Source organism: Ylistrum balloti, unplaced genomic scaffold, assembly GCF_031769215.1.
Source record: "Ylistrum balloti isolate Yb309-2 unplaced genomic scaffold, AGI_CSIRO_Ybal_v1 Utg370988, whole genome shotgun sequence".
NCBI classification, from domain to species: domain Eukaryota; kingdom Metazoa; phylum Mollusca; class Bivalvia; order Pectinida; family Pectinidae; genus Ylistrum; species Ylistrum balloti.
The window spans coordinates 234805-306893 of NW_026782553.1; the positions used below are offsets into that span (position 1 = coordinate 234805).

The following is a 72089-nucleotide window of genomic DNA, read 5'->3' on the forward strand; positions in this document are numbered from 1 at the left end:
GCATATTATGGCTAAAATGTATATGATACAAATTACATCTAAAGAATTATCATTAAGTGCAATATATATATATATGAGTTATGTAATTATGATACATCTTATATGTTACTTTGGTATTTTGTAACTATTTAATCATTATTATGCTTATGTTATAATAATCACTATTGCAAAAATGATGTACTTCAATGTTCCGATGTGATTTTGGAACGACTTAATTACTATAATAATCCTAATGTTATAATATCTTGGTAATAATTTTGATTTGTATGCCAATTCAGCGTTCTCTTTCACTAAATTAATGTTGTTTTTTTTTGTGAAATCTTCTTAAAGGAGGAAATAAAGAGAATAATAATAATAATAATATAAAGATTACCGTCCGATTCAAAGCTCAGCTTTATTTCCCTACAAATATAATTCTATCATCTCCGAACTGGGAATATTCTGATAATTACAATTATGTAGCCATTTCCACACTTCGGAATTTCACTATACCGTTTACCTGATCTGATTTATTACTTGTAATCATGGGGGATATGTTGATACTTTCTTAGTATGTTTTTGGACAATAATCATCGTTGAAAAATAACAGAGATCGGTCGTTGTACAATTATATAGGTATATCCCGTGAAATCATGAAACAGTTTTGTCCGTGTCGTGAATTCTACTGTGGTAAGGCATATTAATGATACCAAAATGATGTACAAGATGACTAGTTTTATGAGTTTATTTAAAAATGAATCGAAGTATTACATTATTCTGATAAGAAAGCTTGCTGGTGATTGCAATCATATTCTTATAACATTAAGAAATTACGGTAATCACAGCTGAATTATGTTTAGATTATTATACTAAGCCGAACTTTTAAAAAGAGTTCTCTCTCTTACAGTGTGTGAAAATTGTGGGAGAAGACTGATGCTATAGGCGTTCAGCCTGTTGTTTAATCGGTTAGTTATTTATACCAATACAATTTTGGAAATGAAAATGAAATGTAACTGTGTCGGAAAGTATCTTATTGACAGATATAGTAGTTGACTGAGCTAGAAAGATTTTCAGCCAACTTCTATACTTCCTGTTTTATCAAGCAGGTTTGAGAAAGTAGCCTCAATGTATCTAACCAGATATTTTTTAGAAATAGTTGCTGGTTTATTGGTAGGGAATTTGATAATGTTGATCTTTCTGGCCGTCCTAGTGTTTCTATATTTACAAATTAGCGAAGTAAATGTTAACATAACCCTTCTTTTACTTCTTTCAAAAATCACTGAAACTATCCCTTTATATTTACGCTTTTTTCACACAACATTAATCTCATCGCGAAATGACCTTTGATAAAAGGTTGTTGTACATATATCCCGCGGTATAAAGTGGTACTTACAGTTCTATCTGTAACATCACTAGCCGACCGAGCATTTTCCAATTATCATTGAGTATTTGTGACATTTAAATTTGTTTATAACATATTAAATGGTATGTACTACAGATCATTTGTAACACGGTTTTATAGGAAGTATTTATAAACACAAATCGGTTACAAATATCAGTTAGTCACACTTGCTCTTGATGGATATATCATCAATCACACAGTTGAACCCTAATACCAGGAGCAAGATTGGGGAAAATATTATATCCTCTTATATTACGGTAGCGAGATTTCAATTCGCTACAATTTGGCTTTGTCGTTTTCATGAACATTTTACATGATATCAGTATCATATCTAAACTAGATTGCAAAAAGGCAATTGGAATTGATGATTTACCCGTCATCAATGTTAAAAGCTAGCAATGGAACTTCTATTTACTCTAAATGTTAGTAACCACTGTATTCCTACTGTGTCTAGGATTATTCGAAGATTTTTCACGACCAATTACTCAAGTAAATTTTCTTAACACTTTCCTAACAGCTTTCAGGCTAGCTTTGTGAGCCAGTCTTCTGTGCTGAGAGTTATTTGAAGACGATGGTAGGGACTGAGACAACAACCATTACATTGGTGCCAGCTTATGAACTTGTCCAAGATCTTCCACTACATTCTTCCGTGTCTGATGCCGAGGAAGCAACAGTGAGACTGAGAAACTGCTGCCTCAAAAACAGGCGGCAGTCGAATTGACGTGGTCATAATGTCACAGACCGGCACATGCACTGGAGTGGGATCATTCAGGGGTTAGTTGTCAAACTTCAATCTTTAATGTATAAAAAAAAAGTATAATTAAAGCAGACTTTGAACTGTGTCAAAATCAATTATCTCTACAATTATGCAGATGATAGGACACATTAGATAAGACGCATATTAGTGACAATGTCAAATTCCCGAAACAACAGAAAAAAATTGTTTCTCGGTCATTTTTTAAAAAATAAATATTCCCGTTGTCTCGTTAAATTCTTTATAAACCGGATAATCATCTGCAGCAAGAGAGGAATGAATATCTTGCATTATACAAGATTATTCCATTAAGAATCGCTGCATTATTAATCTAAAATATATCCTGTCTCATGTTGTAAAATGTACAAAAGCTGACATCTTTACAATATGCAAGACATCATGCCAAACTGATGTCACTACAATATGTAAGACATCATGTCAAACTGATGTCACTACAATATGTAAGACATAAGGTCAAACTGATGTCACTACCATATGTAAGACATAAGGTCAAACTGATGTCACTACAATATGTATGCCAAACTGATGTCACTACAATATGTAAGACATCATGTCAAAATGATGTCACAACAATATGTTAGACATCATGTCAAACTGATGTCACTACAATATGTAAGACATAAGGTCCAAACTGATGTCACTACAATATGTAAGACAGGTCAAACTGATGTCACTACAATATGTAAGACATCATGTCAAACTGATGTCACAACAATATGTAAGACATAAGGTCAAACTGATGTCACTACAATATGTAAGGCATCATGTCATACGGATGTCACTACAATATGTAAGACAGCATGTCAAACTGATGTCACTACAATATGTAAGACATAAGGTCAAACTGATGTCACTACAATATGTAAGACATCAGGTCAAACTGATGTCACTACAATATGTAAGACATCATGTCAAACTGATGTCACTACAATATGTAAGACATCATGTCAAACTGATGTCACAACAATATGTTGGACATCATGTCAAACTGATGTCACTACAATATGTAAGACAGCATGTCAAACTGATGTCACTACAATATGTAAGACATAAGGTCAAACTGATGTCACTACAATATGTAAGACATCATGTCAAACTGATGTCTCTACAATAGTTAAGGCATTAGGTCAAACTGATGTCACTACAATTTGTAAGACATCATGTCAAACTGATGACACTACAATATGTAAGGCATTCGGTCAAACGGGACTTCACATCTGGGGCCCTATAATTGGAACAATAAACGCTTGAATGATGTTTTTTCATGGAAAAAAGCATGCTGGACTTTGAATCCAGCGATCCAAGTTCAAATCTCGGCAGAACCTTTTCATTTTCCTGAAACAATTTCCCAAATTTCCTATGATAAAACAAACAAACATGTGTAGAACAACGCATGAAGGGAAACCAGAGTCTATCAAAATTGTGTTCTCACGGGCCTCCTGAATATCTTGCTATATCAAGCTTTAAACTACTTTATATTATACAGTTTTAAAGTAACGGAAGTGCGAATACCATAGTCATTTCTTTTTCCTAGACTTACACCTTTGACTGAACTCCGATCACATCGATATGAGAAGCCCACACCTGTGACGTCACTAGTTCAAAGCTGTCAAAACGGTCCTATAGAAATATACAACTGGAAATTTCCATCGTGTGATATATATGAGGATTTTTTTTTAACTATTTTGATATATGCCGCTGAGAACCTATTGAGCAGAAAAACGATGACCATATACTGTAGGAGGGTGTCCAAGTAGATATGCAGATGCTAGGTTATTAAAATGAATCCATGTTTTTATTAATTCGTTAATCTAGTGACTATAGGTACATTGAGCAACCTATCAATAATTGAGTCAAATTAACGAAATACACCCCACCTCTTTCTTTACAAATGAAGATGTATGGTGGAAATTGACAACAAATACACATGTACAGTCATCTGGTATACTAATAACGAACAGCAACTGGTCACGTGTTTTTACTCCATTTCTAAAAGCTGGAAACAATATGAATAATTATGTTTTGGACATGAAATGTCTTGAATGGTTGTATTAATTAGAGGTATGGGGGTTCATTTTGTCTTTTTAGAAAGACTAGTGTTTCATCGCTGGGCGAGTGTGGGTAATTGTACAAAATTTATTCTTCGATTCGAAAGTATTTAACTGCTAATCTGGCAAAAAAGTTACTAGCAAACCAAACATCCCTGGGGAAAAATGAGGAAAGCAAATGAAAAAATAAATAAATAAACAGCATGTCAATTTATCGTTCTTTTAATAACAGCAAACGGAATAGATTTTTACATCGCCCACGCCAATTCTCAGCAATAAACACCAAGCAAAATATTTTGATTTGGGTAACATTTACAAATGCATCGGAATCGGGAGTTATGTTTCGCACCTTCACACCTTGTTGTTTTCACGCCCCTTTTATACTTTTTATCACCTTTGAAAAATAAAAGACCTGAAAACAGACCTTTTGTTGTTGACTGGTTACTGCCATTATTGAAAGGCGACCTGTCTATAAAGTGCACTTTCTTGTTTCTTGTATATTACATTTCATAGTTATTGAACCTCTGTATTAAAGCTTCTCTGAGTGGCCTCTATAGACAGGCTTTACTGTTATTCGTGATGTTTCTTTTTCCTGTGAAGTCTTTCGGCAGGCTAGGCAGGTAAGATATTTATCGCTTAGTATCAGTTATGCAGACTCGTGTTATCTGCACACATGATCAAACGTCTTGGTGAACGAGACTATTTGTTGCTACTTCCGTCATCTTGCTATCCGTCATTGACGCAAAGCAATACTCGGCCTTCCATTTCCGTATCACTTTATGACTGAGAGTTTGGATGATTTTTTCCTACTATTTTCTTGGCATCTGTTATCTGTCGGGCTTGTTTTGCAAGCAGCTCATGTGGGGTCCCACGAGCTACGCTCGCCATTACCTAGTACAACGAGAAACTACTCGTATAAGGTACACCACGGAAAATCTTATATTTGTCGTCCTGAGAAAATTATTTTGTTTATTTTAAGCGTTAACATCATATAGATGTAATTTGTATTTTTAATAGCAATGATTGTTAAGATTTGTTAAAGGAGTCAAATGTAATCAAACATGAGTAGTGAGTAAAATCCGGCAGAATGATAGACTGAATTACTTCCTATAGCTTTACTCCGGTAGATGGCACTTGTTACATGTAATGATCCTTCGTTAAAATATCTATAAAACTCATTTAGTCATCGTTTGACTGACGAATCGTAAGAGTTATGTCTCTTGCATCAGTAAGGGATCATAATAAGATCTCGTTAATGTTATCGACTACGGCTAAAGTGTCGGATCGGCGATCGTGAGAGTTCTGAACTTCACTTCTTTCCATTTCGGGACGAAACGTGATAGGAACGACCATTCTGACCGGAAATTCTTGTTTTACATAATACATTGTAGATGAGGTTTCAACATAATAAAAAAAAACATTTCTGGAGACCCTTCTCATCGATAACCGACACAAAACTATCTCTGTTCGTAAGTAATTATTTTGTTTTCTATCCACTTCGTGATGTGTTTAGATCGTGGTAGTCCTACAATGTATCGTGATATTCATGTTATTGGACATTTCACATTGTTTTGTTCGTATGTATTCGCTTTACAGACATTTAACTCCAGTGATGGTAATCGTAATGTGTACTACGTTTGTCAGTTCCCATTAATTCGTATCGTTCCTCATATTCGAGTGTTCTACTTTTCTTATAATGATTTTTAAAAATATTATCAGAAGTCTCCCATGTGGAAATTATGATCAGAACTCTTTCGAATCTGGTTCCAATGTTTTTCATCATCAGCTCAGGAGGATGTCAGCATCACTTCACAGGATCAAAATCTTTCGACCGTCATTTCAGGACCACTATCTCAAACGCCATCTCAGGGGTAACACCCTTACAACTATTCAAAGATGTTTATTCTAAGAAAGCTCATGTTATCTGGGCAGCCATCCCCGTTCTCGACCTCTTATTTTCTGTAAAAATCACATATTCGGTTAACATTTCGTTCATGTATATCACTTCGTTTTAAATGATATCATCTGTTTTCAAGTTTCGGTATTCTTTTATGTCGGGCCACTGTTCACTGTATCATACACGCAACTGGTCCTAGTTTTAAATAACCAAGCTTTCGATTATATTTGATTTAAAATGTTGCTTCAATATTCTCTACTCCAGTTGTCCGATACTGCTCAATCAACAAAACCGATGTTTCATTTTCATGTTCAAACAATTTTTTGAAAACATTATATACAATCAGTAAGATATCTGTCAACTGCAGTTTTAATGCTCGTCTGTGTTCGGAAACCGGAAGGCTATGATAAGGAATGGTAGGAATTGATGGTAAAGTTGTTCACAAGTATAGAAAATCGTATCTTTATGTGCTGGATGATAGAATAAATTTGTGTAATGTAGCTTCAAATACAAGAATGGACCATTTGCTATGAAGTAGACCCGTTTATGTTACAAGTACAATATAAATATGTAACTGTATGATATCGTAATTTATTTAAAAAAAAAAACAAACAAACAAACAACGAGAAATATAAAGTATACGTCCGTCAATCACACCCTATATAACAAGGACACTGCCAAGTGTATCGGAATTATCAATATATTGAAACTTGAATGCTGAAAAGGTAATGGTCCATTTGTCTGTGACTGGAAAGGCCGAATAGGAAATGTGAAGTTTGGGATTATTAGTTTTATACATATGGTATATGATATGTAAAGGTTAATGTTTTATTCGAGCAGAGACACTCGTATTTCATATACTTAACCTGTATAGTTTTAAACTTTTATTATTTGACTCGCCATTCGCTGACATTTTATGACAGTAAAACCGAAATTCAATATTACCTTCTTTAAAATGAATAACAAAAGACGATCCTATCTTATTTTTGACTGTAGTCATCACATGTCTGACCCATTCTACATGGATTGGTACTGGTCATAGAACTTTATATACCGGAGTACAAATTTTAACGTCGCCTATTGCCAATGTTTTTATCGTGTTCACAAGTCATGTAGATGACTCGATCGATTTTGTTGGTCTCTATGTGTCCCCGTTATTGTTGATACGGGATCAGGTCTCATCATCATAAACCTGGGATGTATAGCCCTAATTAGAGGCTGTGGTAGAATGAGGTAACGACATCTGAAGCAAACCACAGAGAAATTAAGTTATAGAGGACATCAAAATCGGGTTTATAATCAGGATCGATACGATAAGTTTTGGAATGTGCGACAAAATTTTTTTGTTCGGCTTTGAGGATGTGAAAGGCCGGAGTTCCATATCAGATACAGCTATCAAACTAAATTTCAATTCATAGTTTTCTATTTCTCTTTAAACATTCAAAGTATCATCTGTACCCTTCATCTTCATTTGATATAACCAATCAATCACCAGAAAGAATCTGTTGAAGACAAAATACTAAAATTTAGAACTAAATCTTTCACTTATTGTCACATTTCTGTAACCTAATGTTCTATCACTATGTGTTATTCTTAATCTGGCGGTCTATTATTTCACGGTGTAATGTGTATTTTTTTGTATACCAGGTGTTATAACGCTGTTCTGTTCGCTATTGTGTCACATCTAAAACGCGCTGTTTTGTCACATTTCTACAACGCGCTTTTGTGTCACATTTCAATCACGCGCTGTTATACCCAATGTCTTTTACGTGGTGTACATCCTACAGAGTGATTCAGCTTTTTATTTTTATTTTTTTTTTAATTTGAGTAAAACCAAGCAGATTATCTTTAAGTCAGGAAATTTAAGTTAGGTTGTTTTTATTATGAAATTGTGAGCAGACAATATTGGTGACAGATATCTTCATTAGTCTAACCATAATGGCATGTAAATAGATTGTTTTTATACCCCATTAATTATGTGTAATTGGCGTGGAAATGACCAAATGATATTGGCTACTTATATTTAAGTACTTTGGAGAACGAGAGGTACAGTTGTTAATTTCAGCTGAATCATGTCCATTCCACAAGTGTAATGTAGAGGGGATAATTCACTTTTTTAAATACATCTTATCTACAAATTGGCTGTCAATAGTTATCTAAGTTACGAAACTCATTTAAATTAACCAAAGATTTAGTATTGATGGAAGCAAACGACGAAGATAAGCAGAAAGTAATCTATAAGGAATCGTTCTGAAGGTAGATATTTTAAAGTTCTCTCTTCTAGATTTTGAAGGCCTCTACAGAAGAAAGAACAGACACGAATCTTCTAATTGAAGCCTTTCCAAGACACTTGACAGTTCATCGAAACATCTGTTCCAGACACAAGAAGCATACTCAAAAGTCGATCTCCTGAAATGGTATGTATATCATGTATTTAATGTGTCCTTATTAACTATATTTTTCAATTGCTTTTGACGAGTTGCTTTAGACATTGTTTTGATAAATTAATGAAGGTAATGATGCCATTTGTAGTTACTGCTTGAAACACCACAGGGTGGCAATGTGAATCGTTGAAGGGACACGGTTTAATGTTACATGTGAGGTATAGTTTAACATCAAGTATGCTGGAAGAGAAGAGAACAACTTTTTTCTTTGACGGATTGAAGCACATAAGCCAGTGATCGGACTAATCTTGAAATTGTTAAATATACTTTTTGTTTTGTTTTACAACGTTTGAATCTGCGGATAATACATGAAGAGAAGAATCATAGATGTCACCGGGGTGTGGTTGGGAATATATATAGATACAAATCACTCTGATTTCAAATTTGCTCGACGATTTATTACTGAAGGGAAAAAAAGAACCTGAAAAGACAAGACAAACATTTAGACTCCAAGCCTCTTTCGAAACAAACACTCACCAATCACGAACGCGCCGGATACAATCAACTTTCACAGCATTGTCAACTTACCAGGCTTCACTGGCCCCGCACCATACGAAGTGATACGTATAGTATATGTGTACTATCTATGATCTTGCTGGACCGCTCGCGCTGACGTCCAGCAGTAGAGTGCCAGGACAGAGAGAGACAGATAGAAAGAAAACCAAAGGAAGTGACGTAAACAGGTGTGGAGAACGCAATTAGCATGCAGTACAAATGCAGGTGTTAGAAGTGCTGAGTTGCGTTCACGTTGAAGTCCATGTCACGTCGGACTAGTTCGGCCACATACCACACATTCCACTGGACAATACATGAGACGTAAACAACATGTCACGTATACATATACTTAGTAACGTCACGTGCACATTCACAAAACAGTAACAAGGACATTTACAATATGATACCTGAGTATGCATCTATTCTACATTGTTATTCAAATACCATATGTGGACACATGGGTTACATACTCCCCCCCTTGGGGAAAATGTGTCCCACATTTTTCAATATACTTAAGATATAATGCATAAGCATCAAACCTACTTTTGATTAATCACCCATTCCTACGGCAGCAACCTGGCACATGGTCTGCCTACAATAGAACCAAACTATGTATACAAAATTCTGAAAATAAAACAAATCAGTATATGTACATTGCAGCACTGCAACAAAAACAGATCTCACAGATTAGTATTTTAAATACATAAATAACCACAGTACCAAATCTCAATCTCCACCAAGAGTGAGTAAAAAAACATAAAATACCGCTCTGCTGGGAATAAAATCAGCCTTTGATACCTGCTGGAAGTAAAATTCCAATTAATAATTTTTAGTACCACCTATACAACCCTGGTGCTTTGCACCATGTACCAGGGCACTTTGCCCTCTCTTATATCCTTAACAGTATACAAATACTAATTCACGTGCAAACAATACACATTTAAAATGAATAACCTAGTTAAAACCAAACCCGGATATAGTTCAAACATAAATTTCATCTTTAGTGGGTCCCTCCCTGACAAGTTGAGACATAACCCAATCCCCGTATCTGTCCGGGGGTTTCCGAGCTCTTTCCGGACGGACTTCCTGCTCCAGGCTCCCTGGAGCCTCCCGCAATACGGACTCCGAACCTCGGTACTCCCTATGCGATATCGGAGAGATTGTTCTGGGCATCTCCACAACTCCGGATACTGACCTGGAGCCTCCTGACCTATTTGAGCTCCCGGACCCTCCCAAAGTGCCATGATCACGTATGGGAGATAACTCCTGCCTACGACGCTGGGGAATAACATATCGCCCACTGCAACTATCCTGTGAACTACTGGAACCTGAGTCTGAGTCAGAGTCAGAACAAGGCTTGCTCACCCTCTTTGACCGAGTGGCTGGAGATGTGGGGGCTTTGCAGCTCACCTGCTCCTCTAGTTCATCGGTAGGTAGTGCAGTGAATGGCAACAACATATTCCGGTGCAGGGTACGAAGAGGGCCAGTTCCCTTCTCCCTACGCACCTTGTAGACAGGGATCTCGTCGTCTATAATGGTCACCACCCTATATGGATCATGCTCCCACCTGTCAGCTAGCTTGTGTTTCCCTTGGAAACCCACTTGCCTGACGAGGACCTTGTCACCTACCTCTATGGTACACTCCCGAACTCGTGTATCATACCTAGCCTTGTTTTTGTCGGCTTTTCTGCCAGCTTCCTTTGCCGCAGCATGGTATGAATACTCAAGTTTTCTTCCCAGTTTGTGGACATAGGTGTCATGGTTACCATCCCCAGTACTACCTGCACCGATGCCGAGGAAAGCATCTACAGCCAGCCTAGGATGCCACCCAAACATCAGGAAATGAGGGGAGTAACCGGTGGAGTCACTCTTGGTAGCATTGTAAGCATGAACCATGGATGGGACATATGACTTCCAATCTGTTTTTTTCTCCTCTACCAGTATGGCGAGCATGTCTAACAGAGTCTGATTGAATCTCTCGGCAGACCCATTCCCCATTGGGTGATACGGAGTAGTTCTGGTTTTCTTGATACCAGCAAGCTTACATAGTTCCTTCACCAGTTTACTCTCAAAGTTGCGGCCCTGGTCGCTATGAAGCTTTTCGGGAAACCCATAATGAACAATGAATTCCTCGTATAAAGCTTTAGCTGTGGTATGAGCGGACTGATTACGACACGGTACTGCTTGCGCATAACGTGTAAAGTGGTCCACTATTACCAGTATGTTTTCATACCCCCCTTTGGACTTCTCCAAACTGAGGAAATCTATACACACTAACTCCAATGGCCGGCTTGTGAGAATAGGAACTAAGCCTGCAGCTCGTCTCACCGGGGTCTTCCTCCTAACACACCGCCCACACTGTTCTACTCTATCTACCACATCTTTCTCTAGACCAGGCCAGTAAAAGCGCTGTCTAGCCAACCAAAGCGTTCGGTCCTTACCCTGGTGACCCACGTCATCGTGGACCCCCTTCAAGGCCTGGGCTCTGTATGCTGGTGGTACCAACAACTGCTTGACATGAGTACCATCCACAGTAGCTGTCCTAAAAAGAACACCTTGGTCCAAAGAGATGCGCCGGCGTTCCCTGAGATACTTGCGTACCTCAGGCGGCTCATTCTTTGCCACTTCTCCCCCTGGGAAAAGGTCGCTACTGAATAAAGTACAAAGTCTAGCTAGAGCAGGATCTTTCCTCTGCTCCAAAGCCCAATCAACCTTACCAACCTCTGTGCCTGAACCCACAACCTCCCCGGCCGAAGGAGGAGTGGCCTCAACTGACACTGAGGCAATCAACGGTACCGAGACCAAGGCTGACTGACAAATTGCCTTTACAGCATCTGAGAATAGTTGTGGTTGACGCGACAAACTATCAGCATCAGTATTCAACTTCTCCGATCTATAGGAGATTGTGAAATCATACGCTGCCAGAGCAGCTACCCAACGGTGGCTCGTGGCATCTAACTTTGCCGTTGTGAGGACGTAAGTTAAAGGATTGTTATCGGTGATCACTTCAAATGACGTACCATACAGATAGCCATGAAATTTATCCGTGACCGCCCATTTGAGAGCCAAGAATTCAAGCTTGTGAGCAGGATAATTCTTTTCGCTAGGTCTAAGCCCACGGCTAGCGTATGCTATAACAACTTTTTGACCCTGTTGGACTTGATAAAGAACAGCACCTAAGCCAGACCCACATGCATCTGTATGCACCACAAATGGTTGGGAGTAATCAGCATAGCCCAGCACTGGGGGACTAACCATTTTGCTCTTAATGGTGTCAAATGCTTCCTGCTGTGCTTCATCCCAGGTCCACTTAGCTGGAACTGTTACTTTTGTGCGAAGGTTTTCCTTGGCTTTCTTCGTAGTGCCATGACCTTTCAACAAAGAGTTGAGAGGTTGAACTATCTTAGCATAGTCCTTTACAAACCTTCGGTAGTATCCAACAAACCCTAGGAACTGTCGAAGCTCCTTGATGTTTTTGGGTTCAGGCCAATTCTCTACAACTGAGATTTTATCAGGATCTGTACTGATCCCCTTTTCTGACACTATATGCCCTAGGTAGGATACGGAGGTCTTGAATAACTCACACTTGTATGGTTTTAGTTTCAAGTTATGCTCCTCTAACTTAGCAAAGACTGATTGTAACCTGCGTAAGTGTTCATCAAAGGTTTTGGAGAAAATGAGTATGTCGTCAATGAAGACCAGACATTCTCTGAGATTCAAGTCACCCATGCATTTCTCCATTAATCTTTGAAATGTAGCAGGAGCATTAGTGAGTCCAAATCCCATTCTATTACACTCATAGAAACCGAGATTTCCCACAGAGAAGGCAGTCTTATGCTTATCCTCCTCCTCCATCTCCACTTGCCAGTATCCTGACCTCAGGTCTAGTTTTGAAAAATACTTAGACCCACTCAACGTGTCTATAACATCATCAAACCTAGGGAGCATATAGGCGTCTTTCTTGGTACGAGAGTTCAACATTCTGTAATCGATACAGAACCTAAGCGAACCGTCTTTCTTTCGCACTAATACTATGTTCGAGGAAAAGGGGCTATTTGATTCCCGTATAACGCCAATGTCTAACATGTCCTTAACATGTTGGCGTACCTCCTCAAACATAGCAGGTGGAACTCTACGATATGGTTGCTTAAAAGGTTTTTCATCAAACAACTCAATTCTATGTTTGGTAATACTGGTACTTCCTAAGTCACTTGGGTTCTTTGAGAACACATGACTCCAGTTACTGAGAGTCTGACTGACTTCAGTTAGCTGGTCAGTACTCAAATTGTCTCTATCAATAACTACACCCAACTCCTCTGGTTGTGATTGAGGGACAACACTCTTTACATCCGATGCTAGGTTATCTACTATTTGTACACTCTGGACTTTACATAAATCAGATCTAGGTCTGATCGATATAGCCTTGGCGGTTATATTGCAGATCTTAACATGAAGTCTAGCGACACTTGAACTTTGGTTCATATTAACCACTCTAGGATAAACAGTATAATTAAGATTGTCCAGAGATAAGTTCTCAGTAACAACCTGGTTAATTGCGGGATCAAAACCCCTAACTAAACCATCAACAACCACTGACTCAAAGGGTTGTACCCTAATAGGTTTCCTGTTTATGGACTTGACCACAAATTGATCACAGTGGATACTGTCCATGGCCAGTTGCCATGCTGAAGGAATACTTTCACATAATCCTTCATCAACCAGGTTCTTACACTGCCTTATTACATTTGTTCCTACTATAACAGGACAATTTCCATTGTGCTCAGTATTTGGAACCACAAGCACTGGAACGGGCATATTGAAATTGTCACAAAAAGGTAGAGTAAAAGTACACTCAATATAACCAAGATACTTTAATCTTGAACCATCAGCCACAGAGACTTCAAGTCCCAATGACTCCAAACTGTGAAGCTCTGGTTGAGGTTTTAAGGACTCAAACCCTTTCTGTGATATAGTAGTTACCATAGATCCACTATCTATTAGTGCCCTGAACTCCTTTTTGTCCAGATAAATAGTGCTCTCATTTGAGACACCTACTAGTCTTTCAATTAAATTGACTTGGCCTTTAACACTAGCATCTGAGGTCACTACGCGGCCACCCGTAGAGACCCCTACTCTTTTGGGTTTTTACCCTGACCTTGGCTCTTATTTTCACCTTGACCTTTCTTTTGACCTTGGCCCTGTTTTTGACCTTGACCTTGTTGTTGACCTTGACCTTGACCCTTAGAGTTGTTACCGTAGTAACCCTTCTTTTTGAAACTATTCCCTTTCTTATCATCGTCACTTGAACTTTTCCCTAAACTATCAAGCTTGTTCAAAACCAGCTGCATTTGTGCCTTCATATCTTTTTCCAAGGACTGAAACCTCTGTTCTAGTGATTGACCATCAGACACACCGACTCAGTGGTAACCGACTGCTGTCGGGCCTTTACCTTCGAAGAAGAAGTTGTAGAAGGTTTGATGTTATTAGAGCCACTAGCTGTATCTTGTAAGCTCAACTCTTTCTCCACTCTTCTAATTTCCCTAAGCAACAGGTCAAAATCTTTAATAGTGTCATACTTATGCCTAGTCTGACTCTTTAATCTATCCGAAGACAACGAAGTCCAAAACTTATGTCGTAGCAACTCGCTCTTTGAATACCTATCCAAATAGCCATGCTCAACAGCTACATGTAGCATTGACTCCAGACGACAGCCAAAATCTGTGACTGACTCATCTGGTTTTTGACAAGAATTAAAAAATTCTTGCATAATCATGCCATTTGTACTGATGTCTCCAAATAAATTATCCAATTTGGAGAGGACTAATGTCAAATCTGGACTATTCCCTAATGACATAAGCATTCGTCGCGCTGTACCACGCAACGACCTACGAATGGCCTGAGCCAAAACACTATCTGAAATGTCTGGGTCATCTGTGAGGCACTGCACCTCAAAACGCCATTCCCTATAGGTCACATCTCCTTTAATAGGAGGCTCTTCTCCAGAAAATGGAGGTATCTTGGGTACTTCTGGGGCCTTAACCAACAAACTATCATGATGAGACCTGCGACTAGCCTGATAGCTAAGCTGTCCACGGTCGGCCTCATATTCATCCTCAAACCTACCAACATGAGGAGTACTCGTCTTAATGAAACCCTCCCCAAAACCTGGAAGTTTTTCCTTTTTGGGTGTTATATTGAATTTACCCGTGGCACTCAGGACCTTGATCATTTCCATCTCTGCCTGAGATATATTGTGTAGGTCACTGGTGCTGGGTTCATTATCTAGGTCACCTGGCGTAGCTTTAGAAGCCATGACAGATCAAAGTACAACTTATATAAAATATACAACAAGTAAAATTTATCCACTATAAAATATATATACAATGGCAATATACCTACACTCAAAACTAGCAAATGATGACTCGAGTTAACCAAGTGATTGGGAAGTTCCCCTACCTACAAGGCACTCGGTATCGGGTACCAGCATTGAGTGATGCAGTACATGACACCACCTAGCAAAATATGTACCTAAAAATAGCAACTACACATATATAGGTGTAAACTGTATGTAAGTGGTTACACACACACAGCCAAAATGGATACAACAAATTTTTTCAACCAGCAGCGTGCTAGAATAGCTCCTGGGTGAATTCCATCTTTATACAATTTCAAATTAACCGAAACCCTGTAGTTTTCCTGATTTTTGGCTTTCCTATAACGAAGTAGGTCAACCCTTAAAGAAGGAGAGGTAACTCCCAAGTCATAGTTTACAGACTTTAGGAAATCATTCAAAAAACACAACCTTTCCCTAAGACTGGCTTCCTGACTCTTAAACGACTCAGGATCAGTATGACCTTTGGATCGGTTCCACTCTATTATGGAATAGGGAGGAATTTCCACAAAAATCAAACTAACCGAGGAAAAAGAAGAAATGAATTTCCTAAAACTTGTAATGTAATGCACTAAATAGGAATGGGCACTTTCACAGGTCACATGACGCAACTCAATGAAAGGTCCTCGCTTGACAGTCAAATCACAGGTACCAAGCCAAACGTAAAGAGTAATATGGTTGTGAAGACCAACAAGCACTGGGATATTCTTACGCAGCCACGGTAAATAATCAGCAAATCTAGCACCAGCTTTTGAAATAATCTCAAGATCTATACCTAAATTTTTTGCAATATCTAAATTCCTGCGCAATGAAAATCCTTTACTGGATGTTATAATGATTGGTTTACTGACTAAAGTAGCATATCTACATTCAATGGGCTTATTGATATACTTTTCCAACTTTGAATTCATTTATAACACATATAGCTGAAAAAAAAACCAAATGCAATAAACTCAGATAGGGTTAGTACTCACCCCCACGTACCCGCACAATCTGTACTTGTGAAATTCTGTAAGAATGTACTGCCAAATGCTGAAAATAATAGTCAACCCTGGATCTGGCTACAGGACACTGGAACACAGATGCCTGCATGTACCTGAAATCCTATATTGATCAGAAAAAAGAAAAATTAAGATTAAAGAACCAAAATCTGCAATAATCAAAATGAAGCCAAATCTACGATATAACCTATCCTATCCTACAAGGTTAACACTGAATTCTATACAAACAACATTGAACAAAATATACACATAAAACAAAAATACACGAATACACGCATAACAAGACAAAAGTAGCCGATAAATGTATGTAGTTGTCAATTGTCTATAGTCGTGTTTGATGTTAATAACGGAGACGTTAGCTGTAGCAGTAAAATAATTAGGATGATCAGAAAAATAGAATATGGTATTAGCTACGCGCTCATACAATAGTAATATGGAACTTACAGTAACCGCAAAAATTAACTAGCGCAAAGCCTGGCAAGCTGACAATTTCTCAGCTCACTCGCTATTAGAATCCCATACTCACGTGCTGCACCTCATACTTACGTACTCCACGCGACTCAAGAGACAACACACAAAATACAAATACACAAAAGTCAAATGTCACATATCCAAATCCCGTCTCTCCAGGGGCGACGAGCTGAAAGAGTCCGGAGCTCCTCAGTTCACGAAATACGAATCAGGCCGGCACAAACAAACGTCCGTGTGATGCTGAGCTGGCCATCTCGGCTCGTTCGATGGACACGTGTACATTTCACATATAGTGCATAAAGGGACGTCAGGGCCTGGTTCCTTCATTCGTCAAAAACGACGTTGGGCGCCATTTGTCACCGGGGTGTGGTTGGGAATATATATAGATACAAATCACTCTGATTTCAAATTTGCTCGACGATTTATTACTGAAGGGAAAAAGAACCTGAAAAGACAAGACAAACATTTAGACTCCAAGCCTCTTTCGAAACAAACACTCACCAATCACGAACGCGCCGGATACAATCAACTTTCACAGCATTGTCAACTTACCAGGCTTCACTGGCCCCGCACCATACGAAGTGATACGTATAGTATATGTGTACTATCTATGATCTTGCTGGACCGCTCGCGCTGACGTCCAGCAGTAGAGTGCCAGGACAGAGAGAGACAGATAGAAAGAAAACCAAAGGAAGTGACGTAAACAGGTGTGGAGAACGCAATTAGCATGCAGTACAAATGCAGGTGTTAGAAGTGCTGAGTTGCGTTCACGTTGAAGTCCATGTCACGTCGGACTAGTTCGGCCACATACCACACATTCCACTGGACAATACATGAGACGTAAACAACATGTCACGTATACATATACTTAGTAACGTCACGTGCACATTCACAAAACAGTAACAAGGACATTTACAATATGATACCTGAGTATGCATCTATTCTACATTGTTATTCAAATACCATATGTGGACACATGGGTTACATAGACAAATAATAATTTAAAAGTTTTCTACGAATCGACAGGAACATAATTTTCTCATAAAAATTGAGGGCCACGAACAGGTGCTTGCGGAACAGTTTCCTGTACATATTTATGAGAGGAAGCAGCACTTCCGTAAATAACAGATTGTTGGGTATCTAGGAGAACCAGTGCTGCAGATTTCCCTCGGTGTCATACTGACGAAGTTTAAATAAACGTCCTTTATGTCATACTGTATATAATGCCTTGGAAAGATCGCAGAAGGCAACATATGAATATATTGTCTGATCAATAAAAAAAACAATGTTGTGAAATAGCCTTATCAGTTGGTAGACTGTTGAATAGTATTGTTGAAAGTATTAGACATATTATGAATACATCTTTCCATTAATTTTGAGGCATGACCAAATAAAGAATTAGCTCGATAATTGCCCAGACGGCGAGTGTCAATTTTCTAACACAAAAGTAATTTGTTTTTCCGTTCAGGAGGGAAAGAACATTGAACAATTAGATAGCATTGCATGAGGAGATGATTTAGATGTAGCTTAAAGAATTCGCAACATTTTAATGTTGGGACCTGGTTCATTTTAATGTATCCACTGAGTAGCAAGGGCGAGTTTCACTTAAGATCTACGGCCTTTGGAATATCAAAAAAATATAACTTGACAACAGGTTCAATTATCTCTTCTCGGGAATCACAGCCCTCGTCACCATTTTACATATACATGTATATGGACTGTAAGTTTGAACTCGTGTGCAGTTCTTGTGTGTAAAACCATTTGCTTGTAAACCTTGATGCATAAACTGTCTTCATCACAACAGTTTCAATAAGATGATGCGTTATGTGCAGTGTCCACTGTGTTATATACAGGGGCACGTCACTGTCGTAAGCATTGAAGTCATAGGTAAACAGACAACTCCAGCGTATTAAAAACCTTACAAAAGCGTGTGAGAATGCTGGCCGAAGTTGTTACAGAGCATTGAACAACTGCAACCTCAGTTAAAGATCTGAGGTGTGGGGCTCAATCCCAAACCGATGCGGTCTTCGGGGAAGCTGAGCTCATGGCCGTCTTGTGCTGTCATTGTACTTGTGCTAGGCTTTTTATCCCTATTGCTCTTTGCAGCGTGTCATGTGAAGGTATAGACCAGCTGCGTCAGGCCGAGACAGCCTTAAGATGACCCTAACCGACCGATAAATGTAAAACTAACAAATATATGAACATTTGTTATAGTACATATTTCATTTGTACATAAATGCAACAGATTTAGTAAGAGGTAGATGACATTGAAACTTCATTTGCGAACGTGCTTATATTGTACTTAAGAGTACAGTGTATCTGTGCTATGCCTTAATGATTCTCTGTTTCGGATACCAAAATTTTTTACACCAACACTGTTAAGCTGGGCCTGCACCAATATTGATAAAATGGTCTTACATTACTACCGTGAAAATGTCCTGACAAGGCAACGGTGACAAGTAGTCTCTGCATGCATCACTCCTGTTAAACTTGACTTGAACTAACACAGTTAAGCTGGACCTGTACCAAAACTGTTAAGATGGCCCTTCACCCAAACTGTTAAGATTGTATTTCACTTAAGTTTTAAATCGCCTCAAGCGTCTTCTTAAATAGACACTGGCAATGGCATTTACCATAGAAGTCGACTTTCACGAATCGGCAATTGGAATTTCCTGGTGCAGCCCAGTGGATGAGTGTTAAAGGCAAATGTGGACACTTGTTTATGTAAAACATATCATCACAGATGACGTGAGACAATGCGTATGATGAGTATATTTGTGGTGAAAATGCTATCCGTCTTTATAAACTGTGTGTGATGTATACACGTGTGCGCTGTATTGTACTCTGCTTTCCGGATTTCACACATACCACCAAACTATGGTCAATGATATAAATCGAAGTGTATAGCCATATATGTCATTTTTTACTTAAAAGAAATAGAAACAACAAATCAGTCGTTTAAAAGAAATATATTTAATGAGTTCTTATACAGAACAATGTAACAATATGCATAATGAGAAGTATACCGTACGATCTGTGTGACGTCTGAATTCTGTCTGCTGCTTACGCTACTTTTAATCAGTTATATTTATCAAATGATATCCATGCTACAGTCATCGAGTGCTTGACTCCTGAAGGTTAAATACATGTTTCCTTAATTCTCCTCACACTAAACAGATTATAATCTAATAAGCATTTGAAAAGTTAAAACAAGACCAGAGGCGAGGAGCCCGATGATAACCAACGAAATTCGTTAACATAAACAAAGACAGTTTTACAAATTTAGTCCGAATGGGTTCACAACTGGCAACATAAATTGTCCAAATGTTGTTACATCTGACGACCTCTGTTCCAAATTTTGTTATATCAGACGACCTCTGTTCCAAATTTTGTTATATCAGACGACCTATCTTCCAAATATTGTTACATCTGACCTCTCTTTCAAATTTTGTTATATCTGACAATCTCTGTTCCAAAATTTGTTGCATCTGATGACCTCGGTTTTCCACTTTTCGTTATATCTGACAACGACTGCACTCCGTACATACACACTTAACGCGATAATAACGTAAACTACATTCGCTGTTCTAGTCATCTGATACCAGAATTATATTCATTGGCAGTGCCTATTCATTGAGGGAATTAGTTATACTGTGGTGCTTTTGGTGTCTACCACAATTCATTGAATCTTTGATTTAGAGTGAATGTAAAATGTAGCTGCCCTTTCGTGCCTTTTCGTGCCAGTTAATGCCTGATAACACTTGTAAATTTAAAAAAAATCCTGTATTGATTATAGTTTTTATCGATTTTAAATGTACGTATATCTACTACATAAGGAGATATGGAGAGTGAAACATAGTAGAAAATGTGGGCTTCTATAGATGTGCCTATCACAACTGCTATTTAAGTCATTATCGGTTTTCCAAGCATATGATAAATATACAGAAGACATCTATTATCAGACTTACTAAATGGAATAATATGTAGATTTACATAAATATTAACAATATAGGATACAAACTCACGCATGTGTACATATTTGATAGTAGCTTCTTATCCCGTTGAATTGAAACTTAATTTCTTTATGCATAAAATTTGAGTGTATTACAAACACTATAAACTCCGGACTCCGTGATTTCTACCGAACATTAATAATCATACCAGATTTATTCCAACAGATATGTTTCTAATCGCTAATCGGACAAATCCGTTCCTGATCAGGAAAACTTATCTCGTCTAACTATCTATCTATTTCTGATTCATCCGGGAATGGGGAGGGAGGAGTCATTGGTTGGGAACCAGGTTATCTAGACAAACCATGACCAGGAGCTTGGTGCTATGGATACAACAAAACTAAAACATAAGACAATAACGTTCTATAGAATTATATTGCACGTACATCGCCCAGCCCGCTGGTTACCGTAGATCAGGTATGGAATGTTTGATCGGAGTCCAAACACGAGTACCTGGGTGAAGCTGCACCCGTTTGTTAAATAACATTCTCATTGCTTCTCATCCGAAATATGGTAAGCGTTTCAAATACACTTTTCGAAATATCCTTCTGTAAACCGCTCCGAATAGTTAATGATGTGTACAAGTCATTGATGGTTTAAGATTGTCTCCCCTTTGACGTTTATATTATTCATTATCAAAGTTATATTATCACAACCTTTTTATCATTTGTGTATATACAAAATACGGATCATATCAATAACACAGAAGAAATGACAATATAGATTGAACATTGCAGACGATGTAAATTTCAGAAGATCAAATGTAAATAAAAAATAATCCTCAGAATGGCTGCTACGATAAGCAAACGTTGTATCCAGGTATCCATGACAACAGTGTACACAACAAAATGACGTAAAATCTGATATGTAGCGTGATGGTTGTTTGTTCATGATCACGTGATCATCTTGAAATGTTTGGTCATTGTCGATGTTGTTTATCGTCGGCCTGTAGATTAGAGAAGAAACCATATCTAGAATTATATTTTTATCAACATCGTTTCATCTGCGTATTTTGGTTCTGCTGAATGACTTCCATCTATCTATTTGAATATTACTTGACGTATATTCATGTTCGTGAAGACAAGAAACAAAACAAATACTTGTTCTATTGAATGGGGAAGACGACTGTGCTCCACCGATTAAAACGGGGCTTTTTGACTTGTTTGTTTTCTTTTTTATATACTTTTTTTCTTTTATTAATGTTTAGTTAACTTACCTCCATATTTATAACATGGGTAGGGCACAAAGTTGGGACCACTCCTTCGGAGACAATATGACAGGTGGCGCCTCCTCTTGTCCACGCTGGTTGTGCCCGAAGCTGCCTCACTGTTCTCTACGAATCCCTCTGGTGGTGGGAACACTTCCTCGCTCAATTTCCCTTTACGAACAAGCTACAGAAGAAGAAAGCGATTAATGCTCACGTCAAAATCTTAGTTTTGATATCTATGCTAATTTGTATCCGTGTATGCTAATGTAAATTTATCTGTTAATACTAATTTGTAAAGGTAGCTGCATGCTTCCTAACCAAATAAACACTGGCATTGAAAATTCCACGAGACACGTTTGCACTTGGTGATAGGGAGTCAAACAAGTCTTTCTTTGATAAAAATGTTGCTTTCACAAGAGCATGAATCGGGCAATTAGAATTAAGTCGATTGTTATCGGTTGATATGGAACACGGAGAAATGTATACTGCTATAGTGTTTGAACAATTTACAACGCCGCATTTGAATTTCTAGAAGTTGATATCAACACCAGATAAAATACTTTCTTCAAACGTTCAGTTTTTAAGATGATATATTTTTGATACAGGTTACATTTACATGAGAAACCTTGTGCTTATACGTGACGCGACTGATACTTCAGGCGAAGTGTATTTATCGTTTTTCGTTCGTCTTATAAATTTAAAGCCTTAGTAGTCAGATTAGAGACAGCTACGAAAGAGGGTTTAAAATTTCACTCAAGATACATCGAGTTCCCGTTTTAAAAAGGACCACAGTCTTGGAGGTTAATAAGCATTTATTATTAGTAATTTGCTATGAATATCCTCGACCCGACCTGAAGGACCATTGGTAATTGGCGGATTGCTTGGAACCAACAAGCATTGAAATCGGCTAACCCTTGGTGTTCATAAATCTGCTGTCCTAGGACGATGGCCATTGAGGTATACAAATGTTATGATTGTTCGTACGTATACAGGTTCTTAATAGCTTTGGAGATTATTTTTAGCAGAGTTATGCAGCACAGTTACAATATTTTATGTTTTTAGTCCTCAGAAATATCTATAGAATTTGGCAATAATATATTTGGCTGTCTGTGTTGTATTTGAGTGGGTTGAAGGCCTATCAACACCAATCACGAGATCTGAAATTTCTTCGTATTGTTTTGACAAACGAGTCGCAATGATCGAATTAACTACAATTGATAGAGGAATATCGTTAGAACATATCTAATAACCGATGCACAACACGTCTGTTTTAGATCTTTACATAAATAGACATACCTCTTTTAAGGCATTGTAGACGAGATCTTGCATCATGTCGCCCAGCTCCCTTGTGTCCATGTATTTTGGTCTTTTCTCCTCAAGGTGCTCCTATAATAGTAAAACAATAATTCAATTTTAAATTTCAAAAATGTTTTATATATCTTATATCAATTGAGGATGTTATTTCCTTGCCAGCCTATATGTGTTAACATTTCTTCAAGTTCTGCTCTCCATTTTCTCATATACACAATATTGGTACGGAAAAAAACGTATGAGTGGAAACAAAAAGTGCAAAGTAAAGTGAATCGCAAATCCCTAGTCGCCAATTAAAGTGTTCCGTGTACCCACAGTCGTCATGTGAGTGTTCTCATCTACTTCAAGTTGACGCAAAAATGTCTCAGCTACTTTAACAAGTGTTAGAAGACCACGGAGTTCATAAAAAGTCGAGAAAATACCAACATGGATACATAATCATAATCCAAACTCCTAAAACTAGAACAAACAAAGCTAGAAATAAGAAAGAAATCAGCTCCGTCTGAAAACAAAACCGATTCAGCCGATAGAGGGCGCAGTTAGTTCCCATAGGTATGTCAACAGTCTGTTGGAAGATCTAGCAACCAAACTCGACAGAGATGTTGTCAACAAGGAATTCGATCTTTATGATTTCGTCGTCCGTATATTTCATAAGGGCGTATTTTACGAAATGCCCTTCAGTATAGTTCACCAGTATATAGCTATTCCACCGTTCACCATTCTTAGAAAAGAAAGCTCTCATAACAAAAGTACGGAGGCATTCCTTCAGTTTAGGATGGGGTATAGTGGTGTACAGTGTGGGAAAATTTTTTAGAAAAATGTGTTTTAGAAGAGGATGTTGAAATATGGTCAAAGGTTTATATCGATTGTCATAGTATACCCAACTACAAGTAGGTGATTACATGCTACATTTATGTGTCATATATTAATTATTGGTGCCGTGCTGTGTATAACGTCTCTTCTGCAACAAATACTGTGATATCCAAACACATACAGACAAAAAATACATATGTTACCATATCGGATTTTTCAATTGCATTTAAAGATGGGATTTTAGTTTTTTTTAATGATTCTTTAAAGTTTTCTCTCTTTTTTTTTCATTTTTTGTATTATTTCATTTATTGTTTTTTTTTTTTTTTTTTGAGTTTAGATATCAAATTTATCAACATTTTGATGAAATTATAAGGAATTTGTCAACATTCTGTGGTAAAATACAGAATTCTGTCAAAATTTTGGTAAACTATGAATTTTGTCAAGAGTCTGGTTTAATATGAACATTGTCAACATTTTGTTAAGATATAAAAATTGTCAACAATCTGATAAAATGTAACCTTTGTTAACAGTCTAGTAATCTATAAACTGTGCTAACAGTCTAGTAATCTATAAACTGTTTTAACAGTCTAGTAATCTATAAATTGTTTTAACAGTATGCTAATCTATAAACTTTGTTAACAGTTTAGTAATCTATAAACTTTGTTAATAGTCTAGCAGTCTATTAACTTTGTTAACAGTCTAGTAATCTATTAACTTTGTTAATAGTCTAGCAATCTATTAACTTTGTTAAGATTCTAGTAATCTATAAACTTTGCTAACAGTCTAGTTATCTGAAACCTTTGTTAACAGTCTAGTAATCTATTAACTTTGTTAACAGTCTAGTAATCTATTAACTTTGTTAATAGTCTAGTAATCTATTAACTTTGTTAATAGTCTAGCAATCTATTAACTTTGTTAACAGTCTGGTTAAGTATGAACTGTGTACAGTGTTTCTGATTCATTTATTTATATTTATACAAAGCAGCGAAAGAGTTTGGAGCCATTAAGCGATTTTGTTAATTGTGAATATTCTTCGACAAATCTTAAATGTTTAAAGTTTCGATTAAAGTTAATTGCCCCGTTTTCAACTTGTTATATGTTTCTGCTGGTTGAAAAACAAGTAACGCATTGAACTGTTCAAAGTTAATCTAGCAATTAAAAGGCACTTTGGGGAGATTGGGAATCGTTTGACTGTACAGCATAAACAGTTCCCCGCACATAATCAACTGGATTTTCTCACCTGTATCTTTCCTGAAAGTATGATTGCTTTGCCGCGGGTGAGTTATTACCTGTGAACGTCCCTATCTGCGACTGATACGAAACTTTCATTATTTTTTTCTACAACCCCACAAGATCGAGTTGATTACCACGATAGTCTGTAAGACGCGTGTTTGCCATTCTGCTGTGAGAAATTGATTACAACCAAGTTTCCAGGGAAATATATCTTTGTCGTTGGGTTTCTTTGATTTTCAGAAATGAATGCCGATCCAAATCGTTGATTACATGATCAATTCATCAAACACGTCATATGTTTCAAATCAAACCTGACATCTCAATAGTAGAATGATTGATGTTAACTTGAACAATGTCAAACATTCACTGTAGTTGATGAGGGACGGACCGTTGTTGTAATGTAAAGCACGTACTGTGTTAACGTGTCCGGCTCCAACGTATTGTACTGTTGGAAAAGTATAATAATCTATAGGAAATTACTATAAATAAGAAATACATAAAACGTGAAAATTGATATTTATTCTACATGTCGATCTTTCTACATTTTTATGACATTCTTTTTAGCTGAAAAAAATAGTCTTGTAGTTTGAAATACAGATAGATAAACAAAAACGCTTAAGGGATCATCACTGGTATCGAAACGACTTGGATTTTCATTAACACAATGATTTATATATAATCCTGGCCATATTCAAAAGGAACAGCTCTGATATGGAATTTTACAGTGAGGACGTAATTGACGATTTTACAAAAGACTGCGTTTCCAATATAACCGAAATAAGTAAATGTCAACGGATTATAGCATATAAGTATTTAAAAAAGCTCGCATATCGAACACACGATGGAAAGCTTCCTGGTACAGTTCTATAGGACGTAGAACTTGTGAAGTCCCATATCGTCGTCAAACTCTTTCGAGTCAGAGATGTGCATTTCCGACAAATCACAACATCTCGGAAACGGAATTAACTACGATGTCCGCACTTCCTTCGTCTTTTAATGTGTAACGTGAATTATTGTCAACCTAAAAGTTACATTTTAAGGAAATCTGCTCAAATCTAATCCAGTGCTGGTGAGATGTGAAATACATAAAATATATCATTAGAACGTTGAAGACAACCGATATCAGTTCTGATTCTCCGTCACACTGCGTAATAACATTTGAATGAATTATGTAACTATGTCATTTTCTATTAAGCTTCTTTTTTTTTCATTTTTGAGGAATAACGGATGTTAATATAAACCTTAATGTCAGGTAACATACTCTATACCTATAATTGCTATAGGTTTCCAAGCACAAAATTCCTGTTTTGGGTACTGATTTGTGTTTAACGAATTTGCAAACGACATTCCCAGACATCAGGCCTCTAGCTTCTCAAATATTCTGAAATGACGACTGATGTGTGCTAATTGATTCGATTTTTGACATATCAAATATACGCAGCATCTAATGGATTGAAAGGTGGCATTGAGTTATGTTTCTTTTCGCACATTTATTCTATATTGTTTCGTGGTACATACTAACTTAAAGGAACTTCACCTTTAAAAAAAACAGATACAAATCTAATACAGGTATGGAACGAGTTCCAATTTATCAAGAGGATGATATTTAGTTGAAAAAATCCCGTGAGAGATATTCAGTAAGAGATATTTAGTTGGATTACTTCATGGGAACTGTTCAGTAGGGGAGATTTAGTGATAGATACTCAGTGGGAAATTTTGTGAGAGATAATGAGTTGGATACTTAGAGGGATAAATTGAGTTGGAGAAATCTAGTTTGAGATAATTGGTTTGATTTACTCAATGAGAGATATTTTTCTGGGAGATTTAGTGGGATATCTTTCGTAGGAGAAATTAAGTGGGAATATTTAATGGGAGATTTTAAATTGAAGACATTCAGAGGGAGATATTTAGTGGAAGACATTTAAAGGGAGATATTTAATGGGAAACATTTAATGAGAGACATTTAATGGAATTTTTAGTGGGAGGCATTTAGAGGGAGATATTTAATGGGATCTTTAGTGGGAGATACTTAATGATTTTTTAATGTGAGGCATTTAGAGGGAGATATCTAATGGAATTTTTAGTAGAAGGCATTTAGAGGGAGATCTTTAAAGTAAGTTTTAATGGAAGACTTTGTGGCATATATTAAGTGAGAGATATTTGATAGGAAACATTAAAGATTTAGCAAGAATATCAGTACATGTTTAACGACGTTTGTCCACTCAGTTGTGTTTGTTTAAAAAAATAATCAGACGTTTTTGAAAGCTCACAAATACAATAAACACCTCTACAAATATCATTTATACCAAACAGATGAACGTCACCCCGTATATTTTCCTGTTTTTAGTGTAGAATTGCTTCTTCTTTCTGCTTCAGAAGTTAAACTAAGTCTTCTATTTTTCACATTATTAAGTCTGCGTCATTCTATTTTGACTGAATTAAACTTTCGTCACCTAGCTACATGTACGTCACGCTGTTTTGACTGTAGTAATGCCACGTCACCCTGTTTTTACAGTGGTAACGCTACACATCACCCTGTTATGACAGCAGTAAAGCTATACATTACCCTGTTTGGACAGTAGTAAAGCTACGTCACCCTGTTTTTACAATATTAAAGCTACGTCACACCTTTCTGACATTGATAAAGCTACGTCACCCTGTTTTTACAATATTAAAGCTACGTCACCCTGTTTTGACAGTATTAAAGCTACGTCACACCTTTCTGACATTGATAAAGCTAAGTCACCCTGTTTTTACAATATTAAAGCTACGTCACCCTGTTTTGACAGTATTAAAGCTACGTCACACCTTTCTGACATTGATAAAGCTACGTCACCCTGTTTTTACAATATTAAAGCTACGTCACCCTGTTTTGACAGTATTAAAGCTACGTCACACTTTTCTGACATTGATAAAGCTACGTCACGCTGTTTGACAATGTTAAAGTTACGTCACCCTGTTTTTATAGTAGAAAGGCTACACATCACCCTGTTATGACAGCAGTAAAGCTACACATCACCCTGTTTTTACAATATTACAGCTACGTCACCCTGTTTTGACAGTATTAAAGCTAAATCACATCGCTCTGACATTGATAAATCTACGCCACGGTGTTTGACACTAGTAAAGACTCGTTACCCTGTTCACATAGTAGTAAATCCACAACACCCTGTTTAAACATAAGTAAGGCTACGTCACTACACTGTTTTGACAGTAGTAAAGCTAAGTCACCCAATTTTTGACAGTAATAAAGCTTCGTAACACACTTTGATAGCAGTGAACAATAGCTATGTCACCATGTTTTAACTTTAATAACGATGCGTCACTATTTTTTTTTTTACTATGGTAAGAAAGCATCAATATGTTTTGATTGTATTAACGTTACGTAATCTCATTATTTTTTGGCCGTATTAAGGCGAATTCATCCCGTTTTGACACTATTCAGCTATAACGCCGTTTTGAGAGTAGTCCACCTGATTCTCTCTTTAATGACAATAATGTAGTATAGCAAAGATATACAACAATATCAGCTAATTTAGAGCTGCTGTAAATTATTTTGGTAATCTGTTTATTGCATTAGATTTCTGTATATACAGTGACCGTACTGCTATTTTCTGACGCTAATGCATGTACTTACGATTCCCTACTGGTCTCTAATAAAAACTATGCGAGGTTTTCTGTATACAGGTTTAACGTTATTGCATTAACAATACATACTGATATTCAAAACGATAAAGGTTGTTTGTTTTTGTGCATATACACTCGAGGATATTTTCCCAAGATACTGGTACATCACAACGATAAACATGAATTATTTAGAACATCTACAATGTTGCCAAAAGGTTATGCTTCCCGTCTGCTGTTTGTACAGTATAATTTCCCAGTAAAGGTTCCTACAACACGTCGAACGAATTAGTATTCCTCCATCCCTATGCAGTGAAATATGTATCACCTAGAATTTTCTTCATGGCAACACGATTTTTAAATTGTTCAGAAACGAATCGAATTTATCTCCAAAAATAGTAAAAATAAATAACAGGACTTTAAAGGTGTCTATATATACACTTGGTTGCATATTAACTTGTAATTTTATCTAGTAGATAATCAATGTGAATGTCTCTTGGAACAAATAATAGGTGTATATATCTCTTAAAGCTATGATGAAGTAACGAAAACGTCATATGTAATGGATTAATTGAAGATTTTATCAGATGTTTCATAAATTAATAAACATGTTTATTAGTTTACAGGAAATGGTTTCATGTTAATAATCATATATACAGAATCATACACATAGAAAATCAAAGATATCGCACTTTTGACAAATATCTCCTGCCACAAGTGAAATATATATTAGATTTAACAGGAAACCACTAAATTATGTTTTGCTTTATTCTTAAAGAAAAAAACAAATGAAAAAAGAGATCCAAACATAACATAAAAAACATAAGAAAGATTAGCACGTTCTATGACGTTAGATAGTTTGACGTTACATTTGGCAACATGATAACGCCATTAGGGAAAGAGAGCTGTACGCTGTATTCTACTATGGTATGCTTTTATAAATTTGATGAATTTCTGTATTTCACCGACAAAAATGTAAACGAAAAATATTTATTACAGATATATATGAAATATCAGTATTTTGGTTCTACGTATATTATGTAAGTGTTAATTTGTTTCCTGACAGGCTGATGTAGATGAATGAAGTTGTATTGACAGTAATATAAGTATATTACGTCTACACACTATAGGTCCTATTGGCACTGCTACTTCATACAATACATAGTCCATTATCCTGGCTATCAAATCGATCCCCGGTGATTAAGGCGCATTGCCGTATGACTGGTAGTGGCGTGACTGACCAATCTTTACTTATCCAGTCAGAAACATCACCAGAACCACCGATTCTGTCTCCAGTCAGAAGCCTCACTGGTCGCACCGCTCCTGTTTCCAGTCAGAAGCATCACTGGTCCCACCGCTCCTGTCTCCAGTCAGAAGCATCACTGGTCCCACCGCTCCTGTCTCCAGTCAGAAGCATCACTGGTCCCACCGCTCCTGTCTCCAGTCAGAAGCCTCACTGGTCCCACCGCTCCTGTCTCCAGTCAGAAGCATCACTGGTCCCACCGCTCCTGTCTCCAGTCAGAAGCCTCAATGGTCCCACCGCTCCTGTCTCCAGTCAGAAGCATCACCAGAACCACCGCTCCTGTCTCCAGTCAGAAGCATAACTGGTCCCACCGATCCTGTCTCCAGTCAGAAGCCTCACTGGTCCCACCGCTCCTGTCTCCAGTCAGAAGCATCATTAGACTCGCTGATCCTGTCTCCAGTCAGAAGCATCACTGGTCCCACCGCTCCTGTCTCCAGTCAGAAGCCTCACTGGCCCCACCGCTCCTGTCTCCAGTCAGAAGCATCACCAGACCCACCGATCCTGTCTCCAGTCAGAAGCATAACTGGTCCCACCGATCCTGTCTCCAGTCAAAAGCCTCACTGGTTCCATCATTCTTTTCTCCAGGCTGAAGCGTGTCTTAGTTCAGTCTATTCTGTTTCCGGTCAGAAGTTTGTCTGGTCCTGTCTTTTCTGTCTCCAGTCAAAAGTGTGTCTCGTCCCGACTATGCTGTTTCAGGCCAACAGTGTGTCTCGTCCCGACTATTCTGTTTCCCGTCACAAGTGGCACTGCCCCTGTATATCCTGCTTCCCTTTACACTGTATACCTGCTTTACATTTTAATTGTCTTCTCTCCGTCTACCCACGAAAATGTATAACGAACAATGATTAAAACATTTCTTTAATAGTTTACATACACGATTGTTAAAATTGACCAATAACTGTGGAGTATGAAAAAAAACTTTTTAAGGGTGAGATTGCAATAGTTTTGGTGATTCTACGATCCAAAGAGAAACGTCAGTGGCAATAATATGTAGTTAAACAAACGCACTCTCCTTCCTCACCCGTCACAGAGTTGTGGTCAACATGATAAAACAGACTGGAACACTACACTCCAACGATTCCTTTTTCTACATAGCAATCGTTGCTAGGTAATTAGAATAAAAATGTTCATGCTGTTATTTTGAATACACAGTGAAAGCTTCTAGAGCTTTTAGATCATCAATTGTTTGTCGGGAGTAACATTCGAATTAAATATGTCGGTCTGCACAGCCAAGGGACTGAAACATCTCCCTTCAACAAAGGAACAAGGAAGGCCACGGCGTAAGATATTGGTTTGATCTTCAAAACTCTTCATTAGGTCGTGGAAAATGCTCTTAATGCGATCATATTGGTATATTTATTGCAGATGGTTGAGTATAGAGGTAGGTAGAGATACGACATTTTTGTGCATGCGAGAATTATCATAGCAAGGTCTTTGTGTCAAACTATTGTAGTCAAACGGGATCGGCGACTTGTATTGGCGACTGTTGCTTAGTGGCAACGACGAAGGTAGCGTGGTACGAGCTTCTAGCGTAACTGCATCCTGACACATTTGTGGGCAGTCATTTAACACGGTAGGATCGTAGCGGGAACCTACTTATTTTGAAGCATTAGGAAAAGTACATTTTTGTACAAGACCAAGTTTTCAGCCTTTCTACAGAGATTGTTCGGTTTATCTGCCGCGTTCTGTCACGATTATCGACGTCCAAACAAAACAGATATTGTTTGGTTTGGCTGTCGCGTTCTGCCAAGATTATCGCCGTCCTGTCAAGGCAAATCATTTGGTTAAGCTCTCGCGTTCTGTCCCCATTACCGAAGTCCAGTCGCTGCTTCCATCGTGTCTTACTACGATTATCACCATGAACAACAACTTTAACCCTGTGAACAGAAATATTCTAGCCACGTTCTACCACTACCACTTTGAACGCTATTGTTAATATTTTTTCATGTTCTGTGGCATATGTGTAGGTAACTGAGGCTTGAAAGAGCATTGTGCATACATAGGAGAGCGTACTGGTTAAACATTTCGCAGCATCTTGATTGCTGTCACAATGAAAATGTTTTCATATAGAGGAAGGCGTGGAGTCTTCATTCAGTAACACGTTTGATTAAACGATAATGCTTACCTGTGTCTCCTGGCTGTCTAGAGGTATGGACAGGGCGGGCATGATGAGAAGTAAGGAGAGGAACATACTAAGGATCGCTGTTATGTTCACATCCATGACTGTAAATAAAGATATCAGATTAATCCAGGTTATCACATTGCCACAATAAACAGAGGATCTTAACACCAGTTAGCTATTCATATTTTGAGAATAGAACGATGACACAGGAAAAACGATTATAAATCGGAAGCAGACATGTATCAAAGATACCAGCAATAATCATTGACTTTATTGTTGAAGTACATGTATTGTATCGTGTATGACATTTCTTGTTGGAGTTCATGTAACGTGTATGACATTTCTTGTTGGAGTTCATGTAACGTGTATGACATTTATTGTTGATGGACATGTATCATGCATGACATTTCTTGTTGGAGTTCATGTATCATGCATGACATTTCCTGTTGATGGACATGTATCATGCATGACATTTCTTGTTGGAGTTCATGTATCATGCATGACATTTCCTGTTGATGGACATGTATCATGCATGACATTTCTTGTTGATGGACATGTATCATGCATGACATTTTTTGTTGATGGACATGTATCATGTATGACATTTCTTGTTGGAGTTCATGTACCGTGTATGACATTTCCTGTTGATGGACATGTATCATGCATGACATTTCTTGTTGGAGTTCATGTATCATGCATGACATTTCCTGTTGATGGACATGTATCATGCATGACATTTCTTGTTGATGGACATGTATCATGCATGACATTTCTTGTTGATGTATCATGCATGACATTTCCTGTTGATGGACATGAATCATGCATGACATTCCTGTTACTGGACATGTATCATACATGACATTCCTGTTGATGGACATGTATCATGTATGACATTTCTTGTTGAAGGACATGTATCATGCATGACATTTCTTGTTGATGGACATGTATCATGCATGACATTTCCTGTTGATGGACATGTATCATGCATGACATTTCCTGTTGATGGACATGTATCATGCATGACATTTCCTGTTGATGGACATGTATCATGCATGACATTCCTGTTGACGGACATGTATCATGCATGACATTTCTTGTTGATGGACATGTATCATGTATGACATTTCCTGTTGAGGGACATGTATCATGCATGACATTTCTTGTTGATGGACATGTATCATGTATGACATTTCCTGTTGATTGACATGTATCATGCATGACATTTCCTGTTGATGGACATGTATCATGCATGACATTCCTGTTGACGGACATGTATCATGCATGACATTTCTTGTTGGATTTCATGTATCACGCATGACATTTCCTGTTGATGGACATGTATCATGCATGACATTTCCTGTTGATGGACATGTATCATGTATGACATTTCCTGTTGATGGACATGTATCATGTATGACATTTCCTGTTGATTGACATGTATCATGTATGACATTTCCTGTTGATGGACATGTATCATGCATGACATTTCCTGTTGATGGACATGTATCATGCATGACATTTCCTGTTGATGGACATGTATCATGCATGCATTGTCTTCTTTGGCGATTATAGAAAAGGCAATCCAGTAAAAATTGTCATTGTTGGATATTTTATGCCATACATGATTTTATCTTACCGGATGCTACTACTGAATGATTACGTGCCGTATTATCAGATAGGTTTAAAGTCACTTTATAGTCCACTACTTTACTACTATACGAGATATATTAGCGAATGCGCGTCACTACTCGTAATTTTTGTATTCTCGGGAACAAGCTGTGTAGTTTTAAAACACTCGCTTAACCCGTTACGTTTTTCCGCACACATATCAAACCTCCATTTCCCCTAAAAACCAAAAGAGACACTTGTCAATTCCGAAGCCAAATGTATTGCATTTGAACTAAAATCGATTATTTTGTAACGAATATGCAGAGATACCCGTAGCATTTGCAATGATATATACACTAGTCCATACATATCACACATACAAACCAAACAGAATTCTGTTTTCTGATTGGTTATATATGAAAATTTTGTGACGTTTTCCTCATTTACCTGTATTGTGTTGTAAGTAACTTATCAATGATAGATGATTATCGATGTTTCCGGTTTCAAAATTCACCATAACTTTCTGTTCAAATGACATGCCTTATAAAATGGGTCCCATAAAATTGATTTAAACATGCATATGTATGTGTCACAGAATGGAACGATTCGTTTTTACAGCACAAATGAAATGCAAAATGCCGACAGTGCTTTGTCTATTTTAAATGTTTTGTGTTCAGATGTTGCTATATAAATGCTTTATTGGTTCGGTATTTTCAATTCACATCAGTTTGCAAGTCGAACAGACCAATGGCACGAATAACTTTTTTCAGTTCTAAAGTATGTCATTATGATCTACCCTGAATACCTCCAAATACGGAAGAAGTTGAAGGCTAAATTGATATACTAGGTTAAAACATTCTGTTAGAGTTAAATGTTAAACTTTATAAAGATAGTAGAATGTTTAGAGATTATAAAACATAACTTTTACTTTGAACCCGTTTTTTTTAAGTAACGGATTGATCACGGTTTAGAGGCGGTTGTCGGCGAAATAGCAGAAGACGCTTGCTCTTTTGGAAAACCTGGTTTTATTCTAATTGTACTTTTTAAGGAGTCTCCGTGTAAATCTTTCTTTTGTCCATGTTTTGCCCTAGTTTTATTGAATTTCGGTTGGGATTATGTTCATGTTGGCATGTTGGTAATCTCTTGCGGTTTTCTTTTAACAAAAACTAGATTTTGTTTGGAAATATCTTTCAGCATGTTCTTCATCACAATATTATATGAAGTCACAACTTAGGGCTAGCAATATTAACGTACTACTACAGTACAGCAGTGACACAGACCTAGCATAGACTTATGTATCACCTGGTTCACATCATATACTATTTGGTCATGAATATTTCATTGGTTATATTTGCCTTCTGCGGGTACAGTCATTTAGTTTTGTTTGAAAAATCGATTGTTTAGTCATCGGAACTCTTCTGTCATGATGGAAGCGCCAATGGAGATGTGTATATGTCTCTGTGAATATTGTCATGGATGACTAGTTTGGAAAATTACAATATAAACAACAATCCACCGGGGAAACATTATATGACAAAATAATGAAATTCATAACGTATAGCACGTCCAGCGCTAGGTTTTATACACCATGTTTCTGTACCTACTAATTAACACAAGATAATCGCTATTTTCACTAACTTGTATGTGCATTCGGGTAAACCCGTGTCAACACGCCAATCTATAGTAGTGTGGATTCATTGTATCAGACTGCAGCATCAACATGTGGAAGCTGAGACAACCAATACAACAGAACGTAAGATAGAACCTCTGCTAATGAAGCATTGATCAAACACCTAATAGCTATGGTTCAGGATCATAATCTGGTATAATTTTACAATAAACTTCGAAAATTATCTTTAAAAACATACATCGGCAACCCGATTTAAGTCAATTATTCTGCAATAAATTCATCAGAAAATTGTTCAAATATGTAAATTATGCAACAGGACTGCGTTGAAGTTCAAATCATCCAGTCCGGTGCCACGTGAGGGCTCAACTAGCAGGTTTTCTCCTGAATTTGCGTACTTGGAAAAGTCATTTTCATGACAAAGAGTGCCAAACAACAGAACATCCGGTAAACCAATGTGATTAATGGAAAGTGCGAGCGTACGTTATTTTGCGCGTGACTTGTATGTACGGACATTGCAGTATTTCTACAACGCCCTCGGGCATTTACTTACGTATGGAAATTAAATTGACATGATGTGGTGTCAGATAATTATTTGAAACCGAATGACCTTTTCGGGGTAAATACTTTATTTGGTTATATCATGTAGAGGTGTTAGTTGTATATATGTAAATATGTTAATATTCTCCAATCACCGGTATCAGCTATATGGGATATACTTAGACATATGAACAGTTGTGACGTGCTTCTCCGAATAGCATAATATTGATATATATATATTTCATCGTGTTTACCACTTTTTCATCTTTTTACCGCTATTACATTACAGTTGCGTAATTTCAGAAACACCCACGCTGTTTGCATCCAGACGCTTCAGTTTCTTGCAGTCGCGGATATAAGACATCTATTTCTCAGTCTTGGTTTTAAGATAACTGAAGGTTTTAAGGCATTTCTCAGTTAATCTCGCATTAAAAACATCTCACCCTCTGTAAATCTCTCTCTCTCTCTCTCTCTCTCTCTCTCTCTCTCTCTCTCTCTCTCTCTCTCTCTCTCTCTCTCTCTCTCTCTCTCTCTCTCTCTCTCTCTCTCTCTCTCTCTCTCTCTCTCTCTCTCTCTCTCTCTCTCTCTCTCTCTCTCTCTCTCTCTCTCTCTCTCTCTCTCTCTCTCTCTCTCTCTCTCTCTCTCTCTCTCTCTCTCTCTCTCTCTCTCTCTCTCTGTTTATGACATCTTACTCGCTGTATGTTTTGGAATGAAGACACCCCAGTCTCTATATGTCTCTTTTTTTTTTAAACACATTGCTCTCTATCATAGATAAGACATCTCTTTCCCTGTCATTTTCGGATTTATGTCATTTCACTTTCGTCCAGTTTCTTATTTAAGACATTTCCATCTTGTCAACCTCAGTTTCAAGACATTTCTATCTCTATCAGTTTCGGATAAAAGTCACCTCGCTCTCTGCCAATTTTTGACATATGCCACGCATTTCGCTCTCTCTCTCAGTCTGGGATTTACGACATGTCACTCAGTTAGTTTCGGACCTAAGACATTTCACTCTCTGCCAGCCTCGGCTTCAAGACATTTCACTATCAGTCTTGGATCTAAGCCAGTTCGCCCTCTGTCATTCTTGATGCTTTAAGACGCCTCCCTCACAGTACAAAGTGTTAACGTGGATCAGAGTTTGTACTGACATTAGGAGTTTTTATGATTTAGATTGAAGTGGAGAGATTTCAACCAACAAGGAATTAATCATCAAGATCGTTTTTGACACTCAGACATCGCAAATTTATTGGGAGTTATAAGTTTGCTTTTTATCAGTAGTCAACAGAAAACATATGACGGAAGCTAAGACGAGGACTTAAAGCTGGGAAGAACGGACCTTATAGTCATCATTTAAATGACACTCTCTCTCGTCTTCGGTATCAATAAACGTTTGTATCCTTCCACTTCACTGTGCAGTAAAGCCACTACAAGATATCATTTTGGAACATTGTGATACTGGAGGTAACGTCATTGCTTTCATCGACTTCTCTCCCCATTGGTAGTCTGAAAACGACTGAATGTTTGAATGGAGGATGGGGGGAGTATATTTTGAATATGAGACGTCTTTGACTTTTCTTTTTCAGAAAATTAGAATTGATACATAATATATATAGTTTATAAAACAATCAGAACGCCATATTCATATTACAGAGATTGCGAATTCAATTTACCAGTTTCTAAATGTTTTTATACCCGAGCGTGTTTTAAATATATTTGTTCTTTAAGTAAAACTTGATACAAGATTCTCTAAATCATGAAATACATTGAAGCTAGAAAGAAAACGTAGGCTGAAATGCTTCAGATAGAACAGTCTAGATATATGAGTTCTGTAGGAATCCTAGCACTGTTCCCCGAGACCAAAAACAAGCATGACGTTTGAGAAAATTGGATCATTCAGTACGTTACAGTTTCATCTCATCCAACTTTGTGATCCAATTGTATTTTCTTGAAATTCTTATTTCTTTAAACGTTTTAAAGGAAACTAGTTATAATTTGTTAAGGACGGTTTATGTCAAAAATAAATGGGCATTAAGCTTAATCATCCTATTTCGTCCAATTTCAACATTGATTGCTCTTAGCTGTGAAACTATCGAAAGTTCTTTCTTACTTAAATTGTCAATTTATGCTGCAGTAGGCAGAAAAACGTCTCTTCATTAAAAAATAAGAAATTTAATCAGGACTTGGGTCGATACGAAATATGAAAATCAACTCGCAGCTGTATCACTCCAACACACGATTGAAGGAAGGTTTAAAATTTCCAATCAACTTGGTAAGATCCCAACCTTATGGTTTATCGATTTTATTGTCGCGCTTGTTTGTTCTAGGATCCCAGGCGAGCACGTGATTCTTCGCAAGTATCTTTAGGGTTTAAGAGGATTTTATTATGTGTTTTTGTAAATACTTCATGTCAGACTTTATCAGTTGAGGATAACACTAATTATTCTCCGTAATGATCAGGGTTGCTTAGTACAAACTTTAAGATGTAACATCTTATTATCAGGTTCATTATTTTTCATTTATTCACGGACTTCAATTTAATGTTAAAAACTACGATTTTATCAGAATAATATCTGTAATATTCCGAATACACGTGAGATACCCGTCTCACCCATCAAATCCAAGAATCAGACATCTACATCTGAAGAAAAAACGAGCTGTAACCCGCCGATGACTATCGGTGTCTCTAAACACATAACTCTTTAAACAATGTGATATCTTTGTAGACAACCGTGTTATTCTTTCGTCATGATGTGAAGGTATTTTTTAAAATCGTGTTAATACCTCAATACATTCAGGTTTTTTCAATACGTTCTAGTAGGATATGATTTAGATATACTCTCAAGTGTGCTCCGTTGTCGAAGTGAATATGGAAACAGATAAGAAATAGTTTATGATAGTGTGAAGTTCGGAATTACAAAGTCCTGTATGTATCATCCCGGATAGAGAAAGGTTTTACAAACTGCCGGAGGTAACAAAGAATTAAGAAAATCAGGAGTTAAACCACTTTTTATTTTCTACAATAAATGTAATTTCTTCCTGTTCCTTCCAACCGAAAATTCTCGAGACTTGTTTCAACATACACATAACTGATACATATTTGTATAAGATAGTAAACCTGAATTGATACGCACACTTGACGGCGGGCTTTTTCCAACAAAGTCCCATAATGCATTAGAAAATTCTAACACTGTAAAATTAAAGATGTACATAATTGTACATATATTTCAAATTTCAATCCCAGATCCCCATTTAAATCCATTAGACTTGTTTTAAAAGGAGCTTTTGTTTCGGTAAGAGTAAAAATGAAATGATGATTTCTGCTCAGTGACTTAGACGCTGTATCCGTTAGCGAGGTATCGTCCTCCCATAAGACGAGAAACCGCTATATCATTAATATAAAGCATGAATAATATCGGCCGAGGATAAAACCCAGTGGAACTTCAGCTTTAATCAATTATTTGCTGCAAAATAACTATTTTTTTCTTCTATTTGAAAACCAACCAAGCCAACAAGTCATAAGAACTTAGCTTAACTAACAATCCCTTATGTCAAGCATTGTTAAAACCTTTGGATATGTAACCGAAAATCCCGACTTTAATTTATCAAATACGTTGCCTAAATTAGATAATTAGATATTAATAGATATGGGCCTAACTGGCATCACTGTAACAAGACTGCACGTATCAGGACATATTCTAAAAGAAAGTGAAGAATTAGATTAAATTAAATTTGAGAGGTTTTGAGAATGAGTGCGCAGTATACTTAAGCATATGGTGACTTATACCGCCATGACCAGACGCCTTACCTGAACTTAGAATTTGTAGTATATCTTGGATTTCAGATGCTTTAAAATGTAGAAATATAGTAGGCAATTCCAGTACTTTTTTGTTCCCAAAGAGGAAATGTTTAAACTAGACATTTTCATAAAATTTTGATGGGCGTGTTATTATTCATTTTATTACGCTGATCTTTAAACCTATCTATACCATGTTGTAGTGATAAAAAATCTAGCTTTCCTTTACAATCTTTCACGAATTCTTATATCATGCCTTAATTCTGAAGTCATTCAGGATTTATCTTTGGGTCGGATTCAATTTTACGGCACGAGAGGAAACTAGTGATTGCTTCTGAACCAGATTGAGTGCTAAAAGGCAAGGAAGAAGCATAATGCATTTGTGATACTTTGGCATCTAGTAGGCTGGAAACGGAGCTCACACCGCCTGACAAAGAAACAAATGTTCAATATAAAGACTATCATGAGGTAGCATAGACACTAGTCGCTTCAGTCGTAAAGTGTAGCAAAAATTGGTAGTCTTTACACTATCTCTTCCATCAATATAAAATTCCTGTATATTTCCACCTAATGTTTAAATAGATATAGATGGTCGTTTCGTGTCAGTGACAACAGATGGAACAACATGTGCATGTTGTTAATCATTAATTCTAGCGTAGAACTTGTTTTTCTTTACATGAATGAACGGATGGAAAAGAGAACATTTAGTAGATACACGATCTGTTCTACCAAACAGATTTGCTAGATAAGATATATAGTCAGATCCTTCAGTGTTAAACATGTGTCAGTGAAAACGATGTTTTTAGTACTGTTACATGTACATGTGGTACTCAGCTAAACATCCTCTTTGCGTACGCTCCAAACATTTGTCAGAGAATTCAACCAAGAATTATGAATAATTCATCGATCTTGATGAATTTGTTCGGTCTCCATTACTGATAAAACAGAATTTGGTGAAAGCACTGGAATTGATTTTATGATTCAAAGTATGAAGAGTATTACTCATTAATGAATGTGGTGAGATAAACTTTGATGAGGTCAAGATCGATACATCCTCGGCACACCTGTGCTTATTTTTTGTTAACATAAAATACCTATTCATTGTAAGGTAATTTACGTTATGTGTGAAAATTTGTACAAATATTACCGTATGTCAATTTTAACATTTCCTTGCAAGTGAAATAGCAATTGTTTAGCTTTGTGTGATGGTAATGGCGCAAAAAACGCTCCTTTCGGCGACCTATCAGCTTAAAGATATTCCATAACTGAACGTTTGTCTTCAGAAAAGACGACAATGTTAAAACAAGACATTAATAGCATAAGTTTTTGTGTGTTTTATCTTAGTTCAGGACTGACCTGAAAAACCAAATGAAAGGTATGGAATATATATTAAAAATATCATCATATTCATGTTATATCCCAATTCTGTATAGTGAGGAAATATACATTTTATATTTCTACATGCTTCCCGTATTTAAATGAGGTTGCGCCGATATGTGATACATTCTAAATACAAAGTAATCAAACCTCTACACCTAGAACACATCCAATATTGATTGACACAGGAATGACAAATAGACCGCCTTGTAAATGCTTATTGATATAGCTAATGTAAACATCTGAGCCAGTATTTCATATAGCAATTTATTTCAAAATTAAGGACATCAAATGGAATGTCTGTCTCCATACCGTCACGAGTATATCAAAGCGTTACAAATTATGATACAGTGGTTACACAATCTCTGCTGTTACAGAATATAACACATGGCAATAGTTTAGTGATTGAAAAGAATACAAATCCCATTACACAAAGTATCATTACTTTCTCATTCTAATTTGTATCAGTAACCCCATGACATCTGATCATTAAACACTATTCCTGTTTCTTTATAAAAACAAACATTTTCTAACCATTTATCACCTCAATTCAATTATTTCATATCTTTTAACGCACTTTGCAAATTGCGAATTATCTTAATTACATTATTAATTTACGTGTTATAACATTATTTCCATTATTTGCATTTTATAACATTATTTTCATATACATTTGTGTTACCAGCAGAACATACATTATTATATATATTAAAAAAAGCCTTTCCATTGTTATGTATATCCTACATCTTATTCTAGTTACTTAGAATAAGTAAAATGTAATATCCATTTCTTTGTATCTTTTCTTCATTACATGACACTTCCTTTCAATAACTGTATGACATAAACACTTTTTTTTATTTTATATTATGTACGTGAATCTTTGTGTCTGCTGACATATGTTGGTCCGTATTATTCTTGATTCATAAACACTGTTTCCCCATGATTATTTAGAAGTTTTCTTATCCTGAAAGAAGAGTATTCATTACTTTTCTAAACTTGATTTAGCGTATTTGAGAGCGCCTTTATCCGCATAGCGGGGACGATTCGTACAACTGAAAATGTTGCCCTGATGTATCAGCTCTGTTTGATACTTTACTAACATAGAGACTGCAAACCATAGAACATTTTGTCTCATAAGGAATGCATGCAGTTCTCAATCGTTATGTTATTTACCTCTGACCAGTGGTAACATACTGTCTGTTGTTTGTGAGTTTACGTTCATCGAATATCAAACTCCGGTCGGTGACAATAGCGAAGAGATAAAATAGTCTTAAATTCCGTCGGTGGCAATAGCAAAATATTTCAAAACCAATAAGATATATGCATAATTCATCTCAAGACACTCTATATTCAGAAATGAAAATGTTCGATATATCTCCTGTTTTAATTGACAAAAAAAATTAAAATGATTTCTTAAAATGTTATGCCAATGAACAAATTAGGTATTCAAGATCTGGCAGATATGGAAAGTATATGGAAGAGTTACAAAAAAGCATATCCTTTTTCGAATTGCGGTTAGACGTGTTCGATACTTGTTAGCATATCTGGTAGCTGCGTTGATAAAAAAGATTCTACGTCATTTATTGACTTTTGGAATTATAAAGTAGGTTCTCACTTAAGAGCAAGGTATTATTATTCAACTCGTCCAAGATTCATACGACAAGTATAGTCAATAAAACAGAAGGCGCCTACCCTTCCGGAACAACTATTATTACCTTCCTATGTATGTGAATAGAACATTTACGTAGGAATTTTAGCAATGAGACAGTGTGCCAAAACAAAATCAAACCCACCTTCTGGAGTCCGTAAGGGGAGGCACCTTCGGAATCTAAAATAGTATTTATGAAAATATATATAAAAACAATGTGACTATCATGATCGTAACATAATCTGCATTCAATTCTGTAGCAGTAAAGTCTAAAATCGCAGACACTTCGTGAAGCTCTGCATTACGTGTTAAAGCAGTTTTAGACAATAGAAACGCCAACGTTCAAACTTGAAGAGCCAATTGATTTCTGAAGACAAGCAAGATATTCCAAGCCAAAAAATTATAACTAAAGCCTTACAATGGGTTGGACAAATATTAGTGAAAAAACTAGATAACAGGATACATACCTGGTTATGGTTTGTTTTTACTAAGCTAATAACATACCGTACCTTGGTGGAGGTATTCTTTCTTAAATTCTTAACACGAAGTGTTACCTTTAACACATTATGCTGTTGGCGTTCCACTGTATTGTTCCGTTTCATCGTTATTACACCATACCGATTATTAAGACATATTAAGAGTATTTATGCCAAGAACAGCTAATGATAGAACACTGTAGTGTGAATTATGTCACACTCTGATATATATTTACGTAAAAATGTCACATTTATGAAAATGATCAAATGATAAAAAAGATGCTTTAGATAAAAAAAAAAACGAAGCAATTATATGATTGTATAACACTTTTTAAAGTAGGGTGTATTTTTGCTTCCCAAAGACAAGCATGCGCGATTTAATAAAAGTATCCCCACTATAATTGTTTCTCGATTCATTAAGTTCACACAACATATCTTATTTCTGTATTTGTTTTAGTTTCTATTGATATACTTCAGAATACGTATTTATATATTTAGAAAGTCAGATCGTAAGCAAAATATGATATTTCATGACTACTAAAGAAACAAACCAGCAGCAAGCAATAAAACGGAACTTTGTTATTCTTCGGTCACGTACACTGTGTTTTTTAACGACGCAATTGAGCATGTAAACCAGGATAGAAATAGACATACCAATTCGACGGTATTAACTTGCTGCAAAACAAAGGTATTGATATAAGCAACAAATTATGTGAGCGTGTTTGTTGTATTTCACCTACCTGTCGGTCTAGAAATGGTCCGAATAAACAGAGAATGTTGAGGTCCTGTACACTACACGACGGCGCCTGTTATCCCGAGTTCCCACTGTCACACTGCCAACTCAACTGCAGCCTCGGCTTTTTGTTGGTCGCGGTTAATTATGAGCGGTTGTGTAGTTCTCCACCCCCACAATGGGCGGCGTCCGTGTGCGTAGGCTTCAGAGGCGTCAGTCGACCGTGGCTTCTGATGCTGGCTGGTGGTTGGTACCGGTTCCTGGATAGCAAGGTGTATTGTACACAGCCATGGCTAAGTCGTATAAAGAGGTATCAGGAATCATATTACCTTGCACACTCATCACTGCCAGTGACGATTTGACACATTTGTTTACATGGGACGTCTTTGTTTAATTGCGGAAATTTGATGCAATCAATGTTTCGTACAATTCATATTGAATGACACCAATTTGAATTATTATAAAATCAAGATATTGGTTTACTATTTGATCACACCGTTACAGATTCTGACAACCAGATATCTTGTATGAAATTATTCATTTGCCTTCAGTCTGCGATCGCTACCTTACCCATCTAGCACATCCACGAATTTGACTCATCAAGCATTAAACTGCTCCCATTTGGTATTCATTTACGTATGACTATCAGCAGGATAAGAACAAACCATGAAACGCATTAGCCGTTGTTAATGCTAACGAAAACCAATTGAATATTTTTATAACGAAAAGCAATTGAATATTTCTATAACGGAATGCAATTGAATATTTTTATAACGGACAGCAATTGAATGTTTTTGTAACGGAATGCAATTGAATGCTGGTATAACGAAAAGCAATTGAATGCTTGTATTGGTCTTTTTTTCTATTTTCATCTGATTACAAGGAAAGACGACCTTTGTTTAACATCAGTTACAAAATTCGTACGCCGATGGCAAATTATAGCCTGGTAATGCACATCTAACTTTGGTTATGTAAGGCAAATATTTGTTTATGAACGACACTATGAACATTTTATAAAATAAATTTTGAACAAATAGTTTGTTGCTCTCTGGTCGTGTTTGAAGAGAACATTTTTGGAAAACTGTTTATAAGGGATTGTATCTTTAATGTACCGAATCATATAATAGCAGATTCTTCTAGTCGATACTATCTAACGCTCGAAGTGTGTGATGTTTATAGGAAACTGTCTGGTAACACTCAACATAATGAAACGTATATGCACGGTAAACGGTAAATCAATAATTTGGGGGAAAAAATCTTCGATACTACTCTGGAGTGATAAACATAGAAAATTTAGACAAATCACAGCAAAATGTGACATACGACTTTAACATCATCGTTTTTATTGCTGGTCTCCAAGGATTGTTTTGAAATAAGTTAAATGTCATCATTTACCTGATGTATCATAAACGTCATAATTAAGGTTGCTTTCAAGGACACACGTGTCTCTGTACACATTTAAAGAAGGTCGAGATAGCGTTGATATGATTTCAGTATATGTCATTCAGTGACATAACGCTCTTCATGACATATTACTTTGATGGAATCCGTTTTGTTGCTCTTGTTTCTCCTTTCGAACAATCTTTTCAAAGGGTAACTGTTAACTTCATTCACCAATGATGTCATGATTAGAAACAAACAGCTTTTTACAAAGTAATTGGTGAAGATGTCACGTGTCACGCTATTATTCTCCTTTATAAGGAATATATTAGTCATATTGTAAAATGTCACCTAATTATGAGGTCGGTGTCATTATTTTGTGTGTTTCGTTTCAAGCCCAATAAAGTCAAAGTAATAAAATAAAATACCTACATGTACATCCTTCATTCGTCACTGATTTTAAAACATGTTCATTAGCATTTGAGGCATTTCTGGGAGACAAGAAAATCAAAATATCACAACTCCAATTAATAATCACCATTGCATGGTATCTTTCTTTAATTTACTTCGAATACAAATGATTAATTAGTCAAAGCAGGAAGCGTGGTTTTCATAATGGCGTGTGATCAAAATGTCGTGATGAAAAAAATGCAGCGAGGCATATCAATAAAACGTATATGTATATACTTGAAATTGATTACATGTTTAATATTTGGGTCTGGTTTGATATTCTTGTTTTCAACACGTGGTATATTTATTACTATACAAATTATCTAGTTTCAAGAAACCGTTTTGAATAAGATGATAGTCCCCCTGAACAGACATATAGAAGTGATATCGTATATTCTATGTAGTGCAGCATACCATATTTCAAACATTATATTTGTGTATCGTATAGTGTAGAATAACTAAAGTGCACGGGTCGTATAGCAAATTAAAAGTAACAATTTGCGTAATGCGTTTGCACTTTGTATTATGTCAGGTTGGCATTATCGTGGAATAAAAAGTAAACGGAAGGGTGATGTAGATGTAGATATAAGTGTTAATCGAGGATTAAGTATTGATTAATGCAGAATTTTACCTCATATTGATTGGGTAAAATCTGACATGCCCATGCCTTGTCGAATGAGTTCCGAGATATCTGATTTGACTGTAAGTGGGTGTGAAGTAACATCAACGTAAATGTAGTCGCTGATATACACTAAACTACGAAAACTACAGGCATATTTTATTCTGAACAAACAGCATGAAATTTTGGAGAAATTGGAGTAAGTTAAAATTAGGACAAGATGTAGAAGACCCAAACAATAGATGAAATTGCATCATACAGTTGTTTCGTCCTTCGAAAACTCAGTGCCGCTAAGAGTCTACCTGTTTAAACTAGGAGACAATTGTTGAGAATATACCATGTGCTCGATAAAAATGCCCAAATTTAGATGGGAACGTTTCAAGAACCCCATGTGTCAGTATTATTATGTTATTCCGTTTAGTGTGCTAATAAATCTTACTATCATTATCAGGTCAGTATACACACAGAACACACTGTTTTGTATGACTAGCCTCTTACAAACATTTGACAAATCCGCTAAAAAAACATTCGAATGTATATGAACCAAAATACAAATATCAAAATATTGTTTGTGTATTCAACAACCAAAGTGTATTAGGAAACATACAAGACGACATGTAGTTTGAAAGATAGGAAACTGGTTGTTTACTACCTTAATGAATAATACAAAGACAAATAACAATTACCAGGATTGTTTTTAGCGTTTTACCAAAGCTATTAGATCTAGATACCAGTCAGTACGTAAATGTTTACACATCATTATCAATAAAGGTTGTGCTGTTGAAGTATTCCTCAAAGGACACTACCTGTATCTATTTCCTCATTTCCATTACCGCTCTAAAAGTCCAATATCTTTGTCATTGCCTCATATATATCACTCACCTTTTACCGTTAAATGTGGCTGGAGGCACATGAAAAGACCATCTAATAAAGAACACTGGTGTTGTTAGCCATGTCCTTAAAAGACACCAATGGAGTGGAGCTTTACCTGGAGGTATATGTCACTAGCAGTTAAAGTTATCACAATGGAATGCTATTTCCTAGAACCAATGCATTCAATCAAGACCGACAGACAGACAGACAAGTTCATGTTGGCGTCTATCCAACGTAAGACTACTTCGTGAGTAATATCTAGGTATAAACACTTTCATACCTAGTTATCCTTAGTAAATCTTTTTGTTTTACTTTCAAAATTAACTCTTCGCTATAATAATATATGATTTGTCAAATGTTAGCGAGCTTGTGAAGTCGATGAGGTCGGTAAACTCATTATCCCTATTGTACAAAAGCTAATCTTAAGAATACATTTCCCTAATTAGATAATTGTTCTTAGTTGTGTATACTTTAAAAAGTATCAATATCATTAGGATTCCATATTGGAGAATAAGTTTTATCGAGGCCAATACTACTGGAAATTTGATTACTTTCTGAGTGTTTGAACAAAGAACGAAAGAATCCAAATGAAGATTACTTGACTTTGGTACTCTCTCAGCTGCGAATAACATTTTGTTTCTTATAGATATATATGTTTGTTTTCATGATATATAACTGGAGATAGATTGTGTATGATGACGGATCCATGGCATGATAATTGTGAGAAATAATTTGTGACATTTACTTTAATGGCGTTAAATGGAATTCCCTAAAGCTTATTTCCTATTATAAATTTCTTTGTGAGATTTGAGGTTAGTTGTTTTCTAGGCTCATTCATATGTCTTGGGGTTTCATTCTGAAAGACTTGTTTCTCAACTGATGAATCCAGATATTTTGTATTGATCAAAATCGTCGATGAAGGAAAATACACTAAACCTACCAAAACACCTAGTCCAATTTTATTGAGATCACGTAGATTTCGCGAATACTTTATTTCGGGAACTTATCTCTTCAGACATTTTCGCGAATACATGATTTCGCGAAAGGTGATATAGAAATGGCTTTCTCTCATCTCCACCTGTGTCAGATAGGCCTGTCCAGGGCAATAAACATGGTCATGATAGACGTTTATTACACAGGCGCCTGTGTAATAAAGCCTCGTGCGCGGAGTAATTCATAGTTTTTTCCCGCGCACTCATCGACTATGTCCTCGTCAACCGCTTCATCCACAAACACGCATAGTCGATTGGAGTCATTGTTTGCAGGCTCGTATTAACAAAACTGTTCTATAAATATCAACATCACCAAACTGGGACTCAGCCTTTCCGCCGTCGTCCACGTGTGATTAAAAGTGACAGTGACTAACTTTCCTCCTGTCTGTGTGGCGCGAAATGTGTGACGTAAGTGACGTCATCTCACAAGCAAACCAAGAATTCCATTCATAAATGTGTAAGATTTGTAAGATTACTATTGACAGTGAAGTAGTATTAATAACTTGACCAACATGTTCAAAGATGTAAAAAATGTTTATGATACATTATAAATTGAGCAATAGTACATATTAAAAAGAAAGGTGTTGTTTTATTGCGTGTTTTAAGGCACTATATTTGAACGCGTACGCATGTCTCTGGGTGACATATTTGACAGGGTATTTGACCCAGCCCGCTTAAAGAAAAAACAGTTAAACACTGACGTTGGATGTTTACATTCAAAGTCCATATTATGTTTTCGACCGCAAACGTAGTTTGCAAAATTCGGAGATGGAGAATCTATTTCAGCATTTTTTTTTATGTATATGGCCCAAGGAAAAAAATAGAAATCTGCAAAATGGCGGCGTCCAGTGATGGCTACCGCGAGGTGAGTGCAAATATTTAATAATATGAGATTGGAAATGAGAGAATCCTACATACTCCTATAGAAAAGAGTCTTATATCAAATTCGCAAAGGATGAGCTGTTAGGCATGTAGACTTCGATATCGGTAAGCGAATCAGCATGTATATCATCGTAATGTTATTTTGTACAAATGACTGCGAGGGATTTGAATTCGAGATTGACTCTCCTCGCGCATAAACGCGAAAATAAATCCTGCGCGAAATATAAGTGATGTACATTTTTTTTATTTGTATTTTTAAAGCGTATATGCATAAATTTATCTTTTTTCATATCTTACTCTTGTTTTAGCGACTAACGTTTTGCTTATGATTCTGTTGGCATATTCATATTCTCTCTTTTATATATACATTTTTCATATCTGTACATTACCGCGGACCATGTTTAAACACATACATGCATAATTATCGATTTGTGGATAGCAAGAACCTTGCATTTCCATCCAATAATGTTGTATTCTATTTCGTTACAGTTTGCCTGGTTTCTTTGTACCTGGTTCTCATTTGAGAACGTTATATTTCTTAACTTACAAAGATTGACATGGCGGATGTTGTCGATGAAGCAGAAAACGTCACCCTTCCGGAGCGCCTTATTCTCCTTGCAATATTTAAGGAGTATCCGTGTAAATTTTTCTTTTGTTACAACAAATATTCGCTAATTGTGAGCGTTGTGAACGCCAACGTGGAATAAACTTAGCAGTGATTAAAATAGATATTTTATAATACGTTCGGTGTCTAAAAGGAGACATCACAAGAGGCGTTATGTTTAGAAAACAGTATATATGCTCGGAATGTTTATGCAAATCAATCTTTGTATGGAAGCTTTGTAAATATCATATTTAAAAATCTGACTACTGAGAAATATTACAATTACTTTGTTTCTAATATTAGTAACACACAGAACTTTTATTCATTTGTTTATTGTATTCAGTCAGTGCAGTAAATCATATCTGTATATCAAATAGCTCGAGGACAAATGGAATCTGACAATTAAACAAAACGCTTAACACTGGACAACAAAGAGCTGCAAAGAGAAAATACGTCATTCGTCAATATTGTAATGATATGCTGGTTGTTATCATTTACGTAGAATCGCTCCCATGATACCGATGGTGGTTTTGCATCATTTTATTTCAATTTGTCTGAAACTCTTTTAAAGTTCTTAAAACTTCCAACGTTTGAAATATCACGATACTCATGGGATGAGTTTCAAAGAGTATTTACCATTACTAAGTTTACCAATTCGAAAAGAACTGGACTCACAGGAATTCCAGAACTTATTCTACATCCTATAAAAAAGAAAAGTACAATGCTAGAAGCAGCAGAGCGACCTATAAACTTCAAATGAACCTGACTTGTAAAGAGACACGAATAATGGGTAGACAGACCTGATTTTCCATACAACAGCTCTTTGTTAATTACAGGAAGTGTGCTTATGTGCCGATTCATGGCCATAGGAAAAAGTTGAGGAAGTAAAACTAGCATATAAGATGGGGGACGAAGAGTTTGTTATATTTAAATAACTGTTTGAACTTGTGGCGAAATAGAGCATAATGGTACAAGGGCGAAAATACCTCGGTATACTGTAATTAAAGGGCTTGCTGTGAAATTTCTCTAAGTTGTTATTCCTTCGAACCTAAAACTATAAAGGTTTTCCCTTAAACTGCAAGCCTGGTTATGACATAACATTAATTATTACGTAGGATATCTGTTAATGATGCAGGGTCATGCAAATGGTAAGAACAGTATCATTCAGTATTTCCTAGATTACTGTACGAATCTCTTAAAGGGACAAGTTTGATGTTGTTGTAAAAAGTGTACATGTTACCACGTATCTGTTCATGTTCTTAGTGAAATCGTATTCTTCAATCCGACGCAAAATCTAGCCTTTGATGTCAACGATGCAGATCATGTCAGATTAGAAAGATCGACTTATAAATCGTCCTGACGGCGTCATAACATGTTTGCACCTGTGCAATGCCCTGCATTCATATATGACGACTTATTGAATGCAACCTTTGATTTTTTCTGATTTTAACTCTTTGTTTGTGTTATATAGTTATACACAATGTAGAACGTATTATAGGTAAACCAAATGGGAGAAACTGGCCTTTTCCCAGTTTGTTTACAGTGCCACTGTTGATTTGGTTGAATATCGTGCTTATCGTGATGAATGTCCTATATTTGGGCGGTCTAAATTGGAATTGGTCAGGAGTATTTAGGATTGGTCGAATTGAATATATACTATAGGAATATTTTGATGCAGACAATGTTTTTAGAAAACAAATATTCATCAAAAATATCTTCGTAAGTGATAGCGAGTACCCAGAAAACACTATACTAAACATTTCTGAATTCATACATCGTTTTGATTTTAATATCAATCCCAATATTTTCCAAAATCCATGCAGAGTAGTGCAGATTTTATCTTCGTAACTATTACCCGTCCACTTAAGTATGCAAATATCAGATATGTTACCAGCGAATATACAGATTTGTTTTATCTGATTAATACTTATAGTCGTCTAAGCCTGTCTAGTTTTGGTTTTAGAGGTTCTTGTTGATGAAATATCTCTTGATCTATCTTCCATTGCTTTGCACAGGTCATACTTCAAAATATATATCACGTGTTATTAGAGTCGTCTTTTCGTGCTGTTCTACGTTGAAGTAATTTCTAAGCACACAGTATCTATAAAAGTGTTATTAGATACCGTTCGATATTGCCAAACTTTGGGGACACTGGACTCGTGTAAGCCCTTCCTGACGACATCCCTTGAGAACTGTGCCGACTGTTCGTTAGACACAGTCACCCGAGACCTAATTACGACAATCCAAGATTACGCTAGCCTCGGCTAACAAGGGTTGTAGGATTGACTGGAGGCTCTAGAGACCAAGACAATGTCGAACTGAAGCTTCGAAACCAAAAGCAAGTTATATAAGACAAGACAGTAACTGTTTACATAGAGAACATTGTCTATGACAGACCAAGATATACTGGAATAGTTTTGGACACTTACACTCTAGCATGCCATTGTTTGTTTTTTGCCCATAAGCGGAACGTCCTAAGCAATTTCCCCAGAGTTAGAATGCTACGTATACATGCAAAACCGCTTGACTGTGTTCTATGCGTTGCCTAGGTTTGAAGCTTGGGGGGAAACATGTGCTGACCACTGAATCATAACGAAAACCATGTTTTCAGGTTTTACCAATTGACGTGACAACGCATACACTCACTTTCATAAAATGATTAGTGAGAAGCGTATGAGCTCTTGTTCCTACACAAACAAAGAATAATAGTGTGATGAAATGATGATAAGATAATAGCGATCACTAATCCAACACTGTTATGTTTTCAATCATAGTATATTTTATCTCGGGACACTTCATATAAAGATTGTGTGTGCAACGATGTGTATTTATATTTTGGCCCTTTACTGATATGTATACTTTCATGGAAATTGATACGATTCCTTTAACAATAGTACAATAAGGCATGCGATCATATACATATGACATAGTCCGCTCTTGTTTCCCTAGTTCTCACTTGAGAACTTGACATTACATACTTGAATTTACCAAAATTGACACGGCCGGTGTCGTTGATGAAGTTGAGGACAAAGCTCTTTTTAGAAGTCTACGTGTAATTATTTCTTTTGCCCTATTTTTTATTGAATTTGAATTTGGATTTTGATTATGTTCACATGATGGTATATAATGTATTTCCTTGTGGTATCTAAAGGCATTACAGAGATACCTTACCAATAGTGATTATGAATGTGTGACATAACGCCCTACTCGATAGTATTGGAGACCTGGTAAAATGTCCTCACAATGCTCGAAGTATTTTCGTAGTCTTTTTGGTAAGCTGTCAAAAGTGCCAGAAGAAATTTAAGGAAGATTAGTCAAACATTTGCCCGTCTTTATAGAACATGCACTTACAATAACGATAACGTACCAGACAATGTTCGTATCAACTTGAAATAAACAAATATATCCTAATAAAGTACTGCACTTTAAGAGCGAACAACACAGTTTTAAACATGTATCAAAATCCAATGCAAACAAAGATTGAAAGCATCTGAGGAATTGAAAAAGTTAAAGTTCATTTATCATCAGTGTTCACGACATGTACGTAGGCGTGTGTGTGTATGGTAGCGACAGGATCAAGACATCTCATTCCTTTTGCTTTTGTCTCATAACACTGTTTCATATTTAATACTTAATTTGGTCTTCCAGTTACCATATATATATATATATATATATTTGCACTTTGTGATTACAAGAATGATATTACTAGACCATAGCGCTGTTCCGTACTCTAAGACTTATCGGTTATACTTATAAGTGTCTAAATCAGTAAAATATAGACTTAGTCAAAAAGGGAAATTCGAAATCGGAGGAATAGATGACAAAATCTGGATGGGAGGTACACTAGCCCACAATTTCGTAATATTAATGTTCCTGGTAACTTCAAAGGCACGTGCATGTTTTGAGCCTTGCCCAAACAAATTTACACGTCGCATGCAAACTTCAGGTACTGAAAGTCCATTGTCTATGTATATACCAGATCTGAATGTTTGGTTAAAGGCAAATTGAAAAAAAATAATTCCTAGTTTTCATTTGTGTTTCAGACTCAGTAGAGCCTCAGGTTCCTTTTATCGTCTAAATTTGGTTAGTTGACCATGAAGATAAAATTCTTTAATCATCAAGTAGTGCTATACGCAATATCTAGATTTTAACTTTCTGTACAAGAAAAAATTGCCAATTTCATGAAAAAATTTACCTTGTCAAAAACGCCATGCTGATACTTTTGCCTAGTTTTGTATTTTTGGTAGCTGGTTTTGGTTTCTTCTGAAACGTGAATATTTCAACAGTTGACAAAATAACTTAATATTTATCAGTTTTATATATCAATTTCGTGTAAGGGGTTGCTAAGCTGAGGTGCATCCATGGCAAATAAATTGATGGACATGTTATTTTGAGATTTGCTAAATAGTAGAAAGTAAGTCTTGATTATAACGAAGGATTCAATAGGAAATACGTGTGTAGACCTAGCTCACCACTAGAGACAAAACTTATCATTCCTGCCGATGCCTTAAGGCTCTTTTTCGACAATTTTTAACACAGGCAAGGAACATTCCGGCAGTATTGATTATGTTACCAAATAAATTTATTCGTTAGTTTGAAGATTGTCAAGATTTTCTAACTTAAATCTGTAGTCGGTGTTAACTCTATGAAAACATACAGATTTTGTTTGATTGAAATGGATAAGATTTCACTTCGTACAATACGACTGTAAGTTAGCTAAGAACATGTCAAGGTCTTCTGGTTTCTCTGACGAACAAAGTTAAGTCTTCTGGATTCTACTGGAAACTTTAAAACATAATTGATTTTTTCTTCGTCTAAATCAGATGCGAATTTTACCATGTCAAATGCCACATATACATAACGTACTGCTGATCAGATATTTAAACCAGATGTTGAGAGTATGGGGACAGTTACTTATCATATATCTCACCAACATGCTAACTAGAGTCGCACACTTTTAAAGAACAAACAAATCCATTATCGAGGGAGAAATCATATTTTCGAAATGAAACAAGAATAAGAAGGTAATGATATAAAGCCATCTGACTAAATAGAGATCGGGATAATTGCAGTTATAAAGTATCTCGAATAGCGGCAAACTTAAGCACAGATATGTCAATATGTAGGCCTCGGTGTGATGTCCTCTCAGAATTTTACCTGTTTGCCTCTATGAACTTCTACAACGGTTTTGAAATAGACTGGTGAGAGGTTCACTATAACCTATCCCGGGAATAAAAACAAATCCTTAAAGAGGGTGTCCTACCGGAATATTCGAATACAACGTTAAGAGTTCTCATGAACATCTGATAATCAATTAATTGATTTGTGGAATGCACTGTCAAATGGGTATAAAGTCGAATTGGGTAACAACAAAAAACTGCGAAAAATGCCGACAGTTAAAAGAGTCAATTATTATTATTTTTATTATTATTTTTTTTTTTATTTTTTGTTACTTCAGAGGCTTTATAATAAAGACGTGCTCAGCAGAAAATATGCCGCCTTCATGTGTCTTCGATGTTTAGACGTTAGCCTTAATCACTAAAATAATAATAAAGATTAAGACCATTGTTTAGTACACGATAAGATACGTATACCGATAACAAAAACAGGTTCAAATACCAGTTGAACTGATTGGAAGGATCTGACACATGCGGCGTTACTGTTTAAAAGCCATGTCAATATTACCAAAGATTTAAGCCGACGTCTATCATAATTCGTAATTAAACATTATAAACAATTTCAATATCAACGCATATCTTTTGTTGTTTGCCTGTCTCTCGCATGCTATGATTAAGAATAATCGCCTGCACAGACTAGCTTCCTTATTGAATAATCAATTCATGCCAAGTTTTATAGCTGAAGGTCAAATAAGTTTGAATTGCACAATGTGGAAAAGCAGAAACATGCAGATACACACGCCGAAGAGCTGTACGTTGTGTGCATGTGTGTCATATTCGTTTGTCATATTCACATTGAATTCCGAGTACCATGGAAATGGTTATTGAACTAATTGAATGACGTTACACCTCCATTACTATTGACACTTATACCACAAAATCAATTTGTTTTTGGTATCAAGAACAAACATACTAAGGCATCAGACATTATCGCGACACTTCACACCTACAAGTCATTCAGCGTAGCGTAATACGGGGGCTGATTGATAAGTTGTGAGCCTTGTATTGAAGAGGTGAAGCAGGATTGTCTTTGTCAGCTTTATTATTCCATGATATTGTTATAGGGAGATATATAGCAAGCACGGTTTGGATTTCACAGGAAATAGTACATTATTTTTTTTATGGAATATTATGCAATATGGAAGCTCTCAGCTTGTTGGGTACCAAGACCTCTGACAATTCATCAGAAGCACACCAGGCGGACTAATCGCGTTATAATCTGAATATTTTAAAGACAGACCTTGCTAACTTTCTGTAGAGGTTTGTGACTATGGATGAAACGTAGGACCATTAATTCACCAAAGGGGTAAAATCACAGTCTAAATAGTGGAAGCACCCTGATTTATCCCGCAAAAGAAAGATAAAGACTGTTCCATCAGCTTCAACAGTGTTGGCCTCGGTTTTCTGCGATGCTGATGTTATTGTGATGGTAGATTACTTGCAAAAGGGACAATCAATGGTACACACTATGCATCATATCTTAGGCAGTTAAGAGGAAACATTAAAATAAAGCGCCGCGGAAAATTTGGTAAAGGTGTTTTGTTCCACCAGGACGGTGTCCCTGTTCACAAGTTTGGCATTGCCATGACTGTCATTAACAACTGTGACTTTTAATTGATTGAGCATCCGCAATGAAAACTTTTGCCAAAGAATAACTCTTCTGAGAGTCAGTATTATTATACTGCGGACAAGATAATGTGACAGAGTCAGCATCATTATACTATGGACAAGAGACTGTGACAGAGTCAGCATCATTATACTATGGACAAGAGACTGTGACAGAGTCATTATTATCATACTGTGTACAGGAGAATGTGACTGAGTCAGCATCATTATACTATGGACAAGAGACTGTGACAGAGTCATTATTATCATACTGTGTACAGGAGAATGTGACTGAGTCAGCATCATTATACTATGGACAAGAGACTGTGACTGAGTCAGCATCATTATACTGTCGACAACATAATGTGACAAAATCAGTATTATTATACTATGGACAACATAATGTGACAGAATCAGTATTATTATACTGTCGACAACATAATGTGACAGAATCAGTATTATTATACTATGGACAAGAGACTGTGACAGAGTCATTATCATCATACTGTGTACAGGAGAATGTGACTGAGTCAGCATCATTATACTATGGACAAGAGACTGTGACAGTCAGTATTATGAAACTGTAGACAGGGGAATGTATATCCGGAGATCGGAGTAATTTTAATTTCAAGCTCCTATAGCTATAACACATATATTATTACTCAAGGACGCTAGTAAATCAATATACTGAAATATGATGACAGTTATGGAAACTTTATTTAGTCTCTATCTAAGCCATGTCTTATTGATAAAGTGTAATACTTAAAATATCCTTAATCTCCTTTATCCTTACTAATAATCACCAATCTAGCTGTATACACCATTAGACGGCAGAGGATGGGATGTATTATGGAATAGTTTATTTATTTCTCAATATCCCCTCAACATACGACGATATTGCAACCATCTACTGATATTCAGCGCTCCATACCATTGCTTACAAATGTACATATGTAGATCATACAGCGGAATGTGTAGGACTCACCATTACCCGTAAAGGTAACCGACATTTCCAACCAGCTATGTGACATTTTTTCCTACAAAGAAATTAGCATGGACAGCTTTCCACCAACCTGTATGATAAGCCTGATGATTTCGATTTCCCAATCGTGAATTTTCCATTTCTAGATAGCAATCCCTGCCTTACCAACAAATGGTATATACACATTGTGATTATGGTCTATTCCCATTAGCACAATCTTCGTGCAACTGTCAACTGACGAACAAACTAGGTTTCAGGACGCAGATTGATCATACTGATGGAGAAGTGTTATGGTCGTCATAGTGATCACGGTGAGAAATATCCCATTTCTTTGTGCGATATGAAACTGGGCGTGTTTGATGTATACCTTGTTCTCATTTTAGATTATGACATGACCTGGATTGGCTAAGATTAACATGGCGGGTATCGTCGATAAAGCAGATGACGCTTACTCTTCGGAAACACCTGGTCTTATTATCCTTGAACTTTTTCAGGAATGTCCGCGTAAATTTTACTTTTGTTCATATTTGTTATAGTTTTATTCGATTTAAGGTCGCATCATGGTTCTGTTCACGTCTGGGTATTGTCTTGCCGTTATTCTCTATGTCCACTCTAATGTTTTCGCTATTTTTAACGAATGGATTAGCATAATATTATTTCTTATTTCAATGAAAAAAGAAACTCAAGTTGCTAGGATACATATTTCCACAGTAAATGCTTTATTTACGTGTTTTTTCTGACTTAGATGTGTATACGAATAATTGCAAAACAAGTGGTTTAACAACATTTTTTTTCCTTCAGCTACCTTTTCAGTGAGGAACCGAAACGTGAATATGGATAAAAGTAGCCTCTAATTCCAATATTCGTTTTAATATGAAATAAACGACAGTTTTACTAAGATCAAATACTTTATATGCAAAAAAATATCTACGACAAGATACATATTTGTTTTTAAATTGTCGTTTTACGATCTTTTACCGATATTGAACACACTTTATTAAATATGGTAGCGCTTTTATCTCATTGTGGGATGGACGCTTTGTCTGAACCCAGAAATATTCAATAAATATCATGTCTAGCTGAAGGGTTGGTTGGAATTATTTTGTCCAGTTCGACTGTAATGAATATTGAAAATTCGTTTTATAACACTAGATGAAAGTTGTTTTCTTCACATATTTTTTTCTCATATAAATAATAAAGAATGGCTGTCTGTAGACAGAATGATACCATAAAGATTATATATTGAATCAAATGAATATATTTCTTGATTTTTACCATTATGATGTGACCTCACCAACATCTATTTTGTATTCATGAACTACCAGCAGTATAACAGTATTACAAGTAATGTAAGCAAATTGAGATTGTCTTCCCTTTTCATAAGATGATAATTGAAAAAGGTAGATACATGTATAAGCATTGAACCGCTTTCAAGTTGGCATCTATGTGCTCTGAATTCCAAATGAAAACAGTTCGATACTTACATAAAACACGTTCATAAGATTTGAATCATTTAATGATGTGTTCCAGGACGAATAGTGTTTATCCGTTCTCTGTTTTTGTTACTATCATGTTTACTTTCCCGTTATGATTAATGGATATAATGCAATATATTATATAATAAGGTTTCACGGTCAATTAATGGTAATATATATCGATGCAAAGGTTATCTTTCATGTTAGTTACGCGAATAGTTGTGATAGTGTTAACAATCTATTCCATTTCATCATGAAATTTATTTGCGATACGATAACTTCTGTGCACTGTGAAATATTTTGGTCCGTTTTAACTACTCTAATCTTAGACGCATCACTTCCGGTGAAAAACTGTGGATCTAATACTAAATCATGATCCTGTTTTCCTTATCCATGAAACATAATAATAAAGTATCCATGATCTGACGCGTTCCTAGCGATTTTATACCCTTTGTAAACAATCAGATACGTGCTTGATATTTATTGGCTGGGAACCAAGCCTCCAATCAATACATTGAAATTTCTGTTGGCTGCATACTACTCTTCCGGAACCAATTCTATGCAATACATTGTTTCTAAATTATGTCGACCTTTCCTACTTCCGGCCTGTTCTTGTCATGCATACGCTACGCAATGATTACAATTGTCACTGAAGGTTGAGCTCTATCCATACGTAATGGCTTAACCATCAAACTACAAGCATTCGCTACTAATGAGAATTTGTGAAATACATTACGTCAGATATCATAATAATTTGAATGATTTGCTGGATTTAGAAAGGATTTCGGTGGTTATATGGAAGTACACACAAATGTATTAAATTGATGGTAATGAGTATCCCACCACTACCTGTAGCAACACAATAACTGTATATGTGACATTTTCTGCAATATAATGTGTTTATAGATGTTGGTGACTGACTCCTTTATTCAGCCGAGAACGATGGTGACCTTTTGTCCCCGAGAAATTCTTGCAAGAAACAATAAGTAGAAATTATGACCTCACATTATTCAACAAACCTACTAATCACACAAATAATATCAGTAATAAACCCGTGTTTACCAGAACTTTAATGTGTAAACTGTTACCCGTGTTACCATAAAACCGCCAATATTCTAATATCAACTACTATTTCTAATACAGTGTAGCAAAAACAATATACATAAAAATAACGTTTGACGAAAATTTTGTAAACGATCGGTAGAGACAAGTGATGCCGAAAGAAGAATAGTGCAAGCCAGATATGCATCCGTGATACTACTGAACAAGTACAAAGAGAATTAGAACAGGTGTCCCAGAGGGTTAGCTTCTTTTCCTAAATCCAATTACTCTGCTCTCAAAGAGGAAAACAAATAACAAATTTTATTAAGCATCTAATCCGTCAATCTCCATATCACGGACGTTACATCAAATTTCCCCATGGAATCACCAGGATAACAGTTAACAATTTCCCTAGTTTCTACAGAATTGTATGTTATATTTTTCTTTTTCTGTTATCAAATCTGAGGACAACATTCACAAAAATCGTCATAGTGTTTAAAAAATCGAATACAAAGTTAAGTTGTGAAGTATTGAAGCCTTTCACACTGACAATGATATTGTTAGCAATTCGAGTTTATAAACTATAGACTTCAATTAATTGATAATTACAAATATAAAAATATATTAAAGAAAATATCAATGTTTATTTCAAATAATCACGGCAAAATATATCCCTATTGTACTATTGTGAGTAAAGATGGAGGTAGTGGGCTGATGGTTATCAAACTACCGTATCATTGAAGCTTATAGATAAGGTTACGTATACAAAAATCATTGTAAATCCTGGGAGTCTTAAAAATGTCCTGTTTAGCGGTGTGCCGTCTTTTATTGTGTTTTTGTCTTATCAATGTGATCTGTAAATAATAATGATAAGAAAATGAAAACGGTCATAAAAGAGGATTGTGTGTTTGATGTTGGTTCCAATAGGTGTGCGAAATGTTTTTACTGCAATCATTAAACTTATCTCAAACTAAGAATTAAAGATGAACTCAATAATAGGATTATTTGAGGTTGATATTACGTGTATTAACCCGTCAGCAAACATTATCAACCTTTTAATGGAGTTTTGGTAATGCCCTCATATATAAACAATACTTTGTATTCGAAATTACAAAATTAAAGTTTGAACTTATTCCAGAATAAAAGAAATCATGATATTGAAATAACATAAGATCGCTGCTAGATGCTCCGATGGGGTTATTCTGACGCATACATCTCGCACATAAGCGAGCGGGGCTCGATTTTCCGATAAGACGTGATAATGTTTTCGGGTTATTTTCCGCACGTGAAGAACTCTCGCGGGTTTCAACCTGGAGCAATCTAATGATTGATATAAAATGTAAATTGATATAACATATCCCATATTTGTTGTAGTTTGAATTATACATGTAGTAATATCTTCTTTAAATCTCTGGTTTTAATAGTTTTTAGATTAATAGCAATTATTCATAGAGCTTTCTTATAGACAGTTAGACACCGGATCTAAACCCGGAAAAAATCAAAATAAGATAACAATGATTTCATTACTTATTTAGTGATACCCAGGAGAAGTATGTACGGACGGGGAATTATAGAAGCTATCACAAACCAATATATCGGTGTTTCCTCCCACGCGGGGAGCAGTTGGTAGATTGCCAACACTCTGACACTTAGAAGCTGTTTCGAGTATTGGACTTAATTATACACCTGTATTTCATTTGAAGTTCCAAGGACGCTTTGCAATCAGCGGATGACCTGTGCAATACAATAATTACATTAGTATGCGTGGTGTAACACACAGTAGAATAATTACATTAGTATGCGTTGTGTAACACACAGTAGAATAATTACATTGGTATGCGGTGTGTATCGCACGGTAGAGTTATTATAATAGCATGCGAGGTATCTCACACGGTAGGGTAAGTAGGTCAGTATGCAGTGTGTCTCACGTGGTACAGTAATTACGTCGGTATGCAGTATGTTTCACGTGGTACAGTAATTACGTCAGTATGCAATGTGTCTCATGTGGTATAGTAGTCAAGTCAGTATGCAGTGTGTCTCACGTGGTATAGTAATTACGTCGGTATGCAGTATGTCTCACGTGGTTTAGTAATTATGTCAGTATGCAGTGTGTCTCACGTGGTATAGTTATAACGTCAGTATGCAGTGTGTCTCACGTGGTATAGTAATTACGTCAGTATGCAGTGTGTCTCACGTGGTAAAGTAATTACGTAAGTATGCAGTGTGTCTCACATGGTATAGTAATTACGTCAGTGTGCAGTGTGTCTCACGTGGTATAGTAATTAAGTCAGTATGCAGTGTGTCTCACGTGGTATAGTAATTACGTCAGTATGCAGTGTGTCTCACATGGTATAGTAATAACGTCAGTATGCAGTGTGTATCACGTGGTATAGTAATTACGTCAGTATGCAGTGTGTCTCACTTGGTATAGTAATTACGTCAGTATGCAGTGTGCCTCGCACGGTAGGGTAAGTAGGCCAGTATGCAGTTTGTCTCACGTGGTATAGTAATTACGTCAGTATGTAGTGTGTCTCACGTGGTATAGTAATAACGTCAGTATGCAGTGTCTCTCACGTGGTATAGTAATTACGCCAGTATGCATTGTAAGATGCAATAAAAGTAATGAGAGGAGAAAAAAATAATGAGCGGGAAACTTTTGCAAAAAGGAAATAAAATACAAAATAGGATCCGATGTAACACGTCCTCGCATTGATGGATCGAAGAACCATATTATCTGGAGAATTTCAACTCCATACACCGCATTTGGCATTTATTGTGGTACTCGTGGAGATTCCAGGCCATACAAGTATAAAAACCGTCCGAAACATATCGGACACAGCCATTAGTATATTAGGAAATGTGCAAATTGAATATCATGGACCGTCTTTTAACAAGATGTTCTCAAACTGCATAATACTAATTAACAGTAAATGTCACGTTGTTAAATTAGTCTTCAAGGCTTCCCATCACTTTGTAGCTGAAATATGTTCAGTGATATTTAACAAGGAATTAGAATGGAATCACTTCTCTTAAACAGCTGCTGTTTTGTCTGAGGATCGTTTCGTTTCTGCTTTATGTCTAAACAGATTTTGAGCTCATTCTTCTGATATTGGCAATCATTAGAATGATAGAACAGCATAAATATTGCAAATCTATTAAAACAATATTACAGATTAATATCAAATGTACTTGTGTATTATGAAAACCCGCTACAATTTCTGATACTTTAAATACCGAGACACTTGATCTTAGTCTTGTATTTTTTTCAGGATTCCCATGTAAATTTTTCGTTTGTTCCACTTTTGCACTAGTTTTATCGAATTTGAGTTTGGATTATGGTTATGTTGACATGTTTGCATTTTCTCATAACGTTGCACAAAAAACAGGAGAGTGATCAACACCCATTCAATTATTATTTCGAATGAATTAGGTTACTTGTTATTAAGATTCAGCGAATACTTCATTTCGCAAAATACATGATAGATGATATCGCTAACCAGAGGTAGTAAAGTACAAACAACAGCGAGGGATTTGAATTCGCGATTGACTCTCTTCATGTATTAACTCGAAAAATAAATTCCACGCGAAACGCAAGACATTTACAGTAGCTACAGTGGAGCCAACATGATTTAACTGCATCATACAGTTCGTTTCGATATAGCAAGCTTCGAGGTCAGCCGAATTCTCCAGGAGATACAATTATATACAGTAGAAATCAATTAAACTGCATCGTAAAACTAATTTAGACATAGAACGTTTCAAATTATACACAGTAATACCAGGAGACACACAAGTGAGTAGCACCTCTTTTTGTCATTTTGTCATTTATAATTTTAGAACAAAGTCATTAACATATGAGGTATATATTAACCATTCGATTCAATGCATATCCAAGGCAATTACGTTCTTAATACATGTACACTTTAACACTATACATCAAAGGACATTTTATCTAACATTGCTGGCAAGCATCTTCAATAAAGAACGATCACTTTCCATTCAAAAGATGACTGCGTGTTTAGAATCAGTATTTCACAGTTACTTCAATGGACAATGGCAAAGCAATTAAACCGTTACCAAGAGTTACTGATGGCACTGGCAACTGTCATAAAACCTGCTAGCGTAGTCTTGACATAAATTTTTAATTGATTTGTCAAATGAACATGTACGTATACGTACTAATTGTGGTGCCGTAAATAATAGGTCAGTCGCGCATGAATACACGTGAATAAATTCGTGTGTGGCACTGATCCAAACCGAGACTGACGAAAGCTTTTGACTGGAATAGCATCGTTATGTATACTTGGAGTTCTTTACGACCACAGTATAGAACATACAAGTGCGCATATTGTATGATTCATATTCTGTTTGCATTGACTAGGAGACTGCACTGCATTTTTTATCTATTTTCATGCTTAGAAAAATATACTATTTATATGTAATAGATGCTATTTAGAGAGTTCCTTGCTCTAACCCGATACATGGAACATATTGGACAATCGAATATTGAATCCTAAATGTGAACATTTTCATTTCCATTACAGTGTTATTTGCATATTAAATAATTCAATACCTAAGGCGGTATGATCGTCGAAGATGATATAAGTACTGCTGGTGAGAAAACAGACTTTTAATGCATTGTTACCGTCTTCATACAGCAACACCACAAAATATAGCTTCAACATTAATCTTATTTTAATGAACTTTATTTTTAACAATAATCACTGTCTAAAATGTTCTTCATCAACAATTTACAATAAGTAGGGAACACAGTAATCCAGTCCATGCATTGTTTTGCGAGTGAAATTATTACTTTGACAATTAATTAAAGCTGAACATTGAAAACTAAGTCTAATACCAAACATAAAGTATGAGGCAATAGCTTGTGAGTGATAATATACCGACGACCTAGTAATTTTCAAGGAAAAAGTAAAAGACACTTGTCAAATGATCCATATACTAAGAAGTGGTCTCCGACAGATAACGTTAAAAAAGGCAAAGAAAATGTAATCTTCAGAAAGTCGACCGTATGACAGGAGAATGAAATAAAGCAGTATGATGGTGTCACACTTGAATTTATAAATACTTTCTTGTTTGGGGTAATACTCGATTATTTCAACTTAACGCAATAACGTTTGGCGTCACATTGTAGACAAGCGAGTTCTCCTCTCAAACGGTTGTCAATATATGTTCGATGAACGTGAATCAAACTCGTACTGTAAAAGCTGGGTAACCGTTATCTAGCGAGGACAATGATCTGTTGGTATGTCTAAGTACTGTTGTTTTATACATTCTTTACTTAGAAAATGGAAGACATAGGCAAAATCCTCATAATTTAAAAATTTGTTTTTTCTTTAGTGTATATGCTCAAGATGAAATGACGAACATATAAATCAATGTATGTAACTGTACCACGTTGGTATTGCTTTCGGTTGACTAGAAATAAAACTTTCTGATTCAACACGTATTTCTTCTCCGGCAAGCGAGGAATCGCTTAAAGGAGACATGTTTAGCTCGCCTATCTTAGCTGTCGTTCATTTTGACAAGGCTAGAAAACAGAGAGACGTCCGGTGATTGCATTCATTTACCTTCATCAAAAGCATGCAACATATGTATGCAGATAGTTTTCAGACAGCAAGTTTGTTGGGTAGTTATTAATGTTAAATGAGAACCAGTTGAGATTCTGTTTCCGGTTTCTACGCCAGTATAAATATTTTTTATGGATGTTTTGAAGCAACTTGTATGTAGATTTGACGACAGAAACAAACGTTTTAATAGGCGCATGATCTTTGTAACACTACTTCGATATAAATTTCAAAAATGTTGGTTATAAAAGATTTACAAAAGATACACAAGAATTAAGAATTAAGTACAGTAGAGTAAAACAACATCTAACACTTAATGATGATTTTCGTGCAAATATTTTCACATGAGTAGAGTTTCTACTGATGATACCGCTAAAAACATACCGACAGAAACATACAGATAGAAATATACTGCCAAATATTGCCAAAACATACCGACAAATAATATATGATACCAAAACATACCGAGAAAAACATACCGCCAAAACCATACTGCCAAATATTGCCAAAACATACCCACACATACTGGCAAAATATACTGACAAAACTATGCTGCCAAAAACACGCATGTTATCCATGGTGATACTAGCAGGTATTAACAAAACAAACCTTATAGATGTCTTGGTTTCCCAGTGTGATATTTCTGGGGAAAAGTTCAACAAGGTTCGAGTGTCTAATAATGATACACTACAGGAACATAACAAGCATATGGAGGCTCCTATAATGTAAAAGTGATGCTTGTAGTATGTCATACAATTCTTCAAACATAGAAAAACCTACAAAAGCGTTTGTTATTAAGACATGTATCCATACCAATACAGGGGAGTTCTGACAAGATGAATAAACGTCATCAGTGATGTTCTTGAACAAGAAGCAAAGGTTGTAATTAGAATTTGACGTAGTGTTGGTGTACTGGATGACCCCAATATATTATTGCCCGAGGACTATATGCGTCATTGGCCCTGCTACCACAAAAGTAGAGCACACGTAACGTTGGTTCCTAGGGACAATAAACACCGAGCCGACCAACACATACACTCAGTATAGGTAATGTAAGATTGTACAATCTTGTGATCTTGTGAATTAGATACAGTAGAGCCAAACCAATTAATTAAACTTCATCATTCAATTGTTTTGTCGTTCTAGGAATCGCCAGTGATGCCAAAGGCCTACATTTTGAAGCCCAGGATACAACTGAGGAAAAACCAAAATGAAAAGTCAAAATCTAGACGTGGAGGGACACCAGCACCATAATTAAATAAATTTCGTAATTTTCATTTATCGGGTAATTTCAGGACCACTTGATTTCTCTTTTACCGATTCTTTGTTCTGTGATTTATGGACAATGTTCTACTGTTGAAAAGGACGAACACTGTTTACATGTGTTATTCAATACCAGTGATATTTGTATATTACCAAACGCAGTTGTTATTTCTATTATAGTTTGATCAAAAGACACACAATTGAACAGCACATTTCAATACGAATTTAGAATCTACTGTTGAAAAGGACGAACACTGTCCATATGTGTTATTAAATACCTGTGGTATTTGTATATTACCAAATACATTTGTTATTTTTATTCTAGTTTGATTAATGGTATTTTTATTCATGTCGCTTGCATATCAATAGGATGAAATGATTGAAATGATTAAAGCATTGTTAACTTTTTCATCTACATCATCAACTGTTAGCTGTTTATACCATATAAGAGGGCTGATTGATGTGTTATGAGTCTCATATACAAGGGTTGGACTTTCGGCGGACATATTGATTATTGTTAAACATAATTCCCTTCGGTTTCTGTATAGTTTTGCCTCTATTGCATGTATGAAGTCTTCATCAGACCAAAATTGGGAACCTAAAATGTGTGTGTGTTTTTTTTTTTTTTTTTTGTTTTTGTTTTTGTTTTTTTTCATGATTTTGGAAAAAGATTGAAGTCTGATGGAGTGAGATCAGGCGAATAAGGCGGATATTCAATCAAAGCCACAATCGTTAAAAGCAGCCATGACGATGACAGATTTGTGAACAGGGGCATTATCCTGGTGGAACAACATACCTTTACTGAGTTTTCCACGGTGCTTGAGTTCTATATTTCCTCTTAACTGCCTAGAATGAAATGCATAATAAGTGCAATTGATTGTTTTTTCCTCCTGTAGATAAAATATCATCAACAGCCCAAAAAACCGAGGCCATAACCTTTCAAGTTGATGGAACAGTCTTTGCCTTTTTGTGTTTGTATTGTTTAGAGTGTTGTTTGGCCTCTAGGGTAAATTGCTGGCCCCAAGTTTCATCATAGTTACAAACCTCTGCAGAAATTCAGCAGGATCTGCCTCTTAAAGTATCAGATATGACAAAGACCATCTGGATTGCTTCTGATTAACTGTCAGATGTCTTGGTTCCCAATGGGCTGAGACCTTTCTCATTGCAAGATCTTCCATAAGAGTAGAATTACTTTTTCCTGTCCATACCGTCCTGACTATATATTTCCCTGTAACTCGCCTGTCAACCATAACAATATCATGGTCTTTATTGACTATTTCCAGGTTACAACAGTGACGGTTCTTCCAAGACGGGCGTCATCCGCAAGGCTCTGCCTGTCAAGCTGAAATTTCGCCACCCACATTTTCACTGTAGCATATGAAGGGACACCATTCCCATGCTACCATATCAATGTGGATATTCTTATGTGCTATACCTTTCTAATGCAAATACTGAACCACTGCACTTTCAGCAATTTTGTCCATTTTGCAAAAGTCACTTGCCGTGTTTATTTTAGAGCGCTACCTCTTTGTCATAGACTGACCAAATGACAACAGTCTTTGGGTTCATAGCCTTAAATAGTCAAGTAGTTACAGAGCTGAAAAAAGACATCCCTGCTAACTTGTTCAATACAAGGCTCTCAACTTATCAATCAGTATTCGATGATCGGGACAAATATCACACTGAATGGTGATATGGTTATTGCAAATTACCATGACAACTGGAAAAGCTAACATAAACATACTTTATATGATTTGAATACTTAATACTTAAAAATTAATTTCTATGTTTATTAAGAGAGAGATAAACAGTTGGTTTTGAAATGTTTTTAAAACCGCACAATTATTATTAATCCTAAGTTTTATCCTTGATTTTGTAAATTTCAAATCACAGTAGTGTTATTGTGGTGTTATTCATTAATGCTGAACCAAAAAGTCAATTGATTAAGAGGGACTTTTCCTGGAGAAGGGGTTTATGGTCACCTGAAAACAGGCAGACAGAACTAAAGATATTTCCTATCGGACCGTTATGTACTTAATATTAGAAAGTCGTTTCCTTAAGAATATGTTTAAAAACGACATACATGACTGACAACAATGTAATTATACTTGCTTGACGAACAGATATATGAATGGTAATGAAACATTATGAAGGTGCCATACTTTGCACCAGAAAGATTAGTTTGGCTATTTTTCGCTTATGTTGTTAGTAGAATGTATCCTAATAGTTTTCTTTCTCTACAGATATGTATTCACTTCTGTAATTGTTTAAAACATCCTGGGCTACATGTTCATATGGTTAGATAATTTACCAGTGGTTGTTTAGGTTTCGAGATAAGTTTCTATATAAAATATAAGTCATATTCACTTTACAGTGATTGTTGAATAAATCATAAGCTTACATTAATCTCCTTTTGAACCTCTGGAGTCTTATTGTGGGAGGGAACAAGAGTAGCCAGGGAAATCCCACGTGGTCGGGTAGGTAACACCATATCTTTTCACGTCCGTGCGGGAATCGAATCCCCGGACGACTGTAAGGCGAGTGTGTTTCCACTGCGCCACCCGATTACCAATATAAGTTCCCAATTGGCTGTTAATTATGCTATTTTATTTATTTATTTTCATTTAATTTTCTGTTGTTTAGATTTAACATGGCTTCGCTTAAATCACTTGTCCATCCAGGGATTGAGTAGAAGTATACCAATGATTCAATTTTAGAAATACTCATCGCTCAAATATGGTTAAAATTAAAATGAATATTTCAAATATCTAAGTTAATTTTGTGTGTATAGACATTTTTACGACTGTAACATTACGATCTGAAGTTCAATTTTAACGAAAACCGTCTTACGATGAACTACATTTTGCTGCATTCAACACAAGCTCGTAATGATATCTTCGTAGCACAGACAATATTAGGTTAACCGCATCTTTTGGTGTTACAGAAACTTGAATTGATTGACACTTCCTCCCATCGCCCTAACAAATATAATCGACGGCTATAGTCTTGTATTTCCAACATTTCCGTGATATAGCCGTCTACTATTCATTATCATACGCCACTTTTGCTTAAAATTACGTTATAATTTTTCAAATATGAAATTGCATGTCTAGTAATAAAGTGACTTTTCATTCCTGTGTGTATATATTGTACATGATAAGTAGAATCTCAAGGAAGAAGAACATGTTTTGACATTGTAAGCTGACAAGTCTACTTGTAGATCGCTGATCGCTGGAACACAAAGACAACAACATATTTAATCTGCCGTGAGTTGAATCTTTATTACATAATGCCTGAAAGAAAATAAAACAAATTGACTTTTCAGCCTGCATGCTGCCGTATTTCATACTTCTATTTTGTGATTAGAGCTTCCCCAAGGTATCTAATGCATAAGTACGCGAAGAGATTTTACCGAGTTTTATTGAGCAAAAATCTTTAAATCGTTATTCTTTACTTGGATGCAGTGTTCATCAAGTAATGCATTTGTAAGATTAAAAGCCAAATGGGTTCCTCAACAGAACCTACTGACAGCTTTAAATTGATAAACGACGTTTTTCTAAATTACGTAATCTGTTTATGTAGATGTACCAGCACCTTTTTAATGAAGGTCATAAAAAGTGTACATCTTTATATGAAATTACGAAAAGTAACTATCTCTTCAATCTTTCCCCCTCTCCATTCCTCAACCTCAATCACGATATGTTCCTGAGCGGGCACTCATATCATCTGACTACATTGTAGTTCTGTGACACAATAGAAGTATGTTCCCATCGCCTTGATATCAACGTTACCGAAGTGTCTCCCAGGCAAGATCAGTGATAATTTCTCCTGGTCTTTTGTCAAGATGTTTTCCATAAGATCCACTGTATCCCAGAGCAACCGATGTGGAGTCCATCCAGCATGGTAAACGTAACAGAGGTCACAATGTTCCCCTGAGACAACAGTTTAATGTAACCTTTTCGTGCCTGTCTACTCCATCTTTATAAATTACAAACTTCTCGTCATGCTTCCCAATTACATCTGTCATTACATAACAACTGCTGCGAGGCATTCATCCTTCAACAACAAATACATATTTAGAAAATGCGCCACATCGCATTAATTAAAAAAAAATAATAACAAATTTAATTAACATTAAAGGTCAATGTTTGGATCAAAATTACAAAGACACTTGATAGTTTATTACCGTTTTACAGCAAAGCATTAATCAGGGGTTTTCGCAGGGGTATTAATGTTCGCATATAATATCTGCCATTCCTCCATTGGGAGTATACCGGGCCATGCGATTGCCAAAGTGACTGTGACATCACGCTCATTGTATACACATATTGATAAGTTATTGTAACGGTTTGCAGTATGCCTGTTGTTTTTGACCCCACAAGATGTAACATTTCTATAAGATACATGCAATTATCAATTCAAGCATCCATGCATTGCTGATGGCATGAAATTATGGCAAAAAGTATATTAATATATTTTACGTAACGGGAGGTTACTCTGCTGTCATCTAATTATAGTACAGGGATGGCACTGTTTTATAGTGTTATTTTCTTTCACGTCTTCATTTTCGTGACTATAATTATATTTGCAACCTTCCAAATATTATCAAGTAACATTGCCAGAACATTGCTAATAGTAATATACACGTACAGTTTGTGATTACACCGTGATAAATTATAGATCATTAGTGATTATTTATTATGCATGACACAATTATCAAAATCTTGGATGTAAAATATATGTTTTGTTTACAAGATCTTCCATTTGGGTGAAATAAAGAGAATAATAATGGAACCGTACATTTTCTAGCGTTGTTGCCACTAAAGTAGA

The 72089-nt window shown here is 36.1% G+C and overlaps 2 protein-coding genes across 2 annotated transcripts; both read right to left on the reverse strand.

Moving 5' to 3' along the window:
- Window positions 1–14429: 14429 nt before the first annotated feature.
- Window positions 14430–15353, reverse strand: LOC132559870 (uncharacterized). Its single transcript, XM_060224501.1, has 2 exons — window positions 15110–15353; window positions 14430–15064 (listed from the first exon to the last, which is right to left on the reverse strand). The coding sequence occupies exons 1-2, from the start codon at window positions 15351–15353 to the stop codon at window positions 14430–14432; spliced, it is 879 nt and encodes a 292-aa protein (XP_060080484.1).
- Window positions 15354–21851: 6498 nt separating this feature from the next.
- Window positions 21852–32628, reverse strand: LOC132559872 (uncharacterized). Its single transcript, XM_060224502.1, has 4 exons — window positions 32533–32628; window positions 23420–23509; window positions 22133–22307; window positions 21852–21862 (listed from the first exon to the last, which is right to left on the reverse strand). Exons 1-4 carry the CDS (start codon window positions 32626–32628, stop codon window positions 21852–21854), a joined length of 372 nt encoding a protein of 123 aa, XP_060080485.1.
- Between the last annotated feature and the right edge of the window lie 39461 nt (window positions 32629–72089).

Excerpts from the sequence above, each read along its gene's own strand:
- LOC132559870 (XM_060224501.1), bottom strand. The coding sequence starts at position 15,353 with ATGGCTTCTAAAGCTACGCCAGGTGACCTAGATAATGAACCCAGCACC. Across the intron at positions 15,065-15,109 it reads ACAGCTTAGCTATCAGGCTA|TACCCAAGATACCTCCATTT; the intron begins GTCGCAGGTCTC and ends AGGCCCCAGAAG.
- LOC132559872 (XM_060224502.1), bottom strand. The coding sequence starts at position 32,628 with ATGGATGTGAACATAACAGCGATCCTTAGTATGTTCCTCTCCTTACTT. Across the intron at positions 23,510-32,532 it reads TAGACAGCCAGGAGACACAG|GAGCACCTTGAGGAGAAAAG; the intron begins GTAAGCATTATC and ends TTACTATTATAG. Across the intron at positions 22,308-23,419 it reads TCTACAATGCCTTAAAAGAG|CTTGTTCGTAAAGGGAAATT; the intron begins GTATGTCTATTT and ends CTTCTTCTGTAG.